This window comes from Anomaloglossus baeobatrachus, chromosome 2 (assembly GCF_048569485.1).
Source record: "Anomaloglossus baeobatrachus isolate aAnoBae1 chromosome 2, aAnoBae1.hap1, whole genome shotgun sequence".
In the NCBI taxonomy this organism is placed as follows: domain Eukaryota; kingdom Metazoa; phylum Chordata; class Amphibia; order Anura; family Aromobatidae; genus Anomaloglossus; species Anomaloglossus baeobatrachus.
Genome location: NC_134354.1, coordinates 264,916,689 through 264,988,777, shown reverse-complemented (window position 1 = coordinate 264,988,777; position 72,089 = coordinate 264,916,689). Strand labels below are relative to the sequence as shown.

At 44.5% G+C, this 72,089-nt stretch overlaps 2 protein-coding genes across 2 annotated transcripts; both read right to left on the bottom strand.

Annotated features, from left to right (window-relative positions):
• Positions 1-4,920: 4,920 nt before the first annotated feature.
• Positions 4,921-36,239, bottom strand: CIMAP3 (ciliary microtubule associated protein 3). The gene is made up of 6 exons (XM_075333750.1): positions 36,197-36,239; positions 35,856-35,998; positions 31,384-31,482; positions 18,219-18,352; positions 16,711-16,828; positions 4,921-5,924 (listed from the first exon to the last, which is right to left on the bottom strand). The coding sequence occupies exons 1-6, from the start codon at positions 36,210-36,212 to the stop codon at positions 5,856-5,858; spliced, it is 579 nt and encodes a 192-aa protein (XP_075189865.1). The 5' UTR covers positions 36,213-36,239; the 3' UTR covers positions 4,921-5,855.
• Positions 36,240-62,019: 25,780 nt separating this feature from the next.
• Positions 62,020-71,050, bottom strand: LOC142291339 (acidic mammalian chitinase-like). The gene is made up of 11 exons (XM_075335805.1): positions 70,974-71,050; positions 68,983-69,012; positions 68,130-68,331; positions 67,480-67,536; positions 67,236-67,401; positions 65,184-65,308; positions 63,440-63,563; positions 63,098-63,283; positions 62,858-62,977; positions 62,631-62,772; positions 62,020-62,371 (listed from the first exon to the last, which is right to left on the bottom strand). Exons 1-11 carry the CDS (start codon positions 70,996-70,998, stop codon positions 62,103-62,105), a joined length of 1,446 nt encoding a protein of 481 aa, XP_075191920.1. The 5' UTR covers positions 70,999-71,050; the 3' UTR covers positions 62,020-62,102.
• Between the last annotated feature and the right edge of the window lie 1,039 nt (positions 71,051-72,089).

Here is a 72,089-nt window from a genome sequence, read left to right as displayed (position 1 = left end):
GAGGCACTATTAGGGCCAGATATAGATGCCGAGCGGTGGTGTGGCTTTTGTGCGGTGCTGTGCAGTTTGGGGTGTCACAGTGCTCCTACCTGGTTCCTGTTGTACCCTGGGAACAGATTTACAGCATCTGTATAAGGTAGGTAGATAGCAATAAGGCAGACCACACCTTGTATTGAACAGTTCAAAAACTTTAGTGTATAACACTGATGGTTCACATATCTCCATACAGGCTTTGGTTGCATGGCAACTGGACTGGTGCTCTGATATAGAAAATCTATAATTGTGGTTGGGCCCTACTGAGATGGGCTCCGAAAAGAATGTCTGGCAAGGTACAGGACATTAGCAGTCCTTGTCATCCCGCTCATCACCACCTGCCTGGCTTGTCTCAACTGCCAACTGTCAACTCTCCCTGGTTACCATAATGACCAGGCTATAGAGGATATTGATCGGACATCCTCAAATACATTCCTTTGCCAACATATACCACCACCAGCTGGCCTCCAGGGGTATTACAGAGCAACAACTTATATTTAATTTTACAATGACACCAGGCAGTACATCAAATCATAAATTATTCCACAGACTGCTATGAATGCACTAACTTTTATAATGGCACCTTCTGGGTCATTACATGTAGCACCCCTGAGATATCAGGTGCCACAAAATATGTAACCAACAGTGGACAACCCAAACCCTGGAATACCAGTGCCATTGACAACACAAGACACAAAAACACAACCCCTTTTCCCTGCCTGGAGACGGCTTACAGATGGGCCTGATGGAAGCCACCTATTGGTAGGAGCTAGAAACCCGGGAGGGGGAGGAGCTGGAGTTGAACAGAGAGCAGGCGAGAACTGAAGTCAGTTAGGGTTGGAGTCAGTTAGAGGGAGGAGTTAAGCATAGTATTGTGTGAGGAGGTGATAGTGAGAGAAAATGAGGAGAAAGATGTTAAAACCTGATGAAAGAACTGGAGCTAAAACAGAAAGAGAGTGGCAGTGGAGTAAGGAACCAGTACTCAAGGAACCGAGAGTTGCCAGAGGAGTGCGGGACCAGTACTCACAGAACTAAGCACAAGGCGGGGTGCAGGACCCTTGAACGGGAGTACCCGTCAATCTACCTGTTAAATCTGCCAGGTGAGGGGGTCATCAGGGTCCCCCACCAACCTGAGTGTCCAGAGCAAAGCAGCAAATAGGGGATCTGGGGACAGGGACAGGAGTCCAACCCATTAAAATTGTCCAGGCTGCCTGCTATACGAGCAAAGAATGTGAAATGGAGGGGATCTCAAACAGCTTTAGGCCACAGGGACTCACCAAAAACCAAAGTGTGCACGGAGGACAGCTCATCAGGTGACTAACTGGCACTGGTAACAAAGGGTGAGGAAACACCTGAAAACCAGCACCACTCAGGTGGTGGTTAAAGGAACAGTGAGTAAAAAACAGTTTTAACTGCAGTCCCTGTGTGGCTTGAATCCTTTCTACCTTGGTGCATCATCAGCTTACACTGCACACTACAACCACCATCATCCTCTTCTGGGGCCTAGCCCTGCTTGTGGAGGGCCAGAACACCTGAGCTGCATTATACTACCCACCCCAGGAAGACCACGCAGCAGCGGCTCCCACAAAATAGTCGCAACCCGCAAGTGGTTTATTTTTCCACTTTTTCACCTTTCTTCGGATTGACCACTGGGGTCACAGAACCAGGCATCGGCCGCGACCACGACTCTCCTATTCACTGCACGCCCGGGACAGAGTATGTAACTGCCCTGGGGCGTCACATTACACATCTCCATCAGAGCCTGCTCTTGAGAACACTTCTGCTGTTGCCAGGCACCGCCATATTCATTCTGCAGGCGGCGCTGGTGATGGAAGAGATGTTGGAATCAGAAGCTCTGGACGACGCAGGCTCTGTCCAGCCACTATTATTGGAGTGGCTGTGACCTGCAATGCTGTCTAGTTTGGCAGTATGGATATGTGTGCTGTTCAGCTGAAAATATCAGCTCCTTGCTTCATCCAATTGAAAAGCACCACGCCCTTTTAAAGCTTCCTTCTTACTGAATTCTGCCAGATATAGCCTTGTCTTCCTCTGGTTCATTCCCTTTTGTTCAGAACCTGTGTAGTGTGTTTGTTTCCTGACCTTTCTTTTGCCTCACGATTTTGTACCTTTGCTGCCATCTTGGTTTTTACACGGCTATTTGATTATCGTTCCTGCCAGCTTATTGCATCGAATAGCTGCTGACTCTATGGACCTTGCCTAGGGACCCTTGTGTATAGTAAGTCCAGATCCCTGAGTACTGGTTAAAGGGTGATAGCCAGGGCAACTACTGGGGTCTGGGAAAAGGAGTAGCTTGTGCCAATCCTGTTCATGGTAGCCATTTTAGAGCTGTTAGGTGACCACTAACAGTGACGAATTACAATTAAACTGAGACCACTGTATGGATCACATAGGATAGACTGAAACAATAAAAAAATAAAAATAATAATAATAAAATAAATAATTAAAAAAATGACAGCGCTCCGTGGTATTTTTGATTCTCAGCGCAGATAAAGCAGACGGCTACGGGCTGCCACCCCCATCTGCCTGGCTTTACTTTGGCTGGCAATCAAAATACAAGGAAGCCCATTATTTTTTTTTAGTTATTTAAAAAGAATTATTTAAAAAAAATGCGTGGGCTCCTGCCGTATTTTGATTGCCAGTCAGATAAAGCCAGGCAGCTGGGGGCTGGGATTCTCATCAGCCTGCAGCTACCCCTGGAGATGGCGTATTGTTTCTTAGTGCCATTTTCAGGCGCTTTACCCGGCATGTCCAGTGGCCCTGGTGGCGGTGGCCCGCTGGGTAATAAAGGGGTTAATAACCAGCTTTGTATTCTCAGATAGTACTAACCTTGAAATTCATGGTGTCACGTCAAATTAGACATGGCCACCATGAATTTCTAGTAAACAGTAAAAAATAAATAAATTAATAAAAACAACACAGAGAACTTTTTTTGTATTAGAAAAAAAACAAAAACATTTAGAGGCTCCATCTTTATTAAAAAAAAAATCCTCCGACGTAGTCCACAGGGACAGTAATGTCAGCTTCATCACTCTGTACAGACACAGTCTATACAAAGTGAGAAGCAGAGAGAGCCATGTCAGCTCTGCTACATCACTCTGTATAGAGCAAGAAGCAGGCAGACAGTGAGGGCATCACCCCACATGGCCTGACACTCTCCGGACAGGAGCGCCTCAGCTGCATGTAAATACATGCAGCTGACCTGCTCCTGTCGGGAGATTGTGCGCCGGGATGCGATGCGACACTCGCACAGTAACAATCAAAGTTCATTTAACAGGACCTTTGATTACGTCATAGTCATGTGACCAGTCTGTAAGCTAATGTCTGTACAACATTCACACCAGACTGTTCACATGGCTATGACGTCAAGGAAGGTCCTTTAGGTAGTGGTGCTTACTGGGAGACACAGCAATGATCAGACGCGGAAGCAGGAGCGACTGGGAGACAGAGTCTGCAGGACACGTTGCAGGACCTGTAAGTATAATGACAATGTTTATTATTAACTATATTCTTTATTTTACAGCCCCCCCGCGCCTCATCCCATAACTCTAAACTCGGTGGTCGAACTCAAGTTCGCGTTATTTCTATCCCGATCTCGATCTTTACAAAACGATCGGGCGAGGCTCCCGATCCCAACCATCGTGGAAATCGCACATCACAAGTTCTGTTATTCAATTACATCAAATAGTTATTTCATGCAATAAAATGAAAATTAATTATTTAAAAATAATACAATGTGATTTTATGGATAGTCATGTTAAAATGCTAAGGTCCCTTATACCCCCCTCTCCACTCGCTATGACAACCTTATCTGATCAGCCTAAGAGTGTGGTATATACAAACAGGGGGATGGAAGCATCTGGAGGGAAAATGTACTGAGAGTGACATCTATTTTGTTCTTTTGGAGGGAAAAACCATGAACCCAGTTTTTAGGTGCTGCATGAATGATAGAAAAATGAAACGCATATTGTTGAAATCCCAGTGAAGTGCTGAACGCAGAGCACTGTTTTGCTTTGCTAGGCGATTGCTGGTATCCCAACAAATGCGTATTGGCCAATAAAATCATGCTAGATGCGTTGTGTGTGGTATCTATGCAAATGAAAAATTGAGATATAAAATATAACGCTAATATCTGTCACCTGTGTGGCCCAAGGCCAAAGATACGCGAAAAACTAGAATTACCTAATTTTTCTGTAGTCCTCGCCACAGCCCTCAAGATATCGTAATATTAGTTCAAAGATGGGAGGGTGAACTGAGGGCATAAAAGTCAGAAGCCCATTTTTGGACATGGTCAGTACTGGAGGGCATACCTAAGCAGTGGTGCTGCCCATTTTTTATCATTTTATACTGGAGTCCCTACCTCCATAAATTCAGATGTCACATCTATGACATGAGTTTAGTAAGTTTCATGTTTATCCCTCTTATTTTTATGTAATTGCTTACTCTGTATTTGTATTGTTTCCCTTTGTATGTGTAGGTATATATATATATATATATATATATATAAATACAATATGTTACAAAGTAAGAATGATGGTATAATCTTTGTAAGGGGGTTCGTGTGTTTATACTTATGTTCCACAGCCATCAGGCTCCTTCTGCCTTATGAATTCACTGTACTTGCATTGGTGGAAATGCCTCCATTCCCAGATTCTGAGGACTGACCATGTGACCCCAGTTAGCTTGTTGTGACGGAGCCTTTATTACTTCACATTGACTGGTCAAATGATCCTGAGCACTACGGACCCTACCCAGGGGGATCAAATTGCTCTGTGTAATCTTCATTTGTGACCCAAGCTGACAGCTACTTGTTCTGCACATGTCGCATCCCTCTAATAGGAAACCACTATTGGAATAGCAGACCCACTGATTTTAGTACTTTATTCACTATAGAGCAGATAAACAAATCGAGGAACGAATACAAATGGGAAATAGGGGGCAGAGAAGATAGGCTGCAGTTTCTCCATCACACTGAAATTACAGACACGCCCTACTTTACCATGAAAACATGTCATGTGGTCAGAAATTATGCATCAGGAAGAGTAATATTTTGGAAAATGTACTTATATACATGCTTTTTCTAAATATCGACCCCAATTAATAAACCTTTTGGGTATTTCAAAAATAAAAAAATGTGCTATTTAAGGGTTAAAGGGGTTGTCTGCTAATGGGCCCAAACAGGAAATGAGAAGAGGTTGTCCTAGTAAAATGAAAATGCTTATACTCACAATCCATGCTGGCACCATTCCAGCAGTGTCGGCACTCTCTCTCCCGGGGCTCATATAAGGTTGTGACATCACGCAAGCCCGACACCTAATCACTGCCGACTTCTCTCTCACCACCTTAGGACGTATAAATACTTAACATGAAGTAAGCGACAGCTGCAGCTGTAACTTCCAGTTGATTACTCATACGTCTTAAGCTGGGGTTAGAGAAGCCAACGTGACAACTTCACTTGAGACCCAGGAGAACAGGACGTTAGTATAAGCTTTTTATTTTAATGGAGGCAGACATGGGGAATGATAAGGGATATTCCAAGCAATGGACACTCGGTTAATAGCAAGTTAACATACAACAATAGAAAAACACAATAAAAGAATTTCAGTTACATATTGAGTACTATTTTTTGGAATATCCACTGGATATTATTTACAGAATTACAATTATTTGCCATACATACAAGTGAACTTGTACGATTAACTCGATTACAATGCAACTGAATTTCTGAGAAAGAAAGGTTTACTTGTATAAATTCACTAATAACAGAAGAGTAATGAGCCTTCTATGATTGAGCTTGCATCCATTTAATCGTAATACAGACTCAGATATGCCACTCGATTTCTTGTCTTTCGAAATTCTTTGTCTGTTAAAAGCTATAAAAGGAGGTAAAGAAAACAATGTTAGCCACTTACCCATAAATAACATAGACTGTTGTAACATGTTAAGGGGGGTCTGTTAGTTCAAAGTAATGTAACTACATGGACAAATAGGGGACTTAACCCGTAATAAAATCATACTCTTGATATACACTGCTCAAAAAATTAAAGGGAACACTCAAATAACACTTCCTAGATCTGAATGAATGAAATATTCTAATTGAATACTTTGTTCTGTACAAAGTTGAATGTGCTGACAACAAAATCCCACACAAATCATTGGAAATCAAATGTTTTAGCCAATGGGAGCCTGGATGTGAATAAACACACAAAATGAAAGAGGAAACAAGTCAAAATTAAAATCAAAACAAGACAAAACAAGACAAAATGCAAGTGGAAACAAGTCAAAATGAGGCTAAGTAATGTGTGTGGCCTCCACGTGCCTGTATGACCTCCCTACATGCCTGGGCATGCTCCTGATGAGGTTGCGGATGATCTCTTGAGGGATCTCTTCCCATATCTGGACTAAAGAACACGCCAACTCCTTGACAGTCTGTGGTGCGATGTGACGTTGGTGGAGCGAGACATGATGTCCCAGATGTGCTCAATCGGATTCAGGTTTGGGGAACGGGCGGGCCAGTCCATAGCTTCAATGCCTTCATCTTGCAGGAACTGTTGACACACTACAGCCACATGAAGTCTGGCATTGTCCTGCATTAGGAGGAAACCAAGGCCAACCGCACCAGCATATGGTTTCACAAGGGTTCTGAGGATCTCATCTTCGTATGTAATGGCAGTCACGCTACCTGTAGCAAGCACATAGATGGCTGAGTGGCCCTCCAAAGAAATGCCACCCCACACCATTACTGATCCACTGCCAAACCGGTCATGCTGAAGAATGTTGCAGGCAGCAGATCGCTCTCCACGGCATCTCAAGACTCTGTCACGTCTGTCACATGTGCTCAGTGTGAACCTGCTTTCATCTGTGAAGAGCACAGGGCACCAGTGGTGAATTTGCCAATCCTGGTGTTCTGTGGCAAATGCCAAGCGTCCTGCTCGGTGTTGGGCAGTGAACACAACCTCCATCTGTGGACGTCGGGCCCTCATGCCATCCTCATGGAGTTGGTTTCTAACCGTTTGTGCACACACATGCACATTTGTGGCCTGCTGGAGGTCATTTTGCAGGGATCTTGCACTGCTCCTTTTGTTCCTCTTTTCACAAAGGCGGAGGTAGCGTTCCTGTTGCTAGGTTGTTGCCCTCCTACGGCCCTCTCCACTTCTCCAGGTGTACTGGCCTGTCTCCTGGTAGCTCCTCCATCCTCTGGACACTACGCTGACAGACACAGCAAACCTTCTTGCCACAGCTCGCATTGATGTGTCATCCTGGAAGAGCTGCACTACCTGTGCCACTTGTGTGGGTTGTGGAGTCCATCTCATGCTACCTCTAGGGGGGAGAACACAACCAACATTCAAAAGTGACCAAAACATTAACCAGAAAGCATTGGTACTGAGATGTGATCTGTGGTCCTCACCTGCAGAAACACTCCTATATTGAGTGTGTTCTGATAACTGCCAATAATTTCCATCTGATGTCTATTCCATTTACACAACAGCATGTGAAATTTAGTATCAATCAGTGTTGCTTCCTAAGTGGACAGTTTGATTTCACAGAAGGTTGATTAACTTGGAGTTATATTCGGTTGGTTAAGTTTTCCCTTTAATTTTTTGAGCAGTGTACACTGCCTTTGATAATAGAAGGTGCATGGCGGCCTCACCTTTTATAGAATAACAGCACTCACCTGACCAGAATGATCACTGCCTGAAAATAAAGCTATGAACACATAGTACTAGTACATGCGAGCACAGCACTTTATGATCTACGCTGCAGCTGCTGATACACTGATTCACCAGTCGGCGCATTGAACAATCGCAGAAGTGATGAGACAGTACTGAGCTCACCCCTGTACTAACACTATGGCCCCGATTCATCAAAGGAAATTCACTACGATTCTTGCATAAAAATCTGGTGATTTTTGGCATTTTCACTTGTTTCTCACTCCGTCAAAATGTCTGAAGTGGGGGGGGTCGGCATATACAGGGATGGGTGTGCTGCACTCTAATTCATTGCAATCTGTGTCGTTCCTTACACCAGAAGTCTTAATTTTATCCCTGACTGGAGTAAGATTTGTGGTGAGGAGTATGCCACTCATCAGACACCCTAGTACTAAGGAGTTTGGGTGCACAGCAATATTATATAAACTTATAGTATTAATGGGGTGCTGTCACAAGCAGTATTAACAACATCTGAAGGGGAAGAGAAAAAGTACTGCATAACCGGGAAGCACACCCAACTATCATATAAATAAATAGAATTTTATTGAATTGCATAAACAATTAAAACATACTTAAAAACATATACCCACACCAGGGTCTCTCCATAAATTACAGCAGTATTATAAATGGAATGTTCGCTGTGGTCAATAAGCATGCAAAATCATCATAGTTTACAACATTCCATACAATCCACTATAAATAGAGTAAGAGCAATCAGCATATCTGTTGGAGCCAGCCACAACCCATAACCTCCTAAGGTAAAAGGATCTCAAGCATAGAAGGAGGTTGAAAATACAAAGTGGCCCCAACCAAACATACAGACCAGTAGTAACCTGTCTACATGTATCAGCTGCAAGCTGTAGAGACCCTGGGATACGCCCCACGCGTATCGCCAGTAGGCTTCATCAGGGACAAAAAGCATTCCATTTATAATACTGCTGTAATTTATGGAGAGAACCTGGTGTGGGTATATGTTTTTAAGTATGTTTTAATTGTTTATATAAATAAATAGAATTTTATTGAATTGCATGATAGTTGGGTGTGCTTCCCGGTTATGCAGTACTTTTTCTCTTCCCCTTCACTCATCAGACACCCCTCTATTCATTAAGTGGGGAGCGCCTCTTAAAGGTAATCTGTCAGTAGATTTTACTACCTCATCTGAGAGCAGCATAATATAGGAAAGGTGACCCTGATTCCAATTATGTATCACATAGTTTACTGAGTGAAACAGTTGTAGCACAATCAGTGTTTTTAGATGTAGCATTTGCATACCTCCCAACTTTTGAAGAAAGGAAAGAGGGACAAAATTTGACCACGCCCCTAGCCACACCCCTAGCCACACCCATTCGTCAGTAAGGGTCATTCAGCAGATGCCCCAGACTGTTCGTTAATAGTCATAGCAGCCAGAATTTTCTTATATTTCTATGTGTCACTATATGACATTGCTTATTTGCACCAAACATGTATGAAATAAGGGACAATGCATAAAAAATACCGCAGACACGCAATAATCAGAGGAGAGTGTTATTGCGCTCATGGCCCGGACACCTGCAGAAAAAATGCAGCATTTCTGATACGTGTGAACATGGTCTCAGTGATACATTTTTATTTCACTTTTTATGGGTTTTAATAAAGAAAAATAATAAATTGCGCCATTTTTTCCCGCCATTTACCGATCCCCATCAATAATCTGATCGCTGCGTTGTTTCGGGTCATTACAATTACAGGGACACCAAATATGTCCATGTTATTTGCTGATTTGTGATGTTTATTATTTCAGAAAAAAGTGCAATAAAATTACATTATTCTATTTTTTGATATTTTTAGTAATTTTATTAAAAGAAAAAATAAAATCTCTTTTCCTCTCCCTCTAGAATAAAGGAGATAGAGACGCTGCTGTGTGCAATGGAGCTGTATCCTATGTAATTTGCTGTGTAAGAGGCAGATGTCATCAATTCCTAGTGGTTCAACAGCTTGAGAAGCTAGGAAAGCCAGGAGGCTGCTGGAGACAAGATGCTGGTTCAAATCCAAGTTGGTGAAAATAAAAAAAAAATAATAATTTTATTTTGTAATTTTGTATTTTTTCCACATTTCTATAGTAGTTTTATGGGTACAAATGAATCTGACTCCTTCACCTACAAAGAGATGCAGTATCTATCCCTCTATCTATCTATCAATCTATCTATCTATCTGTCTGTCTATCTATCCATGTATCTATCTATCCATGTATCTATCTATCTATCTATCTATCCATGTATCTATCTATCCATGTATCTATCTATCTCTATCCATGTATCTCTCTCTCTATCTATCTATCTATCCATGTATCTATCTATCTATCTATCTATCCATGTATCTATCTCTATCCATGTATCTCTCTATCTATCTATCTATCTATCTATCCATGTATCTATCTATCTATCTATTATATATCTATCATGTATCTATCTATCATGTATCTATCCATATGTCTATCTATTTATCTATCATGTATGTATCTATAATCTGTCATGTGTATATATATATATATATATATATATATTTATATATATATATATATATATATATATATATATATCCCTCTATCATCCATCAATCTTTGCAGCTAAATAATCTTCTGCTTTGTCTACTGCACTATAGAGGTTAAGATTACCAAATCTTCCCATGGTTTACAATATGAGCAGTGGCTCAGAGGTAGAGCTGCTACCTATGGAGCCATGAGCTTCACAGTTTCACGGGTTCGAGTCCTGGTCACAGCCGATAATAATTTAATTTATTCACTCCACTGAGGGGAGGAGTCGGGACATCAGCTGGGAGTGCGGGACAGACCTGAAAAATCGTGGCAGTCCTGCAGAATCCGGGACGGTTGGGAGGTATGCATTTAGCAGGTGTTATGCATCTATCCCAGATCTGTGCCTGACTTCCCTCACCCCGGTCTGCTAGCCTCTGCTCTGCTCCATGTCAGGCTTTGCAGACGGCCCTGTGTGATCCCATGTGATCATCTGTCCAAGCTTCTTTAAGGTTCACCAAGACACATAACTGTTTTGGTATTAAGACTTCAGTGTTCTAAGACTTCAGTGTTCTAAGACTCTCAGTTGCTATCTGCGCCTCAACCTTTTCAGTTCATGGCTGCATGCAGTTTCCAGTTTTGCACTAACCTGTCTGTAGTCTTATGGATGTCTTTTGCCTGTCAGCGGTTTCCAATATCACACTTACCTATCTGTGGTCTTCAGGACATCTGCTGCCAGCTAGCGGTTGCCAATAACGTACCTACCTGTCTGTGGTCTTCTAGACGTCTCCTGCCTGCCAGCGGTTTCCAATATCACACCTACCTATCTGTGCTCTTCAGGACATCTGCTGCCAGCTACCAGTTGCCAATAACGTACCTACCTGTCTGTGGTGTTCTAAACGTCTCGTGACTGCCAGCAGTTTCAAATATTGCACTCATTTGTCTGTGGTCTTCAGGATGTCTCCTACATGCCTGCAGCCTCAAGTGCCTCAGCTATCTGTGTCCTGCGTGCCTCACCCGTCTGCTGCACCAACGCTTGTGACCCATGTGGTCACCCAGAACCACCTCATCAGTTTTGCGTAATAGCAAATCTCAGAAAGCTAAAGTAAGTAAACAACAGCACCCAGCCTAATAACTGACACATTGCTGAAATCTGACACTCAGCCTCCAACTTTTGCTATCCTCATATAATATACAGAAAACTTGCTGAAAGATTTCCTTTAAAGGGAACCTATCACAAGGTTTTTCCCTCATAAGCTGCTGCCACCATCAGTAAGCTCTTATATACAGCATCGCTCTGTGCATAAAAAATTACCTTTATTATACTTACCTAAGGGGTGGTCGGGTCCGATAGGAGTCGCTGTTCTCCGGTCCGGAGCCTCCTCTCTGATGCAATCCCTGTCCTCTTCCTTCTCAGCCCTGTGTGGATGAGCCATCCTATGTCATCCACACAGGCCGGCATTACGATCCTGTGCAGGCGCACTTTGACCTGCCCTGCTGAGGGCACATCAAAGTATTGTAATGCACAGGAGCGAGGAAAGGTCATAGACTGCCCCCTAGGTGAGTATAATAAAGGTATTTTTTACGTTATACAGAGTGGCCTGGGCTTTTATATACAGTACTCTGGAATATTGAATACAAGGGCTCACTAGTGGTGGCCGCAGCTTATAGGGGGAAAACCTGGTGACAGGTTCCCTTTAATGAATCAGGAGGATCATCTGACTTCACCCCACGTCCTCTTCATGACTGGCCTGAGCATTGCCAGTGTTGATGAATCATGCCCAAACGCCCAAGCTTTGTTTTCAGGAAGCACTTATTTTGGCCAAGTGAGCACTGATATTTTACAAAGGTTAGGTAACTGAGGGTGGCATGGTGCACCGAACAGTATCAAGTGCACATCAGACAAACTGCTTTTTATTCACATCCAAAGGTATGATTCTTATAGACGCCAAGTCCCCTATGTGTCCATTTGGTGAGTTTATATAGTGTTTTTCAGATGAAAGACCCCTCTTAATAATGTGAACATTACTCTTTCTATGAAATCGTAGCGTAAAACAATTTACTTTTCAGTATTTGTTAATTTTTGTTTACAAACTGCAACTGTGCTGTATGATATTTTCTGACATTTTGATGGATTAAATAACAATAGAAACCATATGAAAAATCTGAAACTAAGTTTCCATAAAAAGAGTTCATTTCCTTCAGCTATTCTTCAACCATGGCAAAAGAGCAAAAAAAATAATACATGGTTTTTCAGCATTGTTGCTGTTTTGGAGCTGCACCACCAGAATTTGGTCCAAAAACATCTTAACAAATTGTAATATCTTTTTAGCAACTTAGGCGATAAAATATTGCAACTTTTTTGCCCACCAGTCTCGGCAAGCTGCTCCGGGTAGGACATGGATGGAGCATGGCTACGCTTCCCCATCAGAAGTTACACCACTTTATCGTCTATGACTAGAGCACATTTCTGGTGGCAGCACACGCCAGTTAAAAGATGTGTCTAAATCATTAACACTAGAACTACTGGACTCGTGACACCTATATAGAAATACATAGTGCAAAGTAGTCAAAATGATTACCTCGGTAGTTCTAGTGTTAAGGGCAGGTGCGCTATACTCCAACGGCAAGCCCATTTATTAAGACTGTCATTCTGCATGACACTCTTAATAAATCTACCTCTAAGTGTGAAGATGTCTATAGTATATTATGTATATATTTGTGCAATTACACTAAAAGAAGCACTGCAGCATTGACAGTGCATGTTCCAAGCGCTGCTATTAAACAGTTTCATGCTTCTATCAATCATTGCACAATATCGCTGAGGATTCCAGTCGGGAGGCTTATTGACCTTCCCCCCCTCCTGCAACATTATTATAGGGGTAACAACAACAGCTAGGGGCCTGCTGAAGCCCCTCATTGCTGCCATGTTGCTACTCCTACCACAGGCCTGGACTTCATAGGAGACTGTGATTTTTTTTACTATATTTTGCAGTACTGTATTCTTGCAGTATCAAATGATTCATGTTTCAAGTCCTCTATGGACATTGTTACCCTTTTGCTTGTCAATGTATGTTGGCGCTATAGAAATAAAACATATTATTATTATTATTATAAGGGTAGATGCATACGCCATCTCTCCATCTGAGGCCTAAAACACACGTCCTTGATAACCACGCACGTGCAATACAGGCCGTTTTTCATGTCCGTAATCCGTTTTTTGGTCCGTAAATAACGCACGTGTGTTGGCTGTGTGTCCGGCGTATGGTAACCACGTGTGCGTGTAGAATGGCCATGTGTGCCTGTGAAACTTAACTGACGTGTGTGTGTGACAGCTCAGCTGATCACGCGGCTCTCTTCATTTGCTGCGTGGACCTGACAGGAGCGGCGGTGTATTCTGCTGCTCCGGTCACCTCCATGCAGCAGAGCTGGAAGCGACGCTGGAGCATCCTGGATTACACCGGACATGGAGGGCTTTTTGGGGCTGATTAAATTGGTGAACCAGGGAATGTGTTTGTGTTTTTTATTTCTAATAAAGGATTTTTCAGTTGTGTCTGTTTATTTACTGTAATTTACAGATCAATCATGGAAGGTATCTCGGGGAGACGCATGACATGATTAATCTAGGATTTAGTGGCAGCTATGGGCTGCTATTAACTACTTATTACCCCGATTTGCCAACGCACCAGGGCAAATCGGGAAGAGCCGGGTACTGTCCCAGAACAGTAACATCTAATGTATGCGGCCATTCTGGGCGGCTGCTGACTGATATTTTTAGGCTGGGGGGCTCCTCATAACGTGGAGCTCCCCATCCTGAGAATACCAGCCTTCAGACGTATGGCTTTATCTGGCTGGCATTAAATTTGGGGGGGACCGCATGCTGTTTTTTTTAATTATTTATTTATTTATTTCTATACTCCATAGTGACACGCCCACCGACTGCTGTGATTGGGTGCAGTGAGACACCTGTCACTCAGCGTGGGGGTGTGTCTCACTGCAACCAATCATAGGCGCCGGTGGGCGGGGAAAGCAGGGAATACGAGATTGTTTAATGAGTGGCCGGCTTTTTCAAATTAGAAAAAGCCGTCGGAGCAGTGTGAACGCCGTGCAGCACCGGTGATCGGGGATCGGTGAGCATGAGAGAGGGGGGGACACTTCAGTCACTCGGGGGATTAGCGGTCACCGGTGAATCCTTCACAGGTGACCGCTAATCAGTACACGGCACACAGACAGAGCCGCGGCATGACAATGAAGTCGGGTGAAGTTCACCCGAGTTCATTCTCATCCCGCTACTATGTCTTCCGACATGTAGTAACGACATTTTGCATCACACACGGACATTTCTCACGGACAACATAACCACACATCCGTGCAAGGAACGTTTTATTTGGACTCCCATAGGCTAACATTATGTCTGTGTGTGCGTGCTCCGTCCCAAAAACGAACATGCTTCCGTGCCAAACGGAGCAAAAAACGTGGGACGCACACGAACACACGGAAGATCAAATAAGACGCACGTGTGCCTTTAAACATAAAAAAACATATGTGCACGTTTAGTCGTATCTCCGGTATGTACGGAAACGGACCAAACACGCACGTTTTAAATGGATGTGTGTTGCAGGCCTGAGAAAAACGGTCCAATCATGCTATCAGACTTTGATCAGATTCGCATCTGTTTTTCTCAAAGTTGTGGCGAAAAAACTGTACCTTCTCCATGTCAGTCCATGAAAATCTGTGTGTGATTCTATTTTTTTTTCACTGGCCCACAGACTTTAATTGGTGAGTGCCATCTGATTCTCAGATGCAATGCTGCTATTTTTTTCACAAGTCAAATTGGTTAGTGAAACAAAATTGTTTGTCTGAACTGCCTCATTGAATGACAATGGTCTGAGTGTGATCCGCTTTTTTAGCGATTTGCAATCGAACCAATAATACGATTGTGTGCTTGAGCCCTATGTGTGGAAAAAATGTTGAAGTGCTTCTTTACCATGTGTAGAGTACTGACTACAATTGACGTGTTCTTCTACTGGATCATTAGGCCTCATTATTGTGTATGAGTCTGGGTCTGCTGGAGGATCATCTGTCATTAAGGAGGGCCAGTCTGACCCGGTGTGTGGATTCTACACACAAACACAATCATGTCATTTTCAGACCACATACTTGCATATGCCATTTAAATATTTTGTCATCTTTATGATATTTTCTATTCATGCATGTCATCTTGTAGAAGCACTTATACTGTGTTTCCCCAAAAATAAGATCTCCCCCTGAAAATAAGACCTAGCAGGAGTTTTCAGGGAGGCTTAAATATAAGACATCCCCTGAAAATAAGACCTAGTCGCGGTTCAATAATGAAGTGTCCATGCAGCGGTAAAAAAGTTAAAGAATACAGCAGGACACTTCATTATAGACAGCGGACAACCCCAAAAGAGAGAAGAAGAGAGAAGACCCCGCGATCATACTCACCAGACGCTGATTGGGAGCAGGGGAGCGCATCAAGGTCCTGCGGTGGAACACACACATCAGATCACACACACACTACAGATCGCATACACACACTCACCACACTCAGCAATATCGCTTGCTTCTCAGCATGTGTAAGGTCCTGCAATGCTGTGCACTGTGCAGTGAGCTTCCAGGACCTTGCATCACATGACCGGAAGCACATGGTATCTCCGGATGTTGTGAGTGTGTGTGCAGATGATTGTACAGGTATGTGCGATTTTGTGAGTGTATGGGATCGGATGTGTGTGTGTGTGTTCTGATGTGTGAGTGTCGGCAAGAGGCAGAGGAGAACGGCGTGCAGCACAGCTGCCTTGAGCGCCCACCAGAGGTTACAGGGAGGAATGATGTGAAATCTGATGTGTGTGTGTATGCTATCTAATGTGTGAGTGTGTGTTCTGATATGTGTGTCAGTCAGATGCAGGGGAGGACAGCATGCTGCACCGAGATCACAGGGAGGAATGATGTGAAATCTGATGTGCGTGTGTCTATATGAGTGTATGCTATCTGGTGTGTGTGTGTGTGTGTGTTTCTTTCTATATGAGTGTATGCTATCTGATGCGTTTGTTTGTGTGTGTGTGTGTATGCTATCTGATGTGTGAGTGTGAGCTGAAGTATGTGTGTCGGCCAGATGCAGGGGAGGCATGCAGCACAGCTGCTGGGAGATCACAGCGAGATCTGGGAGCCATACAGACGCCCGGGGCTGGTAAGTATGACGATCCTGGGAAGGGGTGGAATGCTTTTTGTGGGGGGTAAACTTACCCCCAACCATGTCTCCTTGATAATAAGACATACCCTGAAAATAAGACTTAGTTCTTTTTTCGGAGCAAAAAAAAATATAAGACAGTGTTTTATTTCGGGGAAACAGGGTATTAAATAAGTAGATTAAAGCTTTCAGACATATCCCGAGGAATTCGTATTGTAATTTGTGACTCTTACCTCTGTCCTTAGTGTTTTCTTTTCCAGAGATGGCACCACCGACCACTCAGGTGATCCAAACCTTCCTGGCCAAGACACTTTCCTGCCCTGATTAGTAGAATGTTCATATGTCCCAGGACTAGAAGGATATTCATTTGTCATTTGTAGTAAGATTGAGAATGTTTAGTAAACTAGATGCATAGCACAAAAGAAGGTTCCAGACATAATGCTGCAACATACTAGTTATAACTAAACTTACTGGTAAAAATTGTCATGACAATGTTCACATTACTCGTTATCATGTAGACATTACAGTGTGAGAATACAATATATTTTTATATATACTTTTCTACTATGAGAATACAATATAGTTTTCTATATGCTTTTCTATAACTAAGCTTTCTTTTATATATGAGTAACAGGATAGAGCCTGTTTTCTGATTATTGTAGCGTTTCAGGAAGCAGGTATGTTGTACACCGAAGCCTTCAGCTGATGTCTAATATAAGGGAACAGAATGAAGATATTGATGATGATGACTGGCTACATCTGCGCAAGTTCGGATCAATGACTGGGGTGCTACGTGACAATGACCCTGCGAGCCATGGTGGGTTGAAGAGGAAATCCCAAATATGGACATAGAAGAATTCCTAGCAGTTTGGCATTTTTTATATTAAACAACATATCCTTTCTGCGTGTGCTTCTAAGGGATCAACCCACTATTGATTTATAAAAGGCTTGTGTATAACAAAAAAGGACGACTGGGTGTGCACCTCCTACTGAGTGAGGAGTTTATACCAATAATCTTTGTGTGGTCTGACTTCCTCCTGCTAGCGCTCATTTACTTTTGATTTGGGATTCAGCAGACATTCACTGGAAGATTTCCCGAAACTGTGGGATTCTCCTTATCAACAGCGCATACAGGGAGACGAGACTAGACCAGCACTGTGCCCAGCCGACTCTTCCCAGAGGTAATTGACAGGCAAGAGACCCGACAATCACAAAGTGTAGCACTCGATCATTTCCTCAAGCTATATTGTCTTACAGAACCAGGGAGAAGCGGTATGTTCACCCAGTCCCTCAATTGTCAGTTGAACTTTTATGAGTTGTCACTGTATACACTAATAACGGCTACATAAATATTCTAGAGAGTGTTCTTTTAGTCAGAGATGCATGATATTGAGGCTTTACACTGTACAGAGCTGGTTGACGGTGCTAGGATTATGGCTTGTTGCTTGGAATGCTATTGGAAATCTTTTACCAGAGTCATTTGCTTAAGGTATATAGGTATATAGCTTTTTGTCACAATTATTTCATTATTTATTTTTAGAAAATTATTTATTTTTCAGGAGGATAACAGTGTTTTAAATAAAATAGCTATTGTTATCTAGCAATCAGTCTACCTTAATACCTAATGATATCTGTAGGACTTGATGCATACTACTTTTTTGTAGTATCCATGCCGTACAACAGACCCTTCTAAATTATGAAAATGAATATTATTATTTTGTTCTAGAAATATAGACATTACCTAGGGTTTAAGATGATATCTGTCTTCTTATCGGGAAATCGTAGAGCTTTAATGTTAAAAGGAACGTAACTTGGTGAGAATGAGCGCTCTCTGGACCAGAATGACTGATATTCTGCAGGACTTGGTGTCTGCATCTAGAAAATGCAACAGGTTTACTAAAAATGTAAATAAGTAAAAGCTTGAAATGATTTAACATCAGAAAGCACCCCTTAATGTTAAATATGGCAGTAACTGTGGCTGAGAGAACAAGAATTTGCTAGATCCCAGTGTGTAGCCCCAACATGCACTAGATAGCTAGATAGACAGACAGGCAGAGACTCACAGACAGAGACACATAGAGAGAGACAGAGAAATATAGACAGAGAGACAGATAGAGAAAGACAGAGACAGAGAGGGAAGAGACAGAGACAGACAGAGACACATGTAGACAGAGACAGACAGACAGAGAGGGAGAGAGGCAGACAGATGGAGAAAGGAAGACAGACAGAGGCAGACAGACAGGGAGAGAGGGAGACAGACAGGGAGAGAGATAGGGAGAGAGGAGCGTGGGAGAGAATCAGAAAGACAGTTACTATCTCAGGCAATGCCGGGTACTACAGCTAGTTATTTATACTTGCCAAATGCCAGAACAATGCAGAAAGTATTTAAAATGCTTTAAAACATTCTCTCTCAAAGTCAAAAGTTTACATACACTAATAGTACAATGCATTTAAATAATATGGGAAAGCCTATGATGATGCCATGTCTTTGGAAGCTTCTGATAGGTTTATTGGCAACATCTGAGTTAATTAGAGACACACATGAGGATGTATTTTAATGCACATCTGAAAAACATTGCTTCTTTGTGTAGTATCATGGGAAAGTCAAAAGAGATCAGCCAAGATCTCAGGAAGAGAATTGTGAACTTGCACAAGTATTCATCTGTACAAACAAGAATGGAATGTCCAGCCATCATACCGCTCAGGAAGGAGACAGGTTCTATGTATCAGAGATGAACGTGCTTTGCTCAGATATGTGCATATGAATCCAAGAACAAAAGTTAATGACATTGTGAAAATGCTGGCGGAAGCTGGTAAGATTGTGTCATTATCCAGTACTGTATCAACATGGACTGAAAGGCCACTGTGCCAGGAAGAAACCATTACTCCAAAAGAAACATAAAAAGCCAGATTAATGTTTGCAAATGCACACAGGAACAAAGGCCTTTCATTTTTGGAGACCTTTCCTGTGGTCTGACGAAACTAAAATGTAACTGTTTGGTCATAATGACCATTGCTACTTTTGGACGAAAAAGGGAGAAACTTTGAAGCCTAAGAACACCATCTCAACTGTGAAACACGGGGTTGGCAGCATCATGTTGTGGGGTTGTTTTGCTGCAGGAAGGACTGGTGCACATCACAAAATAGATGGCATCATGAGGAAAGAAGATTATTTGGCAATACTGAAGCAACACCTCAAGACACCAGCCAGGCATTTGAAGCTTGGGTAGAAATGGTTCTTCCAAATGGCAATGACCCGAAGCATAATGCCAAACTGGTTACAAAGTGGCTTAAGGATAACAAAGTCAATGTTTTGGAGTGTCCATCACAAAGCCCTCATCTCAATCCTATTGAAAATGTATGGGCAAAAGGGACATAAAAACATGGCTCAGTTACATCTCTGTCAGGAGGAATGGGCCCAAATTCCTACAAACTATTGTGAGAAGCTTGTGGAAGGATATCCAAAACGTTTGACCCAAGTCATACAACTTGAGCGCAATGGTACCAAATTCTAATGAAATGTCTGTAAACGTTTGACTTTGCAGAATAAGTAATAAAAATACCTTAAATGCCTCTCTCTCATTATTCTGGCATTTGGCAAATATAAATAATTTTGGTTCCTAATTGAGATAAAACGGGAAAGTTTAGGCCGGTTTCAGACGTCCGTGTTTCAGGTACATATGACATCCGATTTTAACACGGATGCCACATGTACCCATGTTATTCTCTGGAGTTACTCACACGGCAGTGTTTTTACATGAACTGTGTGACCCCTCATGGCACCGCAGGCAGACACGGAGACATGTCAGTTTTTTCCCCGGCAGCACGAGTGTCACACGGATTGCACACTGATGTGATCCGTGTGACATCAGTGTGACACGTACCGGAGAAAACATGGGTCTTTTAAATAAAAATATTTTCTATATTTACCTGTATCCAGCGATGCTGTCTTTGGCTCTGCTGCCTCCTGCTTCTGACTGCCGCTCATTATACTCATTGATTATTTTCTGCACTGAGGAGCTGTAAGCCGGAGAAGAGTCGGGGACCGCATCGCTGGGGACAGGTGAGTATCCAGCAGTGTGTGTGTGTGTGTGTGTGTGTGTGTGTGAGAGAAAAGACATATGTGTGTGTCTGTGTTCAGTGTGTACATGCATGTGCGCTATGTGTGTGTATGTGCTCGGTGTATCCATATGTGTCTGCTATGTGTGTATATATATGTATGTATATGTGTTCAGTGTATACATGTATGTGTGTGTGTGTCTGTGTGTGTGTAGTGAGGGCCTGGAAGCCGGAGCATTGCGGGGAAAGCATCGGGGACTCATTAGAGTTCCCAATGAACTCTGATGAACCCATGAAGTCACTATCCTGACACCCTCTGTAGCCCGGCTGTTGCGGGGGTGTCATCAGGATATCATCAGAGTTCATTGGGAACTCCAATGACCTCCTAAACGTCACTGCACACACACTGCTTGCTGAATACTCACCTGTTGCCGTGATGCTGTTCTCAGCGGTACTGTCCCCGCGATGCTCTGGCTTCCAGGTCTGAGGTGCAGTGAATAATCAATGAATATAATGAGTGGTGGTCAGAAGCAGGAGGCAGCAGAGCCAAAGAAAACAGCACTGGATACAGGTAAATGTAGAATATCTTTTTATTTCAAAGACCCGTTGTCACGGGGTCCTTCTCCCATATCACACAATCAATCGAGCGAGAGATGGCTGTACAATCCAAAGAGCATTTATTCCAAGTAAATCAAGACGATCCATAACATAATCCACAAAAACGAGGGTAAAATTAGTAAAAACACATGAATATAGTCCAGAAAGCGATAAATAAATGTCCTTGTCTCTCTGAGAAGTCACGGCTTCCCTGAAAGGTTCAATCTTCTTCCTTCTCTCTTCAAGTTCCACACAGACTGACAAATTCTTCAGGTAAGCAGAGAGTTTACAGTAGGTGGCTCTGACGCCCCCTCCCTCAACTTAGGAACAAAAGGCTGGCAGCGGAGGAATTAAACTTGCAAATGGGACAATGTACACATAAGGAATACAGAATGGTCAGTGAACCGTGCCCAAACAATAACCCACACAAAATGGTATACAATCCACAATATCCCACCACCACAACCTCTCCCTCCTTCTGAATAAGTGAGTATGCCATAAGTTCTACACAGACCGCTGGCCATCTCACTTAAGTCCATGTTGCTCAGCTGTGGATGGTTTATGGTTCTTCTTGCCGGGACAGTCTATCAGCGTTCTGGTGTGGTGATGGAGAAGCTGTAGATAGTCCCTTGTAAAGCAGTAGGGTTGGAAAGACAAGTTTCCCTTTGTGTCCTCCTTCACTCAAACTGTGTTTCCTGCACCCACAAATCGGCATTGTAGATCTCCCACATGATTTCCAAGGAGAATATCTGCAGGCAGGCCGCTCATCACCCCAACCACACATTGCTTGATCCCTAAGCCAAAGTCCAGATCTACAGTCGCCTTTGGGATATTCCTCCTTTGTCCTCCAGCCAATTCAACAACAATCCCTGGTCCATGATGTATCGCCTCTGGCCAAACCACTTGGGGATTAGCTATTGTGAGAAATGTCCCAGAGTCACAAAATCCAATGACTCTCTGTCCATCCAGCACAACCTCTTGTAAGTGCTTAATTTGATGGTGAGAGGAACTCGGGGCTGTGGCTCGCACCCCATAAACCCCTAGTGGCCAACCATGAGTGTCTGAGTCATTAGGCAAGTCAACTTGAAGGGGTGAGAACTCTTCCCACCTTGTATTCAGCTGCAGAGAACCAACAGGTCGATTTGGTGCACGGTCATTCCTCAATCGACCAGCAGGGCAAGTGTTTTGGAAATGCCCAGGCTGCCCACATCGATAACATCTCTGCGTCGAAATCCTTCTAATATGCATTCTTGAGAAGGCAATAGGAGAACCTGGTGACAAAGGCCAGAGTCCATACACTCCAACACCTGCTGGCCCCTGCATCTATGGTGCAGGGGTCAGCGGTACACTCCGGTGGAGGTGGTGGTAACTCTTCCTCAGGCGGGATGGAATGCACAAATTATACTGGACGAGATGGAGGTGCATGGGGCTCCCTCCGAGTCCTTGTGGGACAACTGGATTGCAGGTGCCCAAGTTGTACGCAACCATAACATCTCCTCTCTGTGATCCCCCCAGGGCGTGGTCGGAACTGTTGGGGCGCAGGATTGTGTGCAGTAGTTATCATCGGCCTGTGGCTGGTTGGAGGGGAAGACATAACTGGAGAGGGCCGGGGAGCTGGAGCAGGCTGTGTCTTATTGTCCACAAGCCCCCTCCATTGCGGTCGGATAGTAACGGTCTCATCAGCCAGGGCTGCAGCTCCATCCAAGGTGCACAGCGTGCGCTCTCTGACCCATTCCCGTATTTCTGAGGGACACTTGGAAAGAAATTATTCTATAAGAAATACCTGTATAACGTCTTCCAAAGTGAAGGCGTCTTCCGCTTCCAGCCATCTCCGACATGCCTGGGACATCTTATGAGCATACATCCTAAACGATCCCCCTGTGGTGCATGGGAGATCTCGGAACTGTGCCCTATGTGAGTCTGGGGTGATGGCATGGTAATCCAGGATAGTCTGCTTTACAATGCTGTAATCCCGATTCTGCTGTGAGTCAATGGTGCGATAAGCCTCTGCCAGGCTTCCGTTCAGGAGTCCCACTAGCAAACGCATCCAGCCAGAGTGGGGAACCTCCATCATGACACACTGCTGCTCAAAGTCCTTGAAGAACCCTTCCACATCTCCGGAACCTTCATCAAATGGCTTGAAGTCCACCTGGGTAATCCGTACAGGCTCCTGTTTCGCTGGGTTTACACTCCAACTCACATTACTCTCTCTGTCGGACTCCATTGCTTCTTGTCTCCTCTGTGCTTGGCGAGCAGCCTGCTCCTTTTATTCCTGAGATACACCGGGGCAAAGAGCTGCCATCTCTTCTTCGAACCACACCACCCACTGGCTTTTTGGGGCAGGGATCCCCGTCCCCAGTGTTTGTCCATCAGACATCTGGGAGGAGGTGGACTGGCTCTCACCCACAAGTAGATCAATTAAGGCTTCTTTACTCAGTCCCTGGTAGCTCAGGCCCAGATCTTTGGCTCTCTACTTTAGACTGGATGCGGTCCAGTTTCTGTATACACTCTGTTGGTGGATCTCCATTAGGCTGCACTCAGTTGATCCCCCGCTGCCACCAGTTGTCACGGGGTCCTTCTCCCATATAACACAATCAACAGAGCGAGAGATGGCTGTACAATCCAAAGAGCATTTATTCCAAGTAAATCAAGATGATCCATAACATAATCCACAAAACCGAGGGTAAAATTAGTAAAAACACACGAATATAGTCCAGAAAGCGATAAATAAATGTCCTTGTCTCTCTGAGAAGCCACAGCTTCCGTCAGAGGTTCAATCTTCTTCCTTCTCTCTTCAAGTTCCACACAGACTGACAAATTCTTCAGGTAAGCAGAGAGTTTACAGTAGGTGGCTCTCACACCCCTCCCCCAACTTAGGAACAAAAGGCTGGGAGGAATTAAACTTGCAAATAGGACAATGTACAGTACACATACGGAATACAGAATGGTCAGTGAACCGTGCCCAAACATTAACCCACACAAAATGGTATACAATCCACAATATCCCACCATCACACCCGTGTTTTCTCCGGTACATATCTCACGTATGCAAACACAGATGTCACGTGTGTGACATACGCGTGACACACGTATGACACACGTATGACGATAACCATGCATGTGACTATATGATCATATGACCATAACCAGCTTCTCCACCATGACAGAAGACCATCTTTTCACTGTACTCTCAAGATGACATCTCACCACCTGTCTGCTTGACCCACTCCCATCCCACCTCATCCCCAATCTCACGACAGTCTTCATCCCGACCCTAACCCATCTCTTCAACCTATCACTAACAACTAGTGTATTCCCTTCAGGCTTTAAACATGCCTCCATCACACCCATCCTCAAAAAGCCTTCCCTTGACCCTTCCTCTGTGTCAAACTATCGCCCCATATCACTCCTCCAATATGCCTCAAAACTATTGGAAAAGCATGTCCATCTTGAACTGTCCTCCCACCTCTCTTCCTGCTCCCTCTTTGACTGTTTACAATCTGGCTTCCGACCCCATCATTCCACTGAAACTGCCCTAACCAAAGTCACTAACGACCTACTAACCGCAAAATCCAAGCAACACTACTCTGTCCTCCTCCTCCTGTACCTGTCATCTGCCTTTGACACAGTAGACCACTCCCTTCTACTACAAATTCTCTCGTCTCAGGGCATCACAGGCTTGGCGCTATCTTGGATCTCCTTATACTTAACCAATCGAATTTTCAGCGTCTCCCACTCTCACACTACTTCCTCATTTCACCCCCTATCTGTTGGTGTCCCCCAAGGTTCAGTTCTTGGACCCCTGCTGTTCTCCATTTACACCTTTGGCATGGGATAGCTCATAGAGTCCCACGGCTTTCAGTATCATCTCTACGCTGATGATACGCAGATCTACCTCCCTGGACCTGACATCACCTCCCTACTAATCAAAATCCCACAATGTCTGTCTGCTATTTCATCCTTTTTCTCTGCTCGATTCTTAAAACTGAACATGGACAAAACAGAATTCATTGTCTTTCCTCCTCCTCACTCAACCTCCCCACCTGACATATCCATCAATGTCAATGGTTGCTCACTTTCCCAAGTGCCACGTGCTCGCTGCCTGGGAGTAATCCTAGACTCTAATCTCTCTTTCAAGCCACACATCCAAGCCCTCTTCACCTCCTGCCACCTCCAACTCAAAAATATTTCCCGGATGCTTACATTCCTTTCCAAAGAAGCTGCAAAAACCCTAGTACATGCCCTTATTTTCTCCCGCTTGGAATATTGCAACCTCCTACTCTGTGGCCACCCTTTTCCCTTCACTGGCTTCCCATTGCTCAACGACTCCAGTTCAAAACCCTAAGTATGACCTACAAAGCTATCCACAACCTGTCTCATCCCTACATCTCTGACCTAGTCTCCTGGTACTAACCTGCACGAAACCTTCGATCCTCACCTGATCTCCTTCTCTACTCCCCTCTCATCTCCTCTTCCCACCATTGCATCCAAGATTTCTCCCGTCCCTTCCCCATACTCTGGAATGCTCTGCCACAACATATCAGACTCTCGCCTACCTTGACAAGCTTCAAAATGAACCTGAAGACGCACCTCTTCCGACAAGCCTACAACCTGCTGTAACCCTCAGTCTGATATAGCGCCACACAACCAGCTCTACCCTCACCTACTGTATCCTCACCTATCCCTTGTAGACTGTGAGCCCTCGCGGCAAGGAACCTCTATCCTCCTGTACCAGTCTGTGCCTTGTATTGTTTATGATTATTGTACTTGTCCCTATTATGTATACCCCTTTCACATGTAAAGCCCCATGGAATTGATGCCACTATAATAATAAATAATAATAATAATAATAATAATAATGTGGCTTGTACCTGATTAAACACGGACGTCTGAAACCGGCCTTATTCGGATTTCATGTCAGATAGTGAGAAAAACACGCATATCTGTCTTTTTAGATAGTGTATGTAAACTTGTAAACTGGTTTCAACTGTATGTTGAAGGTAGTCAGGCGAAAGCTATATGTCAAAGAATGTACGGTCAAGCGCTAACTTATGCACTTGGCTAGCTTTAAAACTTCTTGTAATTCTGCCTCCACTAAAGGAGATTTTTTGGGATGACATTATTAATTTTAGTTTGCTATGATGGAGAATGATATTTTGTTATGAACTGCTTTTCAACAATGTGTATATCTTCCATACTTAGAAGTTTGCTTGTGTTATAACTACTTCACAAAGCCACAGGACTTTTTAAGACCATGGCCTTTTGAAAGTTTGAAAGTATGCAGAGAACATCAGGCAGCCTGCATATAGGCACCAGTCGCTTAGCTACCAGGGAAGCAGAGGAAGCGGTCACCTTAGCCCCACTTATATCATGGGGGCCACCAGGAGCAACAGCCACATATACACTGACGAACAAATGGGTAACAAAGTTTTGAACTTTTGACTTTCAGGCTGCATATCTCACCATCCACCGCAGTTTTAAAAGTGAGACTACTATCAGTTTATACCAAATAAGCAGACAGCATCCCAAGTAGTATTTTCAGTGTGGTTTAATTAATAAAAAACTGCGATGTTTCACCCTACAAATGGGCTTTTTCAAGGATGCCTGAAAAAAAAATTTGTACGGTGAAACGTCACAGTTTTTGATGAATTAGACCACACTGAAAATACCCCCTGAGATACTGTCTGCTATTTTGGTATGATTTGGCCAAGGGAATCCCTTGGATTGACCTGCGTCCCTGCCTCTGTGGAAAGGTTTCTTTACCTGAGGTGCTGTGGACACACCTGTATGCTGCATACCATCATTTTATAGACCATGATCTTGGCTATCTCATACATAAATTGCAACTATTTAGCATATCATTGGTTATGCAGATTCTTCTCATGTAATTGCATTGTTACAATTTTGCTCCTATTGGTGAAAAAATCTTTTACTTCCTCCATACTGCAAATTACAACCTGTTCTCACATTCCCCAATAGCTCAGTATGTTCTTAGGTTGATTCACAAGCAAAATTTACTGGTTTAAATTGAGGAGCAGCCATAAAGAAGATTTCCCAAGAAAAGAGAAGCAGCAGCATCCAGCTCATCGATTGTGGTCTTTCGGCTCAGAAAACTGCCAAACTGCATCATCTGAGTGCAATACAGTTGTAAGAATCTATATATATATATATATATATATATTTATATATATATATATATATATATATATATATAATTGCCTTATTCTGTCAGTCTATATGTCTGTCTTGCTCCAAAATGAGTCATTACAATGACAACCGTCACATTGGTCACTCGGCTCGGCTCGGCCATGCCCCCCGCACACTGTGCCCGCTTTGCCACGCCCCCGCACACTGTGCCCGCTCGGCCACGCCCCCCGCACACTGTGCCCACTTGGCCATGCCCCCCGCACACTGTGCCTGCTCGGCCACGCCCACCGCACACTGTGCCCGCTCGGCCACGCCCCCCGCACACTGTGCCCGCTCGGCCATGCCCCCACACACTGTGACCGCTCGGCCACGCCCACCGCACACTGTAAACTGGGCCATGCCTCCTGCACACTGTGCTTGCTCGGCCACGCCCCCCACAAACTGTGCTTGCTCGGCCACGCCCCCCACAAACTGTGCTTGCTCGGCCACGCCCCCCACACACTGTGCCCGCTCGGCCACGCCCCCCGCAGGATGTGCCCGCTCGGTCATGCCCCCCGCACACTGTGCCCGCTCGGCCATGCCCCCCACACACACTGTGCTTGCTCGGCCATGCCCCCACAAACTGTGCTTGCTCGGCCACGCCCCCCCACACACTGTGCCCGCTCGGCCACGCCCCCTGCAGATCGTGCCCGCTTGGCCACGCCCCCCGCACACTGTGCCCGCTCTGCCACGCCCCCTGCACACTGTGCCCACTCGACCACGCCCCCCGCACACTGTGCCCGCTCGGCCATGAGACTCCTCCCCCCAAGACTACTTCTCCTATTAGACTCCTCCCCAGGACTACTCCTCCTATTAGACTCCTCTCCCCCCAGGACTACTCCTCCTATTAGACTCCTCTCCCCCCAGGACTACTCCTCCTATTAGACTCCTCCCCCCAGGACTACTCCTCCTATTATTCTCTTCTCTCTCCAGGACTACTCCTCCTATTATCCTCCTCTCCCCCCAGGACTACTCCTCCTATTATACTCCTCACCTCCAGGACTACTCCTCCTATTATACTCCTCTCCCCCCAGGACTACACCTCCTATTATACTCCTCACCTCCAGGACTACTCCTCCTATTATACTCCTCACCTTCAGGACTACTCCTCCTATTATACTCCTCTCCCCCCAGGACTACTCCTCCTATTATCCTCCTCTCTCACCAGGACTACTCCTATTAGACTCCTCTCTCCCCAGGACTACTCCTATTATCCTCCTCTCCCCCCAGGACTACTCCTCCTATTATACTCCTCTCCCCCCAGGACTACTCCTCCTATTATACTCCTCTCTCCCCAGGACTACTCCTCCAACACACACAATGCACAAAACATACATCCCCCCCAAAACACCCACACTCACCATAGAAAACATACTTCCCCCAAATCACACACAAACCCCACACAAACCGTGCAACATACACAGCACCACACACACAACGCTGCAGACACACAGTGCTTCACAAACAACGCAACACACACAACGCAACACACAAACAACACCGCTCTCACACACCCCCACACCCAGACAACACCCAGAACATTTACAGTGCCCTGCAGAAACACTGACAACTACACACAACAACATCTATATATAACAAAAATCATACATTAATTACACAATAAATTCTAGAATACCCAATGCGTTAGAATCGGGCCACCTTCTAGTATGAAATAAAGTCTATCTATCCATTGAAGTTGACTCATCTCTATGTCTATCAGTTCTGGTGCGACAAACACGGCAGTGGAGGTGGCTCATATGCTTCATAATAGTGAGATCATACCATAGATGACCATGCAAGCACCATACTATGAACATTACACAAGTCCGGAATGGTGGCCAGAAAAAAGGTGAAGACGACTCGACTTTAATATTGCATGAGAAGTGACGGTTCGTATTTGGAAGAAAGTATATAAATTGAACAGCAGAAGATTGGAAATGGGTGATTTGGAGCGATGAGATGAAAGTCAACAAACTAGGCTCTGATGGGTGCAAATGGGTCTAGAAGAAGCAAAGGGAAAAATGGGCTAACAGATTGAGAAATTAACAGAACTGTCAAGTTCAGAGGAGAAAAAATGATGATATGAAGTTGCTTCATAGGCAAAGGCATGGGATACTTGATCAGGCTTAATAGTGGTCTCAATGGTAAGCTACATGTGAGTATCCTACAAGACTAGTTACTTCATACCCTCAAGTACTATTGGTATGAAATAGTGTTGTTGCAACAGGACAACGACTGGAAGCATACGTTTGGCGTAGAACTGGTCCAATGACAATGAAGTAGAGGGTCTAGATTGGCCCCCACAGTCCCCAGAGATCAACTCAATTGAACACTTGTGGGTAGAGTTGAACAGAAAGCTGTATACATACCAAAGTAAATAAACCAGCATGCACCTACATTGAGCACTTGTAGAAGAGACCTGGGATCAAATTTAAGTTGATAAATGCTTGAATCTGATCGAAGACATGTATAGAAGGGTTTAGACAATGTTGAAAGCCAAAGGTGGATTTAAAAATTCTAACAAAATAATAAAAATTAAAATGTTGATTATTTAGGAGCAAAACGGTTACAATGCAGTGACAAAACAAGAATTTGCATAAATAGTTGCAAGTCAAATTTATGTCTTAGATAGCCAAGATGATTGTCTATAAAATGAAGGTAGTCTCACATTTGAAGCTGTAGTTGATGGTGAGATATGTAGCCTGAAAGTCAAAAGTTCAAAACATTGTTACTCTTTTGCTTGTCAGTGTAACTCTATCGGCATGCACTATTAAACTCTGCAATAGAGCAGGGAGTGTCCCTTCCCTTCTGCCTTCTGTTCTGTAGTCCGCAGGTTGTTTTAGGCTTGGTACCTACAGAATGGCAGTAGCTCATGCAGAACATTATAGACTTCAAGTGATGACTGTGCCTTAGAATCTTGGGAGATTTTACTGTGTGGGGAGGAATCCTATTTTGTGTAGGTGGATATGTGGGCATCATACTGTGTATAAATGGGCAATGACGCTATCATACTGTGTGAGGGGGATTGAGGAGGTCATCATACTGGATGGGTTGCTTTGGGGAACATCATATTATGTGGGGGACTGTGTGTGCCATCATACTGTGTGTGGGGGGCTGTGGGGACATAATACTGCATGTGGGGGAAGGTGGGAACATCATCAGTTTTTAGGAGCACAAGACAATATTAAATGTTAATTGGACACTTAAGTGGTATTCTTACATTATAGGGCACTCAGAGTATTATAACTAGTAAAGGGACATACAGGTGGGTGGGGGAAAATGTGAGCACTATTACTTTATTGGACAATTACAGAGGGCATACATATTTTTAGTGTGCAATTTTACCATGCAGAGGATTTTCCTATACAATATTTCAGATAATGGGAACATTGGACTTTGTACAGTGGTTTTTACTCATTTACTCATTATCAGTAGACAAATAATGTTAGTGGTCATTGTCGGTGGTGTAATTTGTTAGTTATGTTATTGTTGACACTGGTATTTTTATACTGTGTGTTGCTCAGTAACAGTATGCTGATATCTGTTATATTTATATTGGTGGTATTATCTTAGAATAATACCGATAGTATGTTTTATTTTTGTGACCAGCAAATACTGAGCATCTGTTTCAGCCATCAGGACTCGTTCAGATGAGCGGATATTACTAACGAGCGCTGTCCGAGCTGGACAACACACTAACCAAAGTAAATCAATTGGGCTGCGCAGATTTGTTTCACACGGACCTAGTATGTAGAGTAGAGGGTCCTCACCCCAAGCTTACAAGCACCTCATGCAATGTTTTTCATAAAGAAATATTAATTGTACCCAAGATTCCATACATATAACATATAAAAAATTCGCTATTACACATCTTCGGTTAGTGTTTCTGCTATTCCCTTAAAATCCTAAATAATTATCCCAAGGATGATGATGGACTCATACTGGATTTTACAAGTGTTTATTGTCGCCCACACTACATGAAGTATTATAGATTGTAGACTGTTTCTACAGCCAGGTTGTTTCTAGTAATGTGTTATTCTTTCGTGCTCAGAATGAGTTTTTACCTTACTGTCTTTCGGAAAACGTAGAGCTGTCCTGGCTCCCATTGTGTACCCTTTCTTACTCGTAGGTCTTCTTTCCTGCAGATATTCTAGACTCGTAACCTAATAACACATAAGAACTGTCTTTGAGTAAAAAAAGAACATTTGTACGTAGTTACGGTATATGAGAACATTTATCACCTCTGCGCATGATAAGTGATAGATATAATTGTTGGGGGTCCACTGATAGAACTCCCACTAATCACTAAAATGTAGTCCCCCAATCCTGCACCCTGTTGTACCCCTTCCTATTCCTTACCCCATCAACTATTTCACCAAATCCAGTTTGGAGAAATAGCGGTTGGCCAAATTTAGAGTTAAACTGTTTGGCTTATTTCTGACAGTATAGTAAGTATAAATTAACATTTAGACCCAAAAATGTAATGGGACATTATACACACGTCTTTTATTGTTCAATTAGGAGACAGTGCTGTTAATTTGAGATTGTTGGCGCATATTGTATGTGTGGAACTAAACCATGATATTCCAGGAGCAACTGGCCCGATTTTAATGAGAATGTAGGCTAATAGTCAGTATAATGTCGTGTTTTCGCCTGATGATTTCTTGAGCTTAAAAAGAATTTGAATAATAAGTCAAGAGATTACTAAATTCTGTCTCACTTCATCTTCGTAAACTAAAGTGAATTTAATCGCAGAAAACCTCCTTTTTTTTTGACACATCTCAGTGGCTCAGTAAGGGCTTCTGTCTAAAGCCCTGGAAAACTGGATTTGGGCTGAACTCCAGGCAGGGCGAGTAGATGCTTTCATGCCCACGTCTAGAAGACAGGCACTTTCGAAGCCAGGAAGCACAAAATGACTGCTTCATTAAAGTTAATGGCCTCATCAAGTTTTCCATCCAAAACCCATTTTTCACGTCTTCAGACCGAAGTTGTGATGCAGCCACAAGAGTGTTGTCCAAATTCATTGTGAATCTAGCATTAGTGCCCCATAAAGGGAATCTGTCAGCAGGTTTTTGCTACCTCATCTGAGAGCAGCATGACATAGGCAAAGAGGCTATGTATCCAATGATATATCACTTAAATTACCGATTGCAGCCATTCTGACACAATCAAAGATTTTAGTTTTAGCATAAAGCAGAGCTTAAAAAGTTGCCCTGTCCACACCAGGCTCTATGTACATTTCTATAGACAGAAGCTGCTAATCACAGGAGGCGGTGGAGTCGCACTTGAGCTCAGGAGCTCCTCAGTCCACTAATGATAAAGCTCCTGAAGCTTAAACTAACATTGCAGGTAAACAAAAACACACTTTGTGATAAGAGACCTAAGGCTGAAATCTCTGTGTTAACCCTTAAAGCACGCTGTCTTCAGATTACATTGCAAAAATCTGCTGACAGATTCCCTTTAAAACAAACGATTGGGTAAAGACATTCCAACTGCCCGTCTCTTCTCTTCCAATATTTTATGTTGAGAACAATAGCGATGCTCCCATACACATCAGATAGTTGGTTGGTCCTGCTGAACAAAACAACAACAGATTAGGCAAAATATTCAGATGCTTGCAAATGTAAGCCATAGAGTGGCATGCTTCTGTGCTTGTGGCAAATAGTGCCGTAACGTAAGAATTCAGTTATCTTGTGCCTAGCTGGCATACTTTATTATGAAACCCATAGGCACCTGGCAACGCACTCTGTAGTCAGGCAGTTTTAAGCATCATACTTCATACAAAAATACTGCAATATTGCATGTGCGTGAGGGAATGGCAGTATGGTAATACTACTCGTGCTCTGGGAGTTATTCTACAATCTTACATCCAAGGATCATGATCTGTGATTCATGGGCTAGCCACATGTCTCCCAACTGAAATTCAACAGCCTCATAGGGATATGTTGTAGTGGCTGTAATATCTCCCCATTATTTTGATGCCTTCTCTGCAGCATATGTGTGCGAGTTATGTGCAGAGCAGGCTGCCATGCAAAGTGATGGGGAATGATAACACCCACGTTCACTTTGTAGTAAGCAATGACTGTAACTGCTCTCTGCACCACCTGGATGACTTGAAGCGAGCGGTTACCAGGATAATAAAACTTCATTTTCTACCTGTAGCTACTGCCGGGTACACTTCATTTAAATGTTATTTTCCTGCAGAACACCCCCTTTAAAGGGAATCTGTCACCGTTTTTTTTTCTACTGCATCTGAGATCAGCATAATGTAGAGACAGAGACCCTGATTCCAGTGATGTGTCACTTACTGAGCTGCTTTCTGTCATTTTGATAAAATCAATGTTTTCTCTTCTGCAGATCTACCAGTTATACAGAGCTCATGAATTTGCTGGACTACCTGGCAGCAGGCCAAGTAGTCCTGTAATGATATCTACTGCAGACTAAACAGTGATTTCATCAAAACTACACTAAGCAGCCCAGTACATAACACATTGCTGAAATCAGGATATGCCCCTACATTATGCTGCACTCAGATTAGGCGGCAAAACTTAAGATATTCCCTTTAAGGATCCATTCAAACCTCCGTCCATCATGGTTCTAGTTTGGCATATATGAGCCTGTCGAGTTTAGGTCGGGAGACCCACAGCGGGTATTCAAGCTGTGAATATAGTCACAGTATTGGAATATACCTCAAATGTCTGAATGAACATTCCCAGACAAGACACAATCTCAACATTACTTTTGCACATACAGATACACTGTTAGGCCCGTTTCACACGTCAGTGAAAAACAGTGACGTTTTTCACTGGCGTGTAAAACACGCACATGTCCCTGCGTGTGCCGTGATTCACGGCACACGTGGGTTGTCTACGTACAATCCGGGCTCAGTTCTCCGTGGCCCGTGATTGCACTTAGAAAACTACTCACCTGTGCGCGCTCTCGCTGTCCATGGTGCTGATCGCTCCCGTGGTGCAGCATCCGGCCGGCGGTGACCCCCGCAGCAGCTGCTTCCGGATCGGCTGTGTCGCGCATAATGAATATGCGTGACAATAATGAGCCGGCTCAGAAGCACCCGGCAGAACAGGCTGCAGAGGACATCGCTGGACGCCGGGTGAGTAAAAATGATTTTTATTTGATATGCACGTTTTTTTCTGGCACGTGTTTCACAGACCACACCACTGCGTGGTCCGTGGAACATCAGTGATGCCAGAAAAAAAATGGACATGTCTCCGTGCGGCAAACACGCACACGCGGGTACGCCGCACGGAGACACGTGCAGTGAAAAATCACAGACGTGTGAGCAGACCCATTCATTATAATGGGTCTGCGTATGTCAGTGATTCTGGTACGTTTTAAAAAAAGCACAAACGTCCCAGAATCACTGACGTGTGAAAGAGGCCTTACTGAATTTTGTGTGTACACATACAATGGGCGACATACCTGCACACATGCAAACACACAGGCATTCGGCTCACATGTTGTGGACATATTACATTTTTTGTCACTATTTTTACACAAAGGTAATATTTAAATAGACCTTTACAATGTAAACAAGTACTGTATATCTACATTATGTTGCCCCACTGGCAGGTATATTCATCCAGATTTTACTTATAGGAAGATAAAAATGTAAGATGTAACGTGCGCTGAACTTCTGCTGGCGTACACAGAGCGGCTGTGCTTTTGCCTGATCATGATGCTCCATGGTATAGGGCTCCCTACCCATCAGGGCCCTAATACGGTTGCACCTCAGCGACCGCAAATCTTCCGTCCCTAGTGACAAAAATGAAATCTGACAAGAGAAAGGACTGTGTGTATATTCACAAATCAGATGAAGTACAATAAAGGATACACTTTATTTAACAAAAAATATAAGAATTTCAAGACCATAGAAGACTACTAAAACCAACTAAAAAAGACACAAAACTTGGCATCTATCAATGTCCCTGGTCTCAACACCCTCAACACACTTAATACAATATAAGATCCCAGCAGAGAAACCAAATATAGAAATACAAGATACGCCTCATCCAAAACAAACAAATGAATAATAAACAGTCCCTAGAAAAAGGGAACAACAGTATAGATTACCCAATAAACAACATATAAACAAGTGCTAAAAATATAGATAAAGTGCATAAGAGGCATGAAGAAGTTAGTATAGCGGTTAGTAGGGAAGGGTTGGGAAACAGCCTCAGAGACGTATCACACCAACTGTGGCTTCTTCATGGGCCAAAAATGGTGACAGAAATGTATACTACGTGGTGTACATATTCTTGTGAGATTATCGTTTCCCATACATTTACATATTTGCTAATGCAGAACGGTCAGGCGTATGCATCTGTCTGTCTCTCTATAGGTCATGTTCACAATTTTACACATTATATCATGGTGCAATGGGAGCGCTGCAGCTTCAAAATCTCATTCACTTTCATACTGTATGTACGCTGCACTTTTCCATATTGAAAATATGTTTGCGATAGAAGCATAAATGTGCTATTTGTGAACGTGGAAGGTGAAAATGATATTTACCCACCTCCTCGTACTTATAACACCCGGGTCCACGGTTTGGGGCTCCTCTGATGGGCGCTAGATCATTACCCAGGCGGTCTGGGGCACAGAAGTACGGAAACTGTTTTCTTTCCTGGGAGCTGCCAAAGCAGACTCTCTTCCGAGCTTCTGAAGTATGAAAACCAGGGGAAAAAGTGAAAAAAACATCAAATATAGAGAAGAATATTGTAAGGTAATGTTTATTACATCTGGTGCCTTCAAAGCCTGGAAGCTTATCGGCGGATCTACAGTAGATGTATTTTGTCCTTCATGTACGGATCATTTCCTTCTGTTATATCTACACTAGGTGTCTAGACCCGGCATTACCTGGCTCATGCTCCATGCTCCTCTCCAGCTTGTGTACTGATCGTTTCTATGGTCACACAGGCTCAGTTTAGGACTTTGCTGCCCCCTGCTGGTCACATACAGCATGCACTGGAAGCTTGGAGATCAATGCATGTCATATATGTCCATTAATACATTTCCAATTATTATTTATTACCTAAATTAATAGAGGCGTAGAGATATACAGTATTTTTAGCACTTCTTTTTTGTGTGTCATTCTTAAATATACTGTATTCCAGCAGATTAAGAGACATTAAAAAAAATGTATACCCCAGCTTTTATCCCTTTACCATTCATAAAAAACCTATGTAGAAATTTTAAGAGTCCCTCTCCTTCAGGATGCAGAATACGTTAACAGACCCAGAGGGCAGGTCTATCATCCTGATCTCCTCTTTGAATAATGTGAAATACACCATAGCCTTCATATACGCACCTATTTCCCCCCAAATTAATTTCATCTGCATTTATTTAATCATATGAACGTATTTACACCTTACCATCAAAAAAAAATAAACACCAGTCAATAGACAATAATTGAAAAATATCAAAAGGATAAAAAATCAAAGTCGAATATCAAGATTTTCTATATATGCAATAGCATTATCATTTACAGTATAGAAATCATTCTTGTCACCATGGTAGGATCTCAGGGGGCACTCCTCAACAATCTGCAAATTTAAAGTTTAATAAATCTGAACAAGCATTTAAAATGCGTCCTTGGTCATGAAGGGGTTAAGAACAAATATTCAGCCTTTAAAGCACCTAGATCCCATGAACAAAATAGAATATATTAAGGTTGTATAGACGGTTCCAAACTCCATAATCCCATAAAAATGGTTAATATCTTTGCAGTGCACTATCATAATCTATATAATTTAAAGAACGACATGTCCCCCCCCCCGCCATCTATGGAAGGTATCAAGACATGTCATGTTAAAACTCTTGAAGTCCCTTATACCACCCCCCACCCCAGGACAGAGATGAGGGTAAACATGACGACCCTTTCTGGTCGGCCTGAGAGTTAAGTATTTACCACCATGGGGATGGAACAACTGGAGGCAAAGTTGTGCACACAAAAACGTTCCTTTGTTTCCTAAGTAGAAAACCTATTAACACAGTTTTTAGGTGCCACGTGTTACGTCCGGGTGGTGGAAGCACTGGACCGTACACCGATTTCCCCTGAGGAGGCAGCCAGGCCGGTCACCCCGCCAGAGGGTCCTGATGCACGGCAGCCGAAGCACTATAGGTAGCTGGACAGTCCGTAGAGGAGCAGGAAAGGTGGATGATGCTGAACCCACGGAGTTCTGGACGGTAGTCCGGGTGACGAGGCTCAGGGTCCGAGGCCGGGTTGTAGGGTCAGGCGGAATCCGGAACCTGCTGAGCGATGGAACGGGTCACCGAACGGAGCCAGGGACTGGAGACTGGCGGAGCTGCAGAGGTGGTGGGGCATCCGCCGAAGTCACCGTCAGGGTCCAGGGATGGACTTGGTTCGGAGCGACTGGCGTGGCAGGACAGTCTCTACGAGACAGGACAGGGTTAATGCAAGGCAAAACACAGGGCAAAGCAATACGGGGACCTGAACACTAGCTTGCTAAACACGTAGAACAGGCCCCGCCCACCAGGAAAGAGAAACCTTATATACCCTGTACCTGTCTATGCAATATCCTGTTTCTGGGTGCTGGCCCTTTAAGAAAGGGTCAATGACCGCGCGCCCTAATGCGCATGCGCGAGGCCCGTGTGCCAGAAGCCAGTCCAGGAAGCGGTGAGGAGGAAGCAGGAGCGCCCGGCTGGGAGTCCCACATCGCAGAGGAGCGCCGGGAGCGGGGAGCTGGACGCATGGAGGCCGCAGGCGGGGACGAAGAGGCCGGGACCGGAGTGGTGAGCAGGGGACGCCGCCGGGGAGCGGGGAGTGGGCCACGGGGACCAGAGAACGGGACCAGGGGACCGGGAAGCGTGACACCACGTTAATACTAGAAAAATGAAAAGCATATTGTCGGAATCCCAGTGAAGTGCTGAACGCAGAGCACCATTTGGCTTTGCTAGGTGATTGCTGGTAAGTTGACAAATGGGTATTCGTCAATAAAATCAAGGTAGATGTGTTGTGTTTGGTATCTATGTGAATGAAAAAATCAAGATATAAAATATGACGCTAATATCTCCACCTGTGTGGCCCAGGAGCAAAGATGTGCGAAAAACTAGAATTACCTAAATTATCTGCAGTGCTTAGCACAGCCCACAAAATATCATAAAATGAGGTCACAGATGGGAGTGTGAACTTAGGTCATAAAAATCAGAAGCCCATTTTTGGGACTTGGTCAGTACTGGAGGGCATACCTAAGCGGTGGTGCTGCCTGTTTGTTTACCATCTTATACTGGAGACCCTCCCTCCATAAATTCGGACGTCACATCTATGGCACGAGTTTAGTAAGTTTCATGTTTCTCCCTTTTATTTTTATGTAATTGTCTACACTGTATTTGTATTGTTCCCTTTTGTAACATCTTGTAAATTTTATAAACACTTCCTATTTTCGGATTACATATATAAAATTTAATAGCTCGTTCTCCTGCTTTATTTACGAGTCCGAACCCGAAGAGCTTTTTGCTATCTGTAACGGGTGTCCGAACTACCTGTAAAGGTTCGGTGGTGGCCAGAGATGGAAAAGCATTTAACTGACTTCACGCAGAACATTTTCAACACAGATCACGCTGAACCTGCCCCACTACTGGAGGAAGGAGAAGAATGCTGGTACCTTCCATCTTTTGGTGTCTATCACCCTCGCAAACCTAACCAAATCAGAGTGGTGTTTGAATCCAGTGCTCAGAATGAAGGCCTCTCCCTCAAAAACCTGCTCCTAACTAGGCCTAACATGAACAACAGTCTCATTGGAGTATTGATTTGCTTCAGATGTTCTTGTTCTGTTGCTATAATAGCCAACATCCAGCAGATGTTTTTTGATTTATTGTGAAGGAAGACAGTTAAAGCTATCTCAGGTTCCTATGACACAAAGATAACGATGTCAACAACAAGGTCATAGATTACCAGATAAAGGTCCATGTCTTCGACAACAGCTCCTCACCTGCTGTAGTAGTCTATGGACTGAGACAGACAGCCTAGCAAGGTGAGAAAGATTACGGATCAGATGCTCGTCAATTCATAGAGAAGAACTTTTATGTAGACAACGGGCTCAAGTCCTTGCCCATGAGTGAAGAGCCAATTGACCTACTCTCTAGGACACAGAGATGATCTTGTGGAGTCTGAGATTTGATGCAGATAGCATTTTCTAACATTCAAGCAGAAATTGTGACATTTCCATCCGAGGACTACACCACAAACGTAAAGGACCTTGCTTTGGGTTCCGATGTTTCTCCCACACAATGCAGCCTTGGTTTACTATTGGATATCAAAAAGGACATGTTCATTTTCCAAGTGTCACCCTGTGACAAACCATTTACCAAACGAGGGGTCTTATCCATCATAAACAGCATAAATGATCTTCTCGGGTTTGTAGCACCCATCACTATTTAAGGCAAGATTCTGCTAAGACAGCTCATGGCCGAGAACATGGATTGGGACACTCCGCTGCCAACTCAGAAATAACAAAAGTGGGAGACATGGAGTTGCTCTAAGAACTTCAGAGACTTCTTCCAAGTCCCACGATGTTATTCTCCAAGGTCTCCCTATCAAATCAAAAGAGAAGTCCACATTTTCTCTGATGCATCTACAGAGGCCATAGCTGCAGTAGCTTATCTGAAGACCTTAGAAGCGAACAAGATGCATTGTAGTTTTGTGATGCCTTATCAGGTCGTCACAGGGTATTGTGCAATCTGCCCTTCTGTGCAATATCCATCTCCTCCTTGGTTATGGGTCCCTCACCTTTGGTGTTGCCAAGAACAGGCTAATCAAAATCTTAGGAACACTTTGCACCACACCCACCAGACACACCAGTGGACGGCCTGAGTGGAATAGGGTAGCCCACTTGGGGGGTTGGATAAGGGGGGATCAGGAGTGTCAGGAGACAGACAGTTAAGCAGTGACTCTCGAGAGGAGAGGTAAGGAGATGGGCTCTTTGAAACTACTAGGTGGCAGACGGTCTGGGCCTAGTAGGAGCTGGACCCCGGTCGCAGGGGATCGTGACAAGGGGTACGGGCTGTTGAGGAGGACAACCAGCGACCTTGTGCCATCACCGGGCAGGGGCCTCAGCTTCAGGCATCCTGGCAATTTACCCGACGAGGACAGAGCCTTCAAGATCCGTTTTCCACCCGCTCTGGTGGCATTTAAAACCCGCTTGACAAAACGCTAGTGTAAGGGCAGGCCAGCACCACCAAGGTGTATAAGAACAGTTCATACTGTGATGCCCTGACAAAATCAGGTTGTCACAGGAGACTGCATCCATCGTCCAGATGCAGGACTCTCTCCTTGTCCTACCAACACAACCACACACAGGTACAGGAACCAGCCACAGGGCCTAGTAACCCCCCCAGGACAATAGGGACACACCAGTAATCGGGGCCAGACAGATGGTGACGCTCACCTAGGGGTTCTGAGGTGTTCTGGGACTGGCAGAGACAGAAAGAGTGGAGAGTGGAAGTGAGAGGAGTTAAGTGGTGGTCGGGGGTTGTAGCTCCCGGACTACCTGAGTTGACTAGCTGGCAGAAGGCAGAGCAGGGCGACAGGCGACGGAGATCCGGTCATGGGATACCTTAAGTGGACTGGGGTAGGGTTGTAGCGCGCCGGTGCCGACAGCGGGAATCCGGTCCGGAAGCCGTGCACAGTCGGGGTACCTGGACCCCAGGGCGAGGACAGCTGCAAGCACCTTTCCAATTAAACAGCAGGGGACAAGATTCCAAGTCTTGTCTCACTAGTAGCCCAGATAGAGTGAGAGGGAAGCCCAAAGCGGGGGATAGGGCGTCTGCAAGTGCCTGCAAAAATCCCAAGGGTCAGATCTCGCGGGCAACATCTCCCACAGCAAAGACACCGGGAGTGGACTTTTCCCATTCCATGAGGACTAATCAACACACGAGACACCAAATTAGAGTGCAGGAGGAAGGGCCCCTGTTCTGTTCACCAGTGTGCGGGACCCGAGCATATCCCTCCAGAGGCTACCGGTATTCGGCACTTGGTTTACTATTTGGACTCTGTGTGATTTATTCAAAAACTGTGAGTACACCGGTATCATCCGGTCCAGCCTGCAGACTGCATCCCAGCACTCTATTCCACCTACATCTGGGCCCCAGGACAACACCTCCCCTACCCATGGAGGGAATACTATCCTTCTGCCCCGCTCCATCAGCCCTGGGCACCCCATACCAAGCCAGCGGTGGTGTTACCAACCATCACCGCAACCCACGGGTGGCGTCACTGACAAACTCTCCCCTGTAAATAACCCCTTTAATCAGTTGTGGGGCGAAAGGCTGCTGCACGAGCCCTGGATCCGGCTGCCACTTGAGCCACAGCCACGATCCCGGATCTGAGCGTCTCGAGTAGCCCCCCTGCCGTGGTCTAATGAAACTGTCCCAGATTTTTGATAATGTTCCACTACCTTTGTTGGATCTGGTGTGTGTCTCCCTCATCTCTCCTCCTTGATTGTCCAAGGAACTATGACCTCTGCTGCTTGCGTTGCCAGATGGGAATTTTCTACTAATTGATCAACTAGGGCCTTCTGGTATTGCACCATTTTACTAGCCCTCTCCACTGGAGGAATGAGAGATGGAAAGGTTTTCTAGTAGCATGGGTCCTAAAGGGTGAACAACCAGTAATCAGTGTTGACCAAATTGTGTATAACGCGAAGGTCACAGGAAAGGCAGTGTGGCACCCCTGAGTATATCAGGGTGCCACAGGATACTGCAATCCTTACCCAGGGTGCAGGGCCTACCTCCCATGGTTCCGGGTTCCTAAGAAACCGGTGTCACTACCATCAGCACCACAAATCCCAATCACACCTCACATCATGACCTGTCAGACACACCAGTGGGTTGGTTAAGCTGGAATAGGGCAACCCACCTAGGGGTCAGGCATACTGGTGGGAGGGAGGAACTAGGCAGCTCAGTGCGAGCCCTCAAAGAGTGAAGAGCTGGAGTGGTAGCTCCTGGGGAGCTAGACCGAGATTGGGTCGCAGACGGTGGTCCGGGACCAGAGAAGTCAGGGACCGGTGGCAGAGACATTGGAAAGGGTGCGATGCACATAGTCTAGGAGGATTGCTGGCATCAGAAACCCAGGGGAACTGACCGGTGCCGAGCACAATGGGTTACAGCACCCTGAGTCAGGAGCCGGTTCAACATCCTGATAATTAGCCTGGGAGGGAGAGTCTCTTTATGAACTTCCCTGAGATCTCAGAGATTGAGGGCGATAGCACACCGCGGGGGATAGGGCTTTTCAGTAACGCAGCCCACTGAAATTCCAAGTGCCAGCCAACAAGAGCACAGCTACACTAAAAATATAGTGAGTGGGGTCCCAACAGCTTCAAGCCAAGGGGCCACAACAGAGAAGTAAGTTGTGCATGGAGGTGGCTCCGGATTACCAAGTGACACTGGTCGGGACACCTGGACGGGCTCTCCTGTGGTGACTGTGATGCACAGAGACTTTGGTTTATCTTCAGTGTGAGTGTCTGCTTTATAATCCTCATCCTGCACCACGACTACCCACAGTGAGTACTCTGTTCCCCTGCACCCTGCGCTTGCGAGTATCCAACAAAAACCCCAGAGGCCGGGCCTTCCCTATGTTGCAGGCAGGGGTGACTGACCACAGCAGGGAAGGCTACCCGAGGCACGCAGGCAGCAACCCGCCACCCACAACAATAAAAAGGGGGTATTTACAAGGGAAGAGTTTGTCAGTGATGCCACCCGTGGGTTGGTGGCACCGCCGCTGCCTTGGTATGGGGCGCCCGGCGCTGATGGAGCGGGGCAGCAGGATAGTATCCCCTCCACGTGTAGGGGAGGTGTTGTCCCGGGGCACAGGTGTACGGGGAAGGATGCTGCGGAGCGTATTATGCAGGGCTGGACCGAGTGGTATTGGTGTACTCACAGTTCTAGAGAGATTCACACAAAGTCCAAGTGGTAAACCAAATTGCCAGTGACCGGTGACCTCCGGTGGGTGTATTCGGGTCACATACCCTGGTACAGCAAACAGGGGTCCCTTCCTCCTGCACTTAGTGTTTGTGTCCTTAGTTTGACTACTCCGCTTGAAACGGGGAAGTCCACACCCGTTGATTCTGTATGTTGGGAGCTGTGGCCCGCGAGAACTGACCCGTGGGATTATGGCAGGCAATTGTGGAGCCCTATTCCCCTCGTTGGGCTTCCGTCTCGCTCTCTGGGCTTGCTGGTGGGACGTGGAATCTTGTCCTCTGCTGGCTAATTGACAAGGGGCTTGAAGCAGTCCTCGCCCTAGGGTCCAGGCACCCCGACTGTGCACGGCCTCCAGACCGGATTCCCGTTGTCGGCATTGGCAGGCTACAACCCTGCCCTGGTCACCTTAAGGTCTCCCACGACCGGATCTCCGTCGCCTGTGGCCCTGTCTACCGACTGTCACCTAGTCAGTAGTCCGGTAGTCCAGGGGCTCCAACCCCTGACTACCCTGTCACTCCACACTCCTCTCACTTCCTCTCTCAGTACTCAACTGTTCGTGTTCCCTCCCCTGTACCAAGTTCTTGATATCGCTGCAGCAGGGAAGGAGCACGCCTGGATCCCATGCCCGTTGGTGTTGCTTGTTAGCCTGTGGCCTTTTCCTTGGCACCTTTGCTTCTAACTGGTCCCTTTAGCATAAAACTAGTCGGGTCCCGCTCACCAGTATGGCTAACTGGGTGAGCTTGCTCTCAAGGTTCACACTTGGGATTTTCTGGACAATGTATTGGGAAAGTCCTATCCCCCTCATTGCGCTAGTACCCCGATTTTGGAGCAGGTGGAGAACGGATCTTGAAAGCTCCATCCTCGTCGGGTAAATTACCAGGACGCCTGAAGCTACTTCCTGGCCTAGAGTCCACGTACCACGTCGTGCCCTGGCCCCTGCCCGGTGATGGCACAAGGCCGCCGGCTGTCCTCCTCGACAGTCCGTGCCCCTTGTCACGATCCCCTGCGACCGGGGTCCAGCTCCTACCAGGCCCAGACCAACGTCTGCCACCTAGTAGTACTAAGAAGCCCAGCTCCTGACCTCTACTCTTGAGAGTCACCACTCAACTGAACTACCCCTGACACTCCTGACCAACCCCCCAAGTGGGCGACCCTATTCCCTTCAGGCTGTCCACTGATGAGTCTGCTGGGTGTGGTGCAGAGTCTTCCTAGGATTTTGATTAGCTTGTGCTTGGCAACACCAAAGGTCAGAGACCCGTAACCAAGGAGGAGGTGGAGACTGTGCAGAAGGGCAGATTGCACAATACCCTGTGATGACCTGATAGGCAAGGGCGTCACACGAAGCAAGAAATCTGATTTGGCTGTATGAAAGACTTTTGACTGGGGTTAAAGGGGTAATGTTTCTCCCTTGTAGAGAGTGACTGCCTGACATTCCAATAGGTGTCACGAAAGTTTAGTTCTCTTCCTGTCTGAAAAGGTCATTTGCATATTTCATTTCCCAGAGGAGCATTGCATGACTCATAAGCCTCCTTACACAGACATGCCTGGCATGTCACTTTTCAAAAAGAGAAACGTTACCCTTCAGAACCAGGTCAATGAAACTTATTTAGAAGGATATTCATTGTCTTTGCAAACGACACAATTGTTTGGGTTTTTTTTATTCTTTTTTATGCAGAATATGACATTTATTATAATTAGGCTATTGATGCTCTAACCGGTAAATGATTACTAGCAACTGGTGAGGTTGAAATGTGGCCTGACACAAATGTTTCTACTTCACAGGAAATTTTATTCTGAGGCAGCCAACAACCTAGGGTTATAGTTGGTAGTTCCTGAATTATTCTCCTTCAATAATTAGATTTGTAAATCATCTTTAATTCTTCCAAACCCTTTTTATTAAAACTTGATATATTAGCATTGCTTAGCTGTTGCATATTAAGCCCTGACCTCCTTTTTCTCTCCTTCATGCATTCTCTGAGCTGCTGCAATATTAAGATTCCAGGAGAACTTTTAGATTTACATCACCATGACTTTCAGACTATATTAGGCTGCTTTCACACTATGTTTTTTTAACATCCGTCATGAAGGTTTTTTTAACGCAAAAACGGATCCAGTGCAAATGTGTTTTCATTTCAATGCATTTGCAATGGACTCGCGTCAACATGCGTTCACATGCATTTGCGTGCGTTATAGTGAGAATCCAGTGACTTGCAGTTTTTTTACTTTTTTCAAAAGTTTTTCAAAGCGTTTTTGAGCTGCGTCCAAATACTGCAAATCGATGGATCCTGACTAAACAGCACGCAAATGCATGTGAACGCTGGCATGCTGATAGACAGGATCCTGCTTGCTCTACTGAGCATGCCCAGAAACCAGCCTGGCGTGATCAGTCTCTCTCTCCCCCTCCCTCTCTCCCCCTCCCTCTCTCCCCCTCCCTCTCTCCCTCTCTCCTCTCTCCCTCTCTCCTCTCTCTCTACCCAGCCTGAGAGCGGCGGACGCTCGTAACCAAGGTAAATATCGGGTATTCAAGCAAAGCACTTCACTTAGTTACCCGATATTTACCTTGGTTACAGCTTACCGCAGCTGTCAGATGCCGGCTCCCAGTCTGTCACGTCCAGTTCCCCTCACTTCCGATCACATGACTCCAATGCCCACCCATAAACTTCAAGTGACAGGATCCTGCAAAATAACACATGCGTTTGCATGCGATTTTCTTTGCAAAAACAGGATCCGCTTTTACAGCAAAAAAACGTTCATGACGCCTGCTAAAAAAACATAGTGTGAAAGCAGCCTTAGTTGTCTAAAGGTGGGTTTACATTAAATGATGATGATCATTGTGAGCGAATGTGTGGTGCCCCTGAATGCATCAGGGTACCACAGGGAACTGCATCCTTATGTGCCGCCCCCGTGTCAGCAGCCTGGCTGCTCGGATCTGGATCTGCGGTGGCTCGAGGCGTGTCCGGGGTCATGCGGCCACTCAAATGAAGGGGGTATTTACAGGGGATTGTGTTTAGAGTTCGTGACGCCACCCGTGGTTTGTGGTAATGTGAAGTACCACCGCTGCAATTGGGAGTACCCGGGGGTGATGGAGTGGGGCAGCCAGGTGTTAGAACTCTCCACGGGTAGGGGGGATACCCCGGGACTCGGTGATGGTGGCTGGGGGTGCCGTTGGGTGCGAAAGGGGTCACTTTTGTACTCACTCAGTCCAGTAAACTGACACCGACAACTGGATAAACCAAAGTTCTGGATACTGCTGCCACTGAGGGGAGCTAGTTTGGGTCACGTCCCCAATAGTGCTGCCTGACCTTCCTCCTGACACTAACTTCACTTCTCTGTTGGTCCCAGTAGTATAGAACTAGTCGGGTCCTGCTCCCCAGTATGGCTAACTGTGGGAGCTTGCTCTCAGGGTTCACGCTTGGGATTTTCTGGACCATTTTTGTGGAATGTCCTATCCCCCTTGTTGCGCTAGTACCCTGATTTTGGAGCGGGTGGGGAGCGGATCTTGAAGGCTCCGTTCTCATCGGGTAAATTGTCAGGTTGCCTGAAGTTACTCCCTGACCTAGGGTCCATGTACCCCGTCGTGCCCTGGTCCCAGCCCGGTGATGGTACAAGGCCGCTGGCTGTCCTCCTCGACAGTTCCGTGCCCCTTGTCATGATCACCTGCGACCGGGGGTCCAGCTCCCACTAGGTCCAGACCACCGTCTGCTACCTAGATGCTTCCAAGGAGCCCGGCTCCTGACTCCCTCTCTCCTTCACTTCCAAGCTACTTCCTCCTTCTGACACTTCTGACACTCTTGACCTCCCCTTAACCAACCCTCCAAGTGGGCGACCCTATTCCACTCAGGCCGTCCACTGATGTGTCTGGTGGATGTGGTGCAGAGTGTTCCTAGGATTTCAATCAGCTGTTGTAGGCAACACCATGTAGTTGGAGACCCATAACCAAGGAGGAGGTGGATATTGCACAGAAGTGCAGATTGCACAATATTTACTCACAAGGAAGTCATCAAATGTAAGAAAAAAACCTCTAATGTGGTCCCAAAGTGTCTCTAATCAAGAATCCATACAAAGCACTTCAGAAGACCATATCATAATTAAATTACCAATCTTTATTAATATGATTAAAAAACATAAACACACTGGACAGAATAGACATGATTAAAAATTAATAAGGTGTCCATCATAATTCATTCATTTGTGATATCACAGTACATTTGGTTCACAATAATAAATTTGCTAATTCTTTATACCATGTATTCTCTCTTACTCCTCAGAATTCAATGGGTTAATACACTGTTTATTATTAAAGTATCATTGCATATCAAACCTAAAGGAAATGAATCCATAATCTAAGGTATGCATGAGAGAGTGGAGGAACCCATAGTCCATTAAGAGGAATTGCCAAAGCCTTTCACATAAAAAAGGCAGAATATATGGGACAAGCAAGTAAATAGTTTTCCAGGATACTTTACCTAGTACAGACAGACCCTGATATGATATCACAAATGAATGAATTATGATGGACCCTCCATCCTACACCTTATTAATTTTTAATCATGTCTATTGTGTCCAGTGTGTTTATGTTTTTTAATCATGTTAATAAAGATTGGTAATTTAATTATGATATGGTCTTCTGAAGTGCTTTGTATGGATTCCAGATTGCACAATACCCTGTGACGACCTGATAGTCCAGGGCGTCACACTTACCCAAGGTGCAGGGCCTACCCCCCATAGTTCCAGGTACCTGCACCATAAAACCCAATCACCTCACATCAGACACTGCCAGACACACCAGGGAGGTTGGACTAACTGGAAAATGGGCCAGCCACTTGGGAACTGAGCAGACTGTCAGAGGGAGAAGTGAAGAAGTAGGCTCCAAAGAGAGAGGAGCTGGGAGAGTGAGCTCCTGGGGAGCTAGGGAGGACTGGTTGGGGCGCAAGCAGTCATCCGGGTCCAGAGGAGTCGGGGACCGGTAGCAGGGACAACGGACAAGGGTGTGACGGACGTAGTCTTGGAGGACTGTCGGCACCAGAAAAGCCCAACAGAACTGACCAGTACTGAGCACGATGGGGTACAGGACCCTAGGTCAGGAGCCGATTCAATGTCCTGACAATTCACCTGAAAGGGAGAGGATCTTCAAGGACTTCCCTAGACACTCAGAGATTGAGGGCATCAGCACAACGAGGGGGACAGGGGTGTTTCCAGACACAGTAACACACTAAAGTCCCAAGTGCCAGCCCTCAAGAGCACGGCTACACTACATATAGTGAGCAGGGCCCCCAACAGCTTCAACCCATGGGGACCACTAACGGACAATAAACTGTGAACAGAGGCAGGCTCTGGATCACTAAGTGACACTGGTGGTACCAGGTACTTGGACGGGCTCCCGGCAGTGGCAGCTGTACACAGAGACTTTGGTTACCTACAGCGTGTGTGTCTCCTTTCTAAATCTCATCCAGCACCAAGACTACCCGCAGTGAGTACCCTGATCCCTGCACCCTGTCCTCCCAAAGCTACCAACCCCCTGAGCCCGGGGCCTTCCCCACCTGCGGAGGGACTGACACCTTGCTGCTTAACACCATTTGCCCCGGTATTCCTTCCAGCAGCGGCAGTACTCCCATTACCGCGACCCGCAGGTGGCGTCACGATCTTGTCCCCTGTAAATATCCCCCCTTTTACGGATCAAAGGGTCCGCCAAGCCTGGTCCGGACCCCTCGAGCCACGACAATCCCGGATCCGAGCAGCCTGACTAACACAGGATCGGTACACCTTGAATCTTACCTGGCGTCACGAACAGGATAAGGACTGGACCCATTAACCCGGGTGACGTGCGCCTTAGAGAACTGTTCAAAACTGTGCTGTGACTGTCCATTTGAATTGCCGCCATTTTGCTGCCATTTTGCCCGCCATTTTGGCGCCTAAAAACAACAACTGCGCCATCATCCCCGCAAAAGGGCGCAAAGCCGGAGCCCCGCCCCTCGTCCAAAAAGCGCGGCCAGAAACCGGTAGTGGCCGGACCCGGAAGTTCCCAGTGATCCCCTGTTCCAGAGAGGTTGGTGACGAAAACCAAGGGGGCGCAGAAAGATGGCGGCGCCGGATGATGGTAGCATAGTAGCGCATCCCCTGCCAGATCAAGGTAACGCAGACGCAGCGGGAGCCTCTCCGGTCGCACGAATGATAGCGCCCGAGGCTGAAGGGGCCGCGCCAATAATGCTGATCACCTTACCCTATGTGCTTGGTTCCACCTGGCTGCCCCAGTATGATGGCTGACCTGATGCCCTGCAGGGATTCAAGAGGAAGATCTGCACTGTCCTAGATATGTACACAATGACCAGCCGGCAGCGAGCGTCTGTGGTACTCGGTCAGTTAACAGGCGCAGCCGAGCTGGAGGTGGAGACTTGGACAGATCAGGACTGGGCCTCGGTAGCCGCCAAAGACTAAAAGTCGCCTTTGAGACCCGCACTGAGGCCAAGCTGAGGATGAGATTTTACAGTTGCAAACAGCGCCCCCAGGACAGCATTAGAGACTATGCCTTAAAATTGCAAGCGGTGCTGCGGACTTTGAAGCTGGCTAACACCATCAGTGAGCAGGAAGGGAATAAGATTCTTGTTGAACAGTTCCTGCAGGGCCTGGGGTCAGTGGAAGACTGCAAGCAGCTACGGCTGTGGGCCCTGGAGTATCCTACACTGGAATTTGCCGTTTTAACGGACCGGGCCATTAAGGCTTTGCAACCTCCAGAGGCTACTGACTCTCTCCCACCATCCTGGCAAGCCGGAACCTCTCCTCTACACGTGCAACCTCTTGCCTTAGCATTGCCAGAGCCAAAAGCCCCAGCAGTGCCTACGGGCGGTCCCAGTGATTTCTCTTCACAGGTACAGTGGCTGAGCAACGACGTCGCCAGGATCCTAGAGGTGATGCAGCGCCAGCCAAAGTTCAAGCCGGCGGAGAAGATCCAGCTCGTCGACTGCCCGGAGGATGTTCCCTGGATGAGAGGGAGGACCTCGATGTACAGAGGAAGAAATAACAAACAAGTTGTCCATACCGGTTGCTATAAGTGTAACAAGACTAGCCATTATGCCCAGTACTGTCCTTTAAACGGGCAACCCCTGGGGCCAAGGGTCAATCCCCAGGAATAGACCAACAAGGCCCAGTGGACTGGCGAGAGCGGTATGTGGGAGGCAGGCCCATCGTTTCCATCACTCTGGATGGGATCCCGACCTCCACACTTCTTGATACCGGCTCCCAGGTAACAACTATACCCCATGTACTGTATAAAAAGTTTTGGTCAGATGATGAGCTCAACCTGTCTGATCACGGCATTACCAACTATGCCGTCAATGGGTTACCAGTGACTCAAATCGGGTTCAAGGAGGTGACCATTAAGGTGGGCCGGGTGGAGTTGGAACATCAAGGACTCATAGTAGTACAGAATGACCCTAGTGACCGGAACCCTAAAATGATTTTGGGAACAAATGGCATTGAGAATTGTATGGGGGAAGTGCTATTTTTACTCCAACAGCTCTCTGAAACTGCAGGAGCAGGGCGACAGAGGGTCCTGCAACGAGAAATCCAAGCCCTCCTGCAGCGACAACAGGTAAATTTGTCTGTTGGGGAAATTGGCGGTGTACGGGTGATGAATGCAGCTCCTCTTGTAGTACCCCCGCGGAGTGAAATGATGATATGGTGCAGCAGCTGTAGGCTCCCGGGGACAGGATTACCAGGCAGTGGTGGAGGCCCTGCCCTCAGAACACTGGCCCACAGTCTTGAAGGACAGAGGGGTAGTCGATGTCCGTAAGAAGAGGGTGCCCATGCGAGTGTTGAATTGTGGGGAAGAGGAGGTTAAATTGCCCAGGTATGCCACTATTGCCAAGTTATACACTGTAACCGAAGCATGCATCCAGGCAGTAGAGCCCTCAACTTCACCAGACCAGGTAATCAGTGACAGTTCCCCGAGTCAGCTAGAGAAATGGTGTCAGGAATTACATGTAGGTACTGATTCCACGCCTCTACACCAGAAACAAGGAGTCTACAGGGTAGTATAGGGATAAGAACAAGTTTTCAGTAAGCTTCCATTGGACTTTGGGAGGGTGAAAGGGGTACAACACCACATACCCACAGGTGCTCATACACCCATCAAAGAAAGATACAGGCCTATACCACCCGCTCACTATCAATGTGCCAAGGAGATGTTTGTTAAGGAACATGAAGGAGGCAGGGGCTATCAGGGATAGTTGTAGCCCCTGGGCAGCTCCACTGGTTCTGGTTATAAGAAGAAGGACGGCACTATGAAGATGCGCGTGGACTACAGGCAAATCAATGAAATTACCCACAAGGATGCCTATCCACTACCCCGTATTGAAGAGTCATTGGCTGCCTTGAAATCTACAAATTACTTCTCTACCCTTGATCTTACCAGTGGCTATTGGCAAGTGTCCGTTGCTGAAGAAGACCGTGAGAAGACTGCCTTTGCCACCCTGATGGGATTATGCGAGTTCAACAGCATGCCATTTGGGCTGTGCAATGCACCGGAAACGTTTCTGAGACTCATGGAATGCTGCTTGGGCCACTGCAACTTTGAAACTGTCCTGCTTTATCTGGATGATGCAATCGTATATTCCAAAACATACGCAGAGCATCTAGAACATCTGGCGGAAGTATTGGAAACCCTATCCAAGTATGGGATTAAATTAAAACCATCTAAGTTTTACCTACTGAAACCTAAGATCCAGTATCTGGGACATGTGGTTAGCGCCGAGGGCGTGGCCCCAGATCCTGAGAAGATCATGGCTATCCTGAACTGGCCAAGTCCCAATACCGTCAAAGAGGTTTGTCAATTCTTAGGTCTGATGGGTTACTACTGAAGGTTTGTGAAGGGCTACACCAAGATGGCAGCTCCCTTGCAAGATCTCCTGGTTGGTCAACCAAAGCACAGCAAGACTTCTGGTCCTCCATTCACGTGGAGTGAGGAACAAGAAGATTCCTTCAGACGGATGAAGTCAGCTCTGACAGGAGATGAAATTCTAGCATATCCCGACTACAGTCTTCCTTTTGTGCTGTACACAGATGCCAGCAAAGTAGGATTGGGAGCTGTCTTATCCCAGGTGCAGAATGGCAAGGTGAAGGTAGCGTACGCAAGCAGAAAATTTCGTCGAACAGAAAGGAATCCTGAGAATTACAGTTTTTTCAAGCTGGAGTTCTTGGCACTTGTCTAGGCCGTGATTGAGAGGTTTAAACTCTACTTGGCTTCTGCAAAATTCACCGTGTACATGTGACGCCCCTGGACTATCAGGTCGTCACAGGGTATTGTGCAATTTGCCCTTTCGTGCAATATCCACCTCCTTCTTGGTTATGGGTCCCCAACTACATGGTGTTACCTACAACAGCTGATTAAAATCCTAGGTACACTCTGCACCACACCCACCAGACACACCAGTGGACGGCCTGAGTGGAATAAGGTCGCCCACTTGGGAGGTTGGCTAGGGGAGGTCAGGAGTGTCAAGAGAGAGAAGTGGTTTGGAAGTGAAGGAGAGAGGAGGTCAGGAGCCGGGCTCCTAGGAAGCGGTCTAGGTAGCAGACGATGGTCTGGGCCTAGAGGAGCTGGGCCCCCGGTCGCAGGGGATCATGGCAAGGGGCACGTAACTGTCAAGGAGGACAGCTGGTGGCTTTGCACCATCACCGGGCTGGGACCATGGCACAATGGGGTATGTGGACCCTAGGTAAGGGAATAGCTTCAGGCAACCTGACAATTTACCCGACGGGAACGGAGACCTCAAGATCTGCTCTCTACCCGCTCCAAAATCGGGGTACTAGCGCAACGAGGGGGATAGGACTTTCAACAAAAACGGTCCAGAAAATCCCAAGCGTGAGGCCTGAGTGCAAGTTCCCACACTTTGCCATAGTGGGGAGCGGGACCCGGCAAGTTTCATACTACCGGGACCAACAGAGGAGTAAAACTAGTGCCAGGAGGCAGGTCACGGATCACCAGGCAGCACCATTGGGGACGGGACTCGAACTAGCTCCCCTCAGATGAAGCGGTATCCAGAACCTTGGTTTATCCAGTTGTCGGTGTCAGCTTTATGGACTGAGTTAGTACGCAAGGGACCCCCTTCGCTCCCCACGGCACTCCCCGAACATCATCACCGAGTCCCAGGGAATTCCCCCCTACCCGTAGAGGGTTCCAACACCTGGCTTTCCCATTCCATCACCCCCGGGTACTCCCAACTGCAGCGGTGGTACTCCACATTACCACATACCACAGGTGGCATCACGAACTCTAACTCTATCCCCTGCAAATACCCCCTTCATTTGAGTGGCCGCACGACCCCCGGGTCCGGAGACCTCTCGAGCCACTGCGAATCCGGATCCGAGCAGCTTGGCTGTTGACACGGGGGCGGCACATACACAGATAACAATCCCTTGACTCACCTGGACACAGTGAAGCTTGGAGCACTGGAACAACGGTGGGTAGCACGTCTGGCGAACTACGACTTCACCATAAAGTATAAAGCTGGTCGCAAGTCATGGAGAGGAAAAAGAAAACCATCCATACCGTCTTAGGTGATTTCCCAGAAGATTGGCCTATGTACAATGGAGCAGTGATTGTCCCTGTAATAACATTCCCACAACTAGTGAAGGAACCAGAACGGGAAAGGCTTTCTGACACTGCACCCATTCTCACACCTAGAGTAGCACCCATACCTTTGCCACGAACACATAGGCTCTTACCAGCAACACCCGCCACCAGTAGTGAGGAACTTGTAGCAGACATTGCCACACCACAGGAGCTAGAAGGAAGTCCAGAGTTGAGGAGGTCAACCCGTATCAATTTTGGTCAGCCCCGAGAGTAGTGGTAGCTGCACCAGACTACCCCAGAAGTGTTTATAATTGTTAATGTTATGATAGATGTTATACAGTATTGCTGCTAATCATTTAAAAATGTTTGAAACATGTTAAATCATTCCAGGAAAGTAACCTGATTTTTTACTAGTTAGTAACATTATTAAAAATGGACCATAGCTGCAGGACTGGCAGCAGCCAGCACGAACTTGTGCTCTTTGCAAATAGTTGGACCTAGTGTGCCTACCAGAGTAGTCCTCTGAACCATCCAGACTTCAATCCTGTCACCACGGACAATGCAAGGAACTCTGGGTGGTGCGACACCATGATTAGAGGTGGCACCAGGGGCTCAGGTCTTTTAGTTGGCGGATTGAAGGGAAAGGGGTAATGGGAATAGTCTGTTGCTGGAATCGACTGCAGCGGAGTAGGCTGAGTCCCCGACTACCGCTACAACCGGTAGCGTTCCCAGGTGTTCCAGTGTTGGACTCTATATGTTTAAAACGTTATAAAAAATGTGCCTTCCCTGCGTGGGAAGAATATTTAATATGTTATCTTTTACTTCCAGTTCAATAAAATTCTGTGTGCGCTGTAGCTCGCGGACGAGCTACGTTTAACCAAGGGGGAATGTGGCGCCCCTGAATACATCAGGGTGCCACAGGGAACTGCATCCTTACCCAGGGTGCAGGGCCTCCCCCCATGGTTCCAGGTACCTAGGAAACCGAGGTCATTCCCATCTGCACCATAAAACCCAATCACCTCAGATCAGACACTGCCAGACACACCAGGGGGGGTTGGACTAACTGGAAAATGGGCCAGCCACTTGGGAACTGAGCAGTCTGTGAGAGGGAGAAGTGAAGACGTAGGCTCCAAAGAGAGAGGAGCTGGGAGACTGAGCTCCTGGGGAGCTAGGAAGGACTGGTTGGGTCGCAAGCAGTGATCTGGGTCCAGAGGAGTCAGGGACCAGTAGCAGGGACATTGGACAAGGGTGTGACGGACGTAGTCTTGGAGGACTGTCGGCACCAGAAAAGCCAACAGAACTGACCAGTAACGAGCACGACGGGGTACAGGACCCTAGGTCAGGAGCCGATTCAACGTCCTGACAATTCACCTGAAAGGGAGAGGATCTTCAAGAACTTCCCTAGACATTCAGAGATTAAGGGCATCAGCACATCAAGGGGGACAGGGGTATTTCCAGACATAGTAACCCACTGAAGTCCCAAGTGCCAACCCTCAAGAGCACGGCTACACTACACATAGTGAGCAGGGCCCCCAACAGCTTCAAGCCACGGAGACCACCAACAGACAATAAATTGTGCACGGAGGCAGGCTCTGGATCACTAAGTGACACTGGTGGGACTGGGTACTTAGACGGGCTCCCAGCAGCGGCAGCTGTACACAGAGACTTTGATTTACCTACAGTGTGTGTGTCTCCTTTTTAATCCTCATCCAGCACCATGACTACCTGCAGTGAGTACCCTGATCCCTGCACCCTGTCCTCCCAAAGCTTCCAACCCCCTGAGCCCGGGGCCTTCCCTACCTGCGGAGGGACTGACACCTTGCTGCTTAACACCATCTGCCCTGGCACTCATTCCAGCAGCGGCGGTACTCCCATTACCGCAACCTGCAGGTGGCGTCATGAACTTGTCCCCTGTAAATATCCCCCCTTTTACAGATCAAAGTATCCGCCAAGCTGGGTCTGGACCCGTTGAGCCACGACGATCCCGGATCTGAGCAGCCCGACTAACACCGGGGAGGTACAAATGATGCACATGGAATGATATGTACCTGTGCTGCTAAGAACAATGGTAGCCTACATGCACTGTTTACACACGACCATGCGTAGCCAAGAACAATGATCTTTCTTGAAAAGCAAAAGATCATTTCATCTGATGTAGCTTTTTGTTTCTTCATCTGGTCATCAGCAGCCTGTTTAGACTGTAAGATTATCACGGAAATGAACAATCCTTTACAATAATCTTGCATTGGAAATGCAACTTGAAACCATGCTGATGCCTTTAAAACAATGGAGTGTTGTGGGACACGGCAAAAGCGGTCCTAAGGGGCAAAATAATAGGTTATGTTTCCTCAATGAGGAAGAAAATTCAGACTAAATTTATTGAAACTTCCTTTAAGTTGAGACAGGCTTATACGTCCTTTCAGGAAAACCCAGACAAAGCCCATAGGGATGTTTGGTTGCTGGAGCAGGTGTCTTTCAACAGGTGGGCAGTAAGGAGGGAGCAAATATTTAAAACAGCCCAGGAGGCGACCCTTCATCGATTTGGGAATAAGGCGGGTAAACTGATGGCCAATCTGGTAAAAATTAGAGGGACTCTGCAAGGACCTATGCAAATGAGGGATCGCACAGGTGAGGTACACAATGATCCTGGGAGGATAATCGAAATATTGGGGGCATATTACAAGGACTTATACACGGGGGACATACAAGTCACAATTCCAGATAACAATATTTTGACTAAAGTGACCCTTCCTGGGATCACAGAGGAGCAACGTACTTTTCTGAACGCTAAAATTTCAGGGGAAGAGGTAGTTGGCACTCTCAAAAGTGCAGAACAACAAAGCGCCAGGGCCAGATGGGTTCACGGCTGAATTTTACAAGACGATGGTAGATGAGATCTCTCCTATATTGTTAGAAATATACAACAAGGTCCTGGAGGGTGAAGCGTCTTTTCGCAATAGTAACCTAGCCTATATAAAATTAATTCCGAAACAGGGCAAAGATCCGCTATCCCCAGGCTCTTACCGGCCAATTTCACTCATTAATTTGGACATAAAGTTACTCTCAAAAATAATGGCTAATCGCTTGGTGGTAATCCTGCCCCATTTAATATCCCCAGCTCAAGCAGGTTTCATTAAAAATAGATCAGCGACGCAAAACATTCGTAAAGTCTTATTGGCCCTTGATAGGGTGAGCTCTAAGGATCTGGTCAATGAGTCTCCAGCGTTATTAACAATAGATGCAGAGAAGGCCTTCGATAATGTGGAGTGGCCTTGGCTCTATAGAGTTTTGGACACAATGCTATTCTCGGGGTCTTTCTACAATGTGGTACACGAGATTTATACAAATCCTAGAGCACAGGTTTATATTCCAGGTTTCCTCTCGACTCCCTTTCCGTTGCATAGGGGGACTAGGCAGGGCTGTCCCCTTTCACCACTTCTCTTCAACCTGGCTTTGGAGCCCCTGGCGAGGCTGTTATCTGACCATCGCACTTTTCAAGGGATCCTCATAAATAAGATGCGAATACAGGCGACACTCTTTGCCGACGATGTACTGTTGTTTCTCTCTGATCCTAAAACCCAGGTACCACTTATATTGGAAATATTGCGAGAATACGGGAGCTACTCAGGCTTTAAAATTAACCCAACTAAATGTGAATTGCTGTTCCTGGGCAATGGGAAGGCTCATTTGCAGGAGGGTGGCCAGTGTGAGCATATTTGTATAGCAAGATCATACATTACATATCTGGGCATTAGAATTGGTAAGGGGCCAACTTCATTATATATAACCTAAACTTCCCACCTCTTATAAATCAAATAGTTCAGGACCTCCATAGATGGCAGGACCTCCTGTTGAACATCATGGGCAGAGCACAATTAATTAAGATGATGTCCATGTCTAAGTTGATGTATCATATCCAAACTCTACCTTTGCTCTTGAGACATAAGGATGTTGAACTTCTTAATAGAAGTTTCTCAAGGTTTGTGTGGAGGGGGAAACGAGCTCGCATTGGTATAAGGAAGCTGACTGCATCAAAGGATGATGGGGGATTAAACCTACCAAATGTTAGGGGTTACAATCTGGCCTGTTTGTCCAGGTATTGGATGGATTGGATTCATGGCTCACAGAAACACGTGTCCCTTGGAGTTGAGAGAGATTATGCGTTTCCATGGGATTTAAAGGCCCTTCTTCACACCAGTCAAGCTAATCTACCCCAAAAAATTAAGCATTCTTCTCTTTTAAGGATACGATAGCAGCCTGGAGGGCAGTGAGGAAGCATTACAAGTTGGCATATAAAATGTCTAAATATCTACCCCTATGGGATAATCCAGGGTTCAGCCAGGGAATTAGCAATAAGCTATTTGAAGAATGGAGGCAGAAAGGTATACAGAGGGTCTCCCATCTTTTTCATCCTTCTGAGCCAAGATGGTTGGGGAGGGAAGAATTGGTAGGCAATTATGGGTTGAATCCTAACCAAATAATCCAGTATGATCAGGTGAAGCATAAGGTTATGGCTCAATTGCAAGACATATCGTTGGAGGTGTCACTGAATACATTTGATGGCCTGGTCAAGTTGGCACAAACGTCCTCGTCAATTTCATCTTTATATGGGGCAATGCAAGACCAGTTGACTGGCTATCAGCCAGAGAGTTTCTTTAAGCCATGGGAAAAGCAACTAGGGGACCCCGACATTGGAACAAAGATCAGGGAGGGGTGGAGGGCCCTACGAAAGGCAATACTGAATGAACAGTGGCGGGAGACTCAGTATAAAGTGATGCATCGGGCGATCTATGCATTCAATTTGCCCAGAAAGCTTGAGAATCCTGAGAGGATTACTCGTTGTCCGAAATGCAATTTGGAAGCAACGGATCTCTACCATGGATTGTGGCTGTGTCCCCACCTTGAGCCACTGTGGGCCCAAATATCAAAGTGTGTTGCTAAACTCTGGGACATCAAACTCCTTCTCTCCCCTACTCTGGTTCTGTTCCATGCTTGGGAGGGGGTGAGCGTCGAGGGGAGGAGGAGTAGACATACCCCTTTACTTATACATGTAATCATACTTGCAACAAAGAGGATGATACTGAAATATTGGTTGGAGTCAAAAGTACCCTCGTTCGAAGAAGTAATAATCTATATAAAACGGCTGATGGAGTTAGAGAGCCTTGATGCTGGAAAGAAGTCGGGACGATTGGGCAGTCACTTCAAAAAGTGGAGAGAGTTTATTATAACCTATTTCAATTCGGAGGAAATAGAACGCTTAATGTCACCATTTAAGGAGATGGCGTGGTATCACTCTGAGAAGTTAGGTGGTACACTCGGAGGATTGGAGGTGGGAGTTGAAGGTGACCAGGTGGGAGTGGGTTTGAGTAGTGGGGAGTTCAGGGGGGGGGAGTAGGACAGTTTCACAGGATGGTTGCAAGTTCATTCATAGAGTTAGTTATAAGGGTTTCCGTGAGGTATTCAAGAATCTGAGTCTTACTGTGAATACTGTGAACATTGATTAGATGTTGTACTGAATTGTAAATGTAAATGGAGTGATATACAATTTTCTTGTCATTTTGCTGATACTTTTGTTGATATTATTAATATTATTTGTTCTATGTAATGACTTGTTTGCTTTTGAAAATAAATAAAAATTATAATTTAAAAAAAAAAACCAATGGAGTGTACTCGTCAGTTACATCTCATTCACTCCTTTTCTAATGACTTTGCATTTAGCAATATGGATAGATATAGGATGAACTTCAATAATGTATGTTTTTGAAACAATGAGGCCAGTTCTTTAAAGGAAATCTATCAGCAGCTTTTTGCTATGTAAGCTGAGGACAGCATGCTGTAAGAGTTAACAAAAGTAACTGTGCTTCTTTTATCAGTTTGTGAGCTATTGTTTACATAAACTAAAAGAGTTTATTAGCCAGTGATTACCATTACAGGCCTAGAAACCCAGGAGCAGGGCAGTCCGACACACCCCCTCCTGTGATTGACACCTCATGATCTATGCACAATCTCTATAGAGGGTGGGACAACTCTGCTGTGTTACGGAATCTAAATTCTTTGATTGTTTCAGAACGGCTGCAGCCAGTAATCTATGTAATACACCATTGGATTCAGAATTTCTTTGCCTACATTATACTACTGTCAGATGAGGTAACAAAAACCTGCTGACAGATTCCCTTTGAGACTGGTGTTATACAGTCTTAATGAAGAGGCTAGGCTGGAGTACATTGTGCCTAATTCATTGAGAGGTGCTTGCCACTGGAAATAATTTAGGCTTATCTGATAACTGGTGTGCATTGTTGCCAGAAATGTACTCCACTCAGTAAGTTATACAGTATGTACCTCTTCATAAATTTGACAGGCGTGCGCAGTCAGACCCCATTCTGTTCATGTCCTGCCCATGCTATGCCCACTTTGCCATATTTGGCCAAGACTGGATTGAAAACACTAAATGTCACAATATTTTTGGGCACAAAAATTTTGTGACCTATTAAGGTATTTTGTAACTGATTTCTGGTGTAAACACCTTAGTGAGTTAAGTCAAATGCCTTTTCCAAAAAAGAAAAAGAAAGGCACTCACCGGGCTGCTGTGAAGAATCTTATTTAATCCAACATGGAATTACAGGTGATATAAAAGGCTTTGGGGGAGGGAGGTGCACGGAGCACGCGGGACGACAGCTGTTTCATGCCTATACGGCACTTTGACAGGTCCCGCGTGCTCCGTGCACCTCTTTCCCCCACAGCCTTTTATATCATCTGTAATTCCATGTTGGATTAAATAAGATTCTTCACAGCAGCCCGGTGAGTGCCTTTCTTTTTCTTTTTTGGATTGTTCATGAATCTCTCAAGCTTTGAAGTGAGCACCACAGGAGACGGCTGTTTATTTTACTGCCTTGCTAAGCGGGACTGTCTGGCAGACAGAGGTAGATTGACTAACGGAATCGCTCTATTGATAGAAAAGGTGAAAAGGACTGAATAGTGCTCAGTGTTCTGTCTTTGTTGTTGTTACATGGGTCAAATATCTTTGTTTTGATAAAAATTTAAAAAAAAATATTATTTATCTATGTTATTTTCCAGTGTTAAAATGTATTGTGACCTAACCTAGTGCAGTGCCTTCTCACACCAATAGAGATGTGGTAGCACAACTCTCCCATATTTAGCTGTATGTGGATTTAAGAGGATGGTAGTTCTTTAAAACTTGGCACAAGTGCAAGAGGGTGTCCAGTGCTCTGCCACCCCTGCAGATGTTATGATCTGAATGTATATGTTTCAGAGTAATGTATTTTTATGTATTTTTCCTGTGTAATTTGGCCGGCCGCCACTAGGTGTCACTGGATCCCTGGTCCCTCAGTATATGGGAATGTAGAGAGGATGTGTGGGTTAACAGGGGAAGGACAGTCCCCAGCACAGAGGGATATAGGAAAGAGTGCTTCTTGGTTAAGGCAGATAGGGAAGGAGTGAAATAGGTGAGAGGACCAACAGGGTCAGATGTAGCAGAGTGGAGCCGTGCGGTGTGGGGGATCCAGGCAGAGAAAAGAGACCAGAGAGAAAGCGTCAAGTGGACTGAAGCAAAGTGATAACCTCTCAGTTACAAAGGTAAAGCTAGAGGGCAAAGACAAGTGCACCCCCTTCCTAGGCCGGCGGCCATTAGTAGTGCGGACAGGAGATGGGGCCAGTGGTTGACTGGCGGGGTTCCTGGCATGGCGGAAACAAGGGTTCTAGGAGTCCTCTTGTTTGTATAGAGTCAGAATGTTAGTAAATAGGAAGATAGAGTGTCCATCCCTACCCTCCTTGGTGTCTGTAGCGAAAGAGTCGGGTTCTGTGAAGAAAGCAATGCCTGTGAAAGATCTTGATGTAAAAACTACCTTTATGAATGAGAAGCTGCGTTTTAAGAGCATTTACTGTAAAGTTGTTACAGTTGTGACCACTGGTGAACTCGTTACTGATGCCGGTTGGAGTGAACAGGATCCAGAGAAGTTGGATGAAACCCCAGATGATCAGCCTCTACACGCCACTCTGCCCCCCGTATCTGTAGCGTACCGGGGTGGGTTGAAAACTACAACCCTCGCCCTTGACTACCACCCCTGGCTACATTACACAAGACTGGTTTTAAAATAACACATATAATCATTAATTATTAAAGAAGTGTAGTGTAGTAAGAAAATATTGACACTGTAAATGCTGAACACTTTTTTATTTTTGTAGCTTTTGGAACAATTCAGTTAGACATTCTCTGTATAGTCTTCACTATCTCTTCGCAGACTATGCCCAGTTGCAGCACTCACAGCTTGGGTCAAAAACAAGACCAGACTGGCAATATTGCTCGTAGGTAATGCCATTTAAGCAGTGCCAGAAAGCGTTCTTGTTTCCAGCGACGGGGTACAGTCCACTGGCCTTTCCAGCGCAGAATCCGCTACCTCCTGAGCTCCCACCTGAACTACTACCAGAACTACTTCCACTTCCACTTCCACTGGGCACAGTTGGTGGAGCAGCTGTGATTGGAGCAACAGGAGATGCAGGAGGAGTACATCCTAAATAAAAAATAATAATGTAACTGAGAAGAAAATAATTTTTGTTTGTAATTTTATTATCTCAGCAATAAAAAAACATTCACTACGTTGACCTCGTGTAGACCAATTTGGCTAAAAATATGGAAACACTTTTTCTGTATCCTTAATGAATACCAGTGACCCAATATGTTGGTTCCTCATTATGTACTTTATGAATATGTACTATTGATTTCTGTATCAGTGTCATGACCATACTTCATTGGCAGAATATAACACTTACCGGAAGCTTGAATGCCCAGAGTGCTTGACAGTGTGGAGATCAGAGGATATTTGCCCTGATTACAGAATGTGCCAGTGAAATCATCCAAATCAATGGCCCAGACCATAGCACCCGCAAAGTTGTTCTGCATCAGCCATTGAGCCTATAGATTAGGAATGGGAAAGTGCATGTTAGCATACGTCTCTGTTTCATGTTTCTTTGTTTTTTAACTAAAAAAATGGTATTACCTTAATCTGGAAACTCTTCTGATTGTCATATCCCAACCATTCATTGCCCTGGTAGGCATAGGGAACATCTTCAGATGAAGACCACACGTTAGTTGCTCCGTTCTTCAGGAAAGTACAAATCTGCAGAGATGAATGGATTTTATGAAGCTTTCTTCAATAGTAGGATTTATAAGTTACTCTCACTCAATTTTCATTGTCTACTTGAGACAATCATTTTGGAATTATAACAAAAGGTCTTACTTCATAGTAGGCCCAGAATCCAGACTGTCTACTGTAAGGTCCAGCAGGTCCAGGTCCAGAAGTTGGGGCACCAATGCCAGTGTTGGATGGATTGCTCAAGATGAAAGTGTGTCCATAAGTTGGGAATCCAACAATGAGTTTAGAAGCTGGGGCACCATTGTTCAGCCAGTAGTTCATAACGTAATCCTAGAATTGAGAAAGATTTGTACGTTCTCAGATTATTATTCCATAGCTTTATCAATTCACCTAATGATGTGTGCAGTCATCAAGAGTTTCTAAAACGCAGTACAACAAACTACTCCAAACCTGGCTGACGTACATAGATATTTCATGGATACCTACCACATTCAGGTAAGCGTTGGCACCAGTAGCAGAAGGGTTAGAATACAGTGGGCTGTTCTCTCCTGTATATCCTTCCCATGAGCCATGCAGATCGTAGGTCATAACATGGAAGTAATCCAAAGCCCTAAAATGTAGTTTATCCTATTAAAATATTGCTATATTTATGGAGAGAGACACACAGCATAGGTTGTTTCTTTATTCTGTAAAACTGTTATGACAAACCTAACAAAGAAAATCTTAAAATAAAAAAAACAACTAATTTTCCATTGGAACAACTATGCTGTTTTCTTTTTTGCCATTCCCTTCATGACTTATAGTAACCCAGTCTCATGTATGTATTACAATTAAAGGGCCTTCTGAGTCAGATATAATGAATGCAGTCTATGTAGCTGCCGTAACCACCAGGTCTAGCGCAAAAACAATACTGGATAATATTTATTCAAAAATTATTAAAGAATAATTCAAATTTGAACTTTATTAAATAATTTTATTTTTTGTAAATGCTCATCTTATCAGACTCCTGTATCATCTTATACTTACATACTGTCTGTAGCTGTAGCTATCATCTCTGTCCTAGCCCCTTCGCCTGCCTCAAGTGTCTGCCTGTGGCCCCTTTTTTTTAAAGGTTCGCGAAGACACCATCCTTGCCATGGGTGGTACTTGTGCAGATTCATCTCCTGGTGGTCTTAAGTAAAATGGCTCATGCGCAGATTCAGATTTTGGCTCAATTTTGAGCTGAGATCTCAATCTATACATGCGCTGTCACCAATGCCACTGGGAAGGGAATCTGTGCATGCACCCTCATTAAGGACATTATACTGAAGACTGCCGGGAGACAAATCTGTGCAAGCGCTGCCCAGGGCAAGGATGGTACTGGCACAAACTTTAAAAAAAGAGGCGCATACACACATGACTGGCAGGTGGAGGGGCCCGGGCAGAACTGAACACCTTACCCACAGTCTCACCTCAATGCATTGAAAGCTTAATGCACTCAGTAATCAAGTAGTGCTTGTTTGAAAACAGCACTGCTCAGTAATTTTAGTATAAAATCTCAGCTATAATGTCCTAAGCACTGCCATGAGTGCGGTTAGAACACTATAGGGCAGGTAAGGGTGTATAGACAGCTCTTTTATCAATAGATAGTATTCACCCCTTCCAAGATTGAGCCCATTCCAATGTTCACGCTATATTTAACGTTTTTTAGAGTTTTTATAAAAATAGCTTAGCGTAGGGAATGGATTAAATAGAAAAAACGATATTCACCCCATTATTCCTCAGCCAGTGCAGCACAGCTGATTCAGTGGCCCCACCGGTCTCTAGCTACTTCCTGACAATCCCTGCTCTTAGCATTGATGTCGGCATGTACGGCCTTTGACTACTGAGACCAATAAATGGCTGCAGCTGTCACATGAATCATACAAAGTACATAATTATTGCATAAAGTAACAACGGTGGGGCTGGGGAGACTGATGTTTTCAAAGGTGGATATATAGTTGCTTTGTATTTTTTTTAAATATTTTTTATAGTATTATTTCTCTTTCTTAGGTATTTCAAAAAGTCTTAGAGAATTAGAGAAGAAGAATATAAATTGTTTCTTCTACTTCTGTCTTACTACTAACAAAAGCAGTTTGTATTCTTTTACTAAAGAATGGTCAAAAGAATTATAAAGGTCTTTACAGCAAAAAGTGTTACCGATTTTTTTTTGGTTCTAAACTCTTTTCACAAGCCATGGCTATTTACTCACTGAGCCAGTTGTGGGATCTGGTATCCTGACTGAATGTTGGAGACTCCACCAGCGACAGCAGCAGTAACCATGAGCCTTGGTTTGTTTGATTGGGAAGCCTCTGTCTCAAAAGCTGCTCTCATTTCCTGCAATACACAATTTTAAATAAATTATAACATTAAAGGGTCCTTCCACTACCTTAATATTGATGACTTATCCATCCCTGGAATAGGCAATAAATATCAGAATACTGGTGGTCTGACACCCAGCATCCCCACCAATCAGCTGTTCTCAGTGGCGGTGGTGACCAGATGATAGCAGTTGGGTGCTGAAGCGCACAGCTCTATCGATTCTGTAGTGGCTGCTGTCTAGTACTGCAGATCAGCCCTATTCATATAAATAGGAGGCATTTGTAATACCTGGTAATAGCCACTACACAGTTTATGAAGCTGTGCTGTTCCACTCCGCAACTGCTAACATCTGGTCACCCCAAGCAATAAGAATAGCTGATCGGTGTGTTTGACGTATGATAGACCCCCATTTATCTGCTTTTTCCTATGGATAGGTCATCAATATAAAATGATGGGGAAAACTGTTAAGCTATCTAAAAAAACTAAATAAAAAAATTGAGATGATTACTTACAGTGCTCCTCATAAATGAGTACACATCAACATATTTTTCAGAAAACCTTTCCTTTCAAATACATTTTCGATCGGATATCATACCACAAACTACTTCCACAAATGTGAGCCATTAATTGCAAACAAGATTTGTTATTTAAGACACCCAAAAAAGTATTTTAGTCTACAAAATTCTAATCAACAAGAATTCAACCATAGGTAAATCTACTTATTCATTGAACAGGCGTCCAGCAGACAGTTAACTATAAAAGGGTGTTATATAACAAAGAAAACCTATTTCCATTTCATGCTGTCAGTAATGGTACCACATGTAAGAGAAATGTCACAAGACCCGAGTAAGAAAATAATTTCTTATATAAGAAATGTAAAGGCTACAAGAAGATCAGTAAAGATTTACTTATCAGTCAGAATATTTTAGTAAAAGTGATACAAAAATTTGTGAGATGATGCAGAATCATCATTGTTAGAGACATCCATGCCGACCACGCGAAATAACACGTAAACAGGAGCATTTTCTGATAAGAGTTGAAGAAAATGGAAATCCAATTTCACTGCAAGTGTCATGAAACAATACAGTGTACACTACAGAGGAGTTCGAAACCTCTCATAAAGCCTATGCACAAAATGCCCACCTACAATTTGTCAGGGCCCTTTGCTGAAAAATATTAAGAATACTGGCTTCCAAACTGTATGCTATCTCAAATGTGAGGAGTACAAAGAAAAAATGCATGGTGCTTACTGTGAAACAAGTTGGTGGCAGTGTCTTTATGTGGGGCTGCATGAGTAAGTCTGGTGTCAGAGAGCTACACTGCATTGATGGTATCATAAATTAACAGAGGTACTGCTCTATATTGAAAGAATATATGCTATCATCACTCTGTGCCCTTGGTAGACGTGCACTTAACATATATCTACAGCCACTGTTGCATTTCTGAAAAAGAACAGGGTGAAATTGACTCAGTGGCCAAGTATTTCTCCTGATCTGAACTCAATCAAACACCTATATGTAATTTTGAAGAGACTTGTTGAGTATCACTCTCCATCCAGTATCCAGACTCTAAAAGAGGTTGTTCTTTAATGTAAAAAGATGATGTCTTAATATGTCTCCAACTTGTTCATTCCATGCCAAGAAGACTTGGTGGTCCTTAAAAATCATGGAGTTCAAAGATAATACTAGGTATAGAGGTTTTTGAGTAAAGCTGAATATTTTGTAATGAAAGTTATATTATCAGCCTTACTTTCATGTTATGGGTTAAAATAATGTTCTATGAAACTCAGTCTGGTCAATATTTTGGAAATTATTCTTGTATGGAGTTAGATATTGACGCGTTACTTTTCAAAGAGGGTGCACTCATTTATTCTGACCTCTGTATATCTACTTTTGATACTGCGAGATTAAATATGGCACGGGTCACATAAACCCAACATTACCTGAACCAAAGTGGTAAAGAGTGCTTTGTCCTGGGGAGTGCTGCCTCTTGAGCCAGGGTACTCCCAGTCAATATCAAGCCCATCAAATCCATACTGGCGCAGGAATGTGATCACAGATGAGATAAAGGTTTGGCGGTTCTGAGCGGTAGACACCATGGTGGTGAAACTGGAAACACATCAGAATGTAAGCATTTTACATTTACATCTGACCTGCTGATAGACATTTCCCTTATTTGCTACTTACGGTGCAGTGCCAAAATTCCAACCTCCGATGGCCAGCAGAGTCTTCAGGTTACCATTCCTGAAATGAAGAAATTGAATCACTTCTACTGAAATGAAAGGTGCATTTACTGCAATTCCATAGCGTATTTCTAGTTTGAAGAGCACGTATAAATGGGTGCAGCATTGCTTTTTGGTCTGATGGTTGGCCATAATGAAGAGTCCATAGTCCTCTATAGGCCTATACTAGGATCCTTCTGTAGTCCACATGACTATGATTTCATAAAGAGCCAAAAGGTTTCAATGGGAATGAAAATGTGACCCAAATGTCATATCATTGAGGTACTTACCTTAATGCTTCATGCTGTGCAATAAATTATGGACTTCATGTCAGTTTGATTTTTATTCAACATAATTGTGGCTGCATAGAACATATGTGGACTGATAGTTGGGTGTCTAACTACCAGAAAGTGCAAACTTAGACTAGATTTATCATAGTTGTTCATGCTGAGTGATAATTTTCGCGCATCTTTAGACTGTCTTGTTTATATAGAATATGTCACCAGGTTTTTTCTATGTAAAAGTTAAATCAATTCTAGATTGATCTATTGTGAGACATGTTCATATATCCCAGTAGACCAATTTTATCCAGTTTTAAATAAATACGCTACTTACTGATTTTTCAAGTTTTGGAAAGAGCTGTACAGGGTGACGTCATTCCATTCAATTGTGGCAATTTGGTTGTTTGTCATGCCAGCAAAAGCATAAATCAGGTGAGTACACAGGCATGGGTCAATGTTGTCAGGCTTGAACTTCCCCAATCCGGGTCTGTACTGGGCCCAGTTGGTGAAATAGCATGACAGCTCGTAGGCAGAGCCTATATGGAGTAAGCATAATAATATGAATATATGCACATCACAGACATTTCAGAAATACAAAATAGTAATAATTGTATGCATGTATTTATTCTTCCTTCTACAAGTATCATGTACCCTTTCCAGAAAAAGGACATTGGGGGGTTCTTCCTACTTGCTAAAGACTCGCCACTTGCAGCGGTGACTTGCAGATAGCAGCTTAGATGTTTTATAACACTGGTGAGGCCCCGCAGATGCTATTAAAATCAGTTTGTGAATATATATATATATATATATATATATATATATATATATTATATGTATATTATATCACAAAAATGAGTACACTTTTCATTCTTTTGGAAATATTTTATTACATCTATTCATGGGACAATACTGAAGATATGACACTGTGATACAATGTATAGTAGACAGTGTACAGCTTGTATAACAGTGTAAACTTGGTGTGCCCACTAAATAACTCAACACACAAGGGAAAATAGCCAAATTGTGCCCAGTTAGCCATTTTCCTTCCCCAGTGTCATGTGACTCATTACTGTTGTTACTAAATCTCAATTGTGAATGGGCAGCAGGTATGGTAAATTTGGTGTTATAAATATAAATTCTTCTCCATTTTTACAGTTAGTTGAGCCATGAACATTTGTAAAACTTACCTATCTGAGCGTTCAGCAACAATGCTAGCCCTAGAGGATAAAAAAGGTAATGACTTTAGTGCTATGTATATTAGGATATTGCTCTATTAACATCAGAGTTTTTAATCTGTCAACAGATTTTTCCTGAGAAAGATGATGTAGGGGCAGATACTCTGATTCCAGTGATGTATCACTTATTAGGCTACTTACAGAATTATTTATAAAATCACTGTTTTCACTGATGCAGATCTAGCAGTTCTCTGAGCTTATGACCCAGTACATATCACTGATTGGCAGCATTCTGTGAAAACTGTGCATAGGCAGAAAACTGCCATTGACTGGTGTGGACGGGGTTATAGAGCATCCATGAATATAGAAGACTACATGACAACAGGAGTACTTCTCCTCTAGTGATAATCTGCTGATAAACTGTGATTTTATGAAAATTACAGCCCAGTAAGTGACACATTGTTGTTCCCAGAATCTCTGTCTCTATATCATGCTGCTCTCAGATTAGGCGGCAAAAACCTGAAGACAAATTCCTTTTAAAAAGTTGAAAAAAATGCTACAAATACCTTTACGTATGGTCTATTTTAATTCATCCTTGTAGATCTGCCCCATAAAACAGTAGTTTTTACACTTGACTTCTGTCTATATTATTTAACATGTTTTTTTTCCATTTAAAATACACTTTTCACTAGCAATGTGTAAAATATTATAGCTGATTTAATTAATGTTAGGTTTACGTCTGACAGATATAAAGCAGCGGTGTCATCTTGGAGTCATTTCTGTACATTAGACAGTTATAATTGCATTCACACTTATTATGCCTCTTCTATGGAACATATGGACCCGTGCATTAGAGGCCTCCTATTTTTTAGACATATCTGCAAATGTAAGGATGGACTATGTTAGAACTGGATGGATGGGTAAAGTGGGAAAAAACAAAGAGAGAAACTATTATAGTTGTTGTTGGAAATATAAAAAGATAGTGGAGGGATAAAATTAGATAAAGATGTTAAAAAATTCTTATAAAGTGAGAGTAAATCAGAACAAAAACTAAGAGATAAAAAAAAAACAACAGTGATAGGGAATTTAGACTGTGAGCCCCAATGAGGATTGTGATGATAATGTTAATTTTCTAGATTATAGGGTCATGCCTTCTGACTGAGAACTCTTTTCTCACCAGCTTTAGGTGATTTTATTTTTCTATTAGCAGGTACCTGCCTGCCCATATAATTGTAGGCATTTTCAGTCCGGGTAGAGGCATTTTAGGTAGGGACCAAAATTAAAAGATACGCCTTGACGCCGGCTGATAGGCCATATAAAACTGACCTTTTTTATACATTAAGTGTCTTAATTTTTCTATTAGTAGGTTCCTGTCCGCCCATATAATTGTAGATATTTTCAGCCCGGGTTGAGGCATTTTAGGTAAGGACCAAGCATTAAGAGATATGCCTTGACGCTGGCTGCTGGGCCATATAAAACTGACCTTTTTTATGCGTTAAGTATTTTAATTTTCTATTAGTAGGTTCCTGTCCGCCCATATAATTGTAGGTATTTTAAGCCCGGGTAGAGGCATTTTAGGTAGCGACCAAGCATTAAGAGATACGCCTTGATGCTGGCTGCTGGGCCATATAAAACTGGCCTTTTTAGTATTTATTTCCTTTTCAGTAATGCATGTCTAAATTAATGTATTCAATGTTAACATATAAGCAAGCATAACTAATAGTGCATTAACTCTGCCATGAACTATGTACTGTGATATATAAAGGCTTTAGAAGATAAACTATCCAAAAATTTTAATAAAGTCCTACTGCATAAATGTTTTTTGAGCCAAAATGCATGCATTTAAGGAAAAAATGGGGCTGATAAAGTACACAAAATCTTTTAGTCATGCTACAATGTATTAGTAGAAGCAAGAAAATATAAGAAAACATAGTAAAACTAATTCCTATAAGTGTTACAGCTGCTATAAGTATTTTCTTCTACAATTCCTTCTATCTCCTTACCGGTGAGAAGGATAAGCTTTGCCATCTTGCCTCTGTACTGACTCCAGTTACAGAGGTATCACTATTTATACTTTCTATCCTTTCCATTCTCCTTATCATTTTTAACAGTGTAAATTTGACAATAAATTAATTAGTAAATAAATAGATTTTTCTTGTTTTACTTGTTGGTATCTTGAATTAAAAGCAATTATTTAATAACGTTTTGTCTTTCCTTAAGACTCATAGTTTAGATAACCTGTTTGTCTGGAAAGAACAGTGTGATGATAATATAGCTTTAACCTTGGCTAGTATTTAATCACTGTGGATTACAACTATTTAAGTAAATATGGGACTTGCCAATAAGATATGCTTTAATGGAAATTAAATAGATACCCTGTGCATTTCCGATAAGAGATACCTTTATTTTAAAAAGGCTAGTTTGGCATTGCCAATCATAGGTTTTCACTTACACTCGTCATTCAAAATTAAAGAAGCACTCCACCTTACATTTTAATTGTTTAAATGTATGTGCATATAACATTGTGTAAGTGTATTAATAAACTTACCTAATGCTGCCCTCTCCAGTATCCAACATTGTTCTTCTGCTTTTCTGAAATATGTAATCACTCTGCAGACTCTTCTGGGCCATGCTGCGCTCTGCGTGACCTGGAAGTGACTTTTACATTGTAAGTTTACGGATCATCAGAATAAGAACAGGTGCATAACTGAACATAACATATAATGACAAAAAAAGACAGCTGCACTCTGAAATGTTAAAGCATACAAACCATGAATGTTAGAATATAGATATGCATTACTGCTAAAGGAATTCTAAGAACAAATTGAGATATTTAGCTTACAAAAATGGCCATTTCTATATCTGCCCAGTAGCCAAATCAAGGCAATCTCATATTACTGGGAACCTACACTGAACTGATTGCCTTGACGTAGCTACTAGGCAGATATAGAAATAGCCATTTTTGTATGCTAAATATCTCAATTTGTTCTTAGATTTCCTTAAACAGTAATGAATGTCTATATTCTTACATTAATGGTTTGCATGCTTTAGCATTTCAGTGCAGCTGTCTTTTTTGTCATTATATGTCATGTTCAGCTATGTACCGATTCACACTGCAA

What these genes read in the sequence shown, in the direction of transcription:
- CIMAP3 (XM_075333750.1), bottom strand. An exon ending in GTTTTCCGAAAGACAGTAAG is followed by an intron (nt 18,353 to 31,383) that starts GTAAAAACTCAT and finishes TGCATTTTCTAG; the next exon opens with ATGCAGACACCAAGTCCTGC. An exon ending in AGAAAACACTAAGGACAGAG is followed by an intron (nt 5,925 to 16,710) that starts GTAAGAGTCACA and finishes CTCCTTTTATAG; the next exon opens with CTTTTAACAGACAAAGAATT.
- LOC142291339 (XM_075335805.1), bottom strand. Translation starts at nt 70,998, where the DNA reads ATGGCAAAGCTTATCCTTCTCACCG. An exon ending in GTTGCTGAACGCTCAGATAG is followed by an intron (nt 68,332 to 68,982) that starts GTAAGTTTTACA and finishes TACTCCATATAG; the next exon opens with GCTCTGCCTACGAGCTGTCA. An exon ending in TCTGGGCATTCAAGCTTCCG is followed by an intron (nt 62,372 to 62,630) that starts GTAAGTGTTATA and finishes TTTTTTATTTAG; the next exon opens with GATGTACTCCTCCTGCATCT.